Genomic DNA, 72089 nt, shown 5'->3' on the forward strand with positions numbered 1-72089 from the left:
GGATCACAGGTGTAGGTAAAGTTGGTAACGATTCGTCATTAATTATTGATCATGTTTTATTGGTTGAGGGTTTAAAGAACAACTTATTGAGTATAAGACAACTGTGTGATAAAGGTTTCATAGTGTCGTTTGAACATGACAAATTCATAGTAGAACACAAAACTGATAATAAGATATTATTCACTACTAAGCGTCATGAAAATGGTTATACCACCAGCTTTGATAACTTAACATCACAAAGTGTGACATGCTTCTCTGCTATAAATGAAATAAGTTGGACTTGGCATAGGAGACTAGGACACACAAACATGGACTTAATATCTAAACTAGTTAAGGGAGACTTAGTAAAAGGATTGCCTAAGACAAAATTCGTCAAAGATAAAATTTGTGAGGCTTGTCAACTAGGAAAATAAGCAAGAATAAGCTTTAAGAAGAAGAAAGAAATATTCACTACTAGGCCACTCCAAATGCTACACTTAGACTTATTCGTTCCAAACCCAATTCAGAGTTTAGGAGGAAAATCGTACGCATTCGTAATAGTTGATGATTATTCAAGATATACATGGGTATTATTCTTAGGACAATTCAAAGTTTAGGAGGAAAATCATACGCATTCATAATAGTTGATGATTATTCAAGATATACATGGGTATTATTCTTAGCTCACAAAGATGAGCATGTGAACAATTCATAAACTTGTGCAAGAAAATCCAAAATGAAAAGGGATATACTAGCACTAAAATTCGAAGTGATAGGGGTAAAGAATTTAAAAATCAAGGCATGGAAGAATACTGCAATTCAATAGGAATAGCCCATAACTTTTCAGCCCCTAGAACACCACAACAGAATGGTGTAGTTGAAAGGAAGACTAGGTCTATACAAGAAATGGCCAAAATTATGCTTAACAAACATAAATTACCTAAGTATTTCTGGGCTGAGGCTGTGAATACCGCCTTCTATGTGCTAAATAAAGTTTTGATTAGACCATCACTTAATAAGACTCCGCATGAACTATGGAATGGCCATAGACCAAACAAATCATATTTTCATGTCTTTGGCTCTAAATGTTTTGTGCTTAGAAACAACGAACATCTAGGTAAGTTTGATGTGAAATTTGATGAAGGTCTTTTCCTAGGGTATGCCTTAGATAGTAATGCCTATAGCGTATATAACAAACGAACATTGATGGTTATAGAATCTATTCATGTTGTGTTTGATGAGTCAAATCCCTTCTCCAAAAGAGCTGATGAAGATGAAGTTGAGATAAACAAGGAACTTGTGAAACTATCTATTGAAAATGATTTAGAAAAGAAAAATGAAATTAAAGAACCATCCACCAAAACTAATCAAAATGAAAATGAGGTTAATGAACCACCTAGAGAATGGAAGTACATTAAGAATCATCCCATTGATCAAATAATAGGTAAACCACTACGTGGAGTAGCCACTCGATCCTCTCTTAGGAATATGATTAATCATTTTGCATTTCTATCTCAAGAAGAACCTAAGAATGTGAGTGAAGCTATAGAGGATGAATCATGGGTGTTTTCCATGCATGAAGAGCTAAACCAGTTTAAGAGAAAAAAAGTATGGACATTAGTTCCTAGACTTGAGGATAAATCAATCATTGGAACAAAATGGATATATAAGAATAAGAAAGATGAACATGGGATAGTTTTTAGAAATTAGGCTAGACTAGTAGCTCAGGGATATAACCAAGAAGAAGGTATAGATTTTGAAGAAACTTTTTGCACCTGTAACTAGAATGGAAGTCATTAGAATGCTTTTAGCCTATGCAACATTTAAGGATTTCAAATTATATCAAATGGATGTCAAGAGCACATTTTTAAATGGCTACATAAGTGAAGAAGTGTATGTAGAACAAACCCCAAGTTTTGAAAACCATAAGAATCCAGATCACGTATATAGACTGACAAAAGCCCTGTATGATTTAAAGCAAGCTCCTAGAGCTTGGTATAAAAGGCTAAGCGGTTTTCTGCTAGAAAATGGATTTATAAGAGGAAAGACAAATACAACTTTGTTCATAAATTCTAAGAAAGATGACTTGCTCCAAGTGCAAGTATATGTAGATGACATCATATTTGGAGCTACGAATAAAGAATTAAGTAATGAATTTGCCATTACTATGCAAAATGAATTTGAGATAAGCATGATGGGTGAACTAAATTTCTTCCTAGGACTTCAGATCAAACAAGAAAAACATGGAATATTCATAAATCAATCGAAGTATATTATAGATCAACCCAAAAAGTTTAATATGGAAGATGGAAAAATACTAGGTACACCTATGAGCGCTTCATTGAAATTAGACAATGATGAACAATGTATACCAGTAGATGCCAAGCTTTATCGTGGAATGATAGGTAGCTTACTTTATCTGACTACCAGTAGACCTGATATAATGTTTAGTGTATATTTGTGCACAAGATTTCAGTCTGCACCAAAAGAGTCACATTTGCTAGCTGTTAAATGAATACTTAGATACCTAATAGGAACCGTGGAAATTAGATTATGGTATCCTAAGTACACATGTTTTGAGATTATCAGCTATTCATATGCTGAGTTTGCGGGTAGCAAAGTGGATAGGAAGAGCACAAGTGGTACGTGCCATTTCTTAGGACATTCATTAGTCTCTTGGTTTTCCAAGAAATAGAATTCAGTAGCTCTTTCCATGGCTGAGGCTGAATACATAGCAGCAGGCATTTGTTGTACTCAAACGCTATACATGAAGCAACAATTGAAGGATTTTGGATTAAACTATGAAACAATTATAAGATGCGATAATACGAGTGCAATAAACATCTCAAAGAATCTCATATTACATTCACGAACTAAGCATATAGAAATAAGACATCATTTTCTTCGTGATCATGTGCAAAAAAAGAGATGTGATACTTGAGTTTGCATGCACAGATGAACAATGGGCAGATATATTCACCAAACCACTTGCAGAGGATAGGTTTATCCAAATTAGGCGAGAATTAGGCTTGATGCATAGTCGAGAGGTTGCCTAAAATTATAGTAGATGACATAATTCAAGGGGAGCAATATCACTTAACATTCACAATTTGTTAAAAGTATCATGGTTAGCTAATTGATTCAACATTCGATATCGCATTTTAAAGATGTAAACAGTTGGTATCACATTAATCAACAGTTGGTATCATCACAACACCTTTCAAATTTGGCAAACTGTGTATATTCACAATGCAATTTACATTCCACAGCACAAACTTAGGCTTTAGCAAGGGGGATGGTTGATGTAAAAAGGGGAGAAATATTTTTCTTTTTTAGTCAAATCTGATAGTTGAACACGTTTAAAACTTTAAGATTTTAAATGGAAGAAGAACATAAGGTTATGTACACTCATGCACTATTTCTTATACACCTTTTTTAATGTCAAAAGGGGCTAAGGATGAGCAAAAATATTTATTGGTGTTATGCAAAAGGGGAGAAGATAAATATTGTTGAAAAATCAGGGCAAAACTAATTGTGTAAAGGGTCACGGTAAACTACTTGTGTATGAACATGAGCATATTTCATTTGGATTCAGGCTAAACAAGTTGTATATGAACATGAGCATATTTTCATTTATTGAATATTTGATGCATTATTTGAGGGGGAGCATATATTTTTGTTCGTGTATTTGTCATCATCAAAAAGGGGGAGATTGTTGACTCTATGAGTCCAATCCGATTTTGATAATGATAATTCACTTGGTATTTGATCTATCCATTAAGATTGTGAATAAGAACTATATTTAGCATGCACAAAAGGATAATAAGTCATGAAGGCCATAAAGAACAAAGCTTATATATTTTGGCAAGATCCATGGAACTCAAAGAGTACAAGAATGAACGTCATGGGCATGGGTACTTAGAATTCATGTATTTACATTTTCATATGATTTAATTTAAGGCTCAAATCGTATCTTAGAATGACTTTAGGACTCATGCATTTCATGAACAACATTAGGGGACATTCATGGGCTTAGAAATAATCTCAAAACCCCGGAAAATATTTTTATGAAAGAGTAAAGAAAGAGAGGAAATCAATTTTTCAAAGTATAAGAAAAAATTCAAGAAATAGGTACTTCAAAAGACCGAAGTTAACCTCAGTTGTCTGAAGAATTTCTTCAGAAGACCAAAGATTAAGTTCAGCCGTCTGAAGAATTTCTAATGAAACTCAAAACTTGACAGAAGCTCCTCAGAAGACTAAATTCACACTTCAGTCATCTGAACCCAATACTTTAGTCGTCTGAGCCCCAACCTCAGTCGTCTGACCCTATGTCTAGGTTATTTTTTTGAAGCTTAAAAAGAACTTCTGTCGTCTGGACCCTTGACCTTAGTCATCTGAACTTGCAGGAAAACTTAAAATTTTAATTTTTATTAAGAGAACTCACGAGATATTTTTTAATCCAATGGTCAAGATTGATTTTAAAGGTAAAGCACCTATATTTACATCATCTAAACCCTAGTGCAAAGAGAGAGATCAGCAAGAATACACAAGAACAAGCATTGGCATTTGCTTGAGGAGATTGCATGTTTAGCTCAATTGGAACATACTTCTGAAACTTTAGATTGGGATTTTAAAGTTCTTAGGTCGAATTTTAGCTGAGACTACCTTGATTTACAAAAGAAAATGTAGCGATCATTGTGCACTTTGTTTGGTATTGAGGTTTAGTAAATCAATCTGCACGTTAATATTTATTTCATAAGAGTTCTTTATCTATATTGATTTTCTGATTGATATATATTTTTTTCAAAGAGCTTTTCTTTGCAAAATTCATTTTTGAAAATGTGTTAAGAGGTTGATCTTGAATTTGCATATATTAGATCATTTTGATAAGATTATCACTTGAGAAACGATATTGTCATTGATTAAATATTCTTGAGTCAAGTGAGCTTTCATTCAAAGACTTGATAGTTTTAATATTATAAGAGTATTTGTTTGAATATCCATAGAGTTCATAACGATATATTATTGAAGGATATTTTACTAAAAGATATTACATTGGTGTTTGATCTTTGGAATATAAATCACATATATAAATGTATATATTGTTAGAATTGGTGTTTTCCCAAGATAGGGGGTGAATTGGAGTTTTAAAAATTTATCTTCTAGGTTAAATGAAATACCTGTATAATACAACCTAGGGTCTTTCTATGCAATTCCAATACGCCAATAAGGTAATGTGCAGAAATTTAAATTAAGCACATGATTCACACCATAACATACATGTGCAGTAAATATAAAGTGCAGAAATATAAACAAGACACACGATATGTTGTCGGGGTTCGGCCAATTGTGCCTATGTCCCCGCCTATAGCTCGCAAGCCAAAGGATTCCACTAAAGGCTCACTTAATGGGTGGAGGAGCACTGATTACAACCTGGTCAATTAGCATAGGGCTGACCTCAACATTTACAACCAGGTCAGTTAGCGGGGCTAACCTCAACCTACGCCTTAACAGAATAATGCTTCTAACTTTCCTAGTCGGGTCTAAGCCAATCTGAGACTATTTTAAAGGGCTAGTCTCCCTCTTTAGGCCCGTTCCTGGAAATACAACAGTATGTTCACAATCAATGAAATTGGTACAGTGATTATGCTTTCATGTAAAGCAGATATGTACCCAGTTACGTGCAATCACATACATCGCCAAATGATATAATGAAGTAAGCTCAATGTGGTTTAATATGTACTCTCAAATAAATATTTTTTATTGATGTAATCAGCACGTGAGAATCACTATAATCTTTGTATCACAAGATCTATTCAATCTAAGTACTCAAACAAAGATATTAGCCAATCCTTATATATATTTCAACTAGCAGATCGTCTCAATAGTAAAAAGCTTGAGCAACGTATAAATTGGGTTTGCAAAAAGAATTTGAATCTTCGTAATCAGCAAAAGATATAACTCGATGAATATTGCCACGAAGATTTTTAACTCATAAACAAATATCTCTTCAAATATTCTGTTAGAATTGGTGTATGGTAGGGGGGGTGAATTGGAATTTTAAAATTTATCACCTAGGTTGAACTGGATAAATAGCAGTTTATACACAACCTAGGGTATGCCTATTCAATTTCTAAATGCGTAGATAAGTATAATGTGAAATTTAAGTCATACGCATCATTCACCCATAACATACATGTGCGGTAAATATAAAGTGCGGAAATATAAATGAACACACGATATGTTATCGGGGTTCGGCCAACCGTGCCTACGTCCCCGCCTCAAGCTCGCAAGTTAGAGGATTCCACTAATAGCTCACTTAAGGGTGGAGCGGCACCGTTTACAACCAGGTCAAATTAACACAGGGCTGACCTCAACCTTAACCAGGTCAATTAGCGGGGCTGACCTCAACCTACACGCCTTAACAGGACGACGCACCTAGCTTTCCTAACCAGGTCTAAGCCAATCCGGGACTATTCCAGGGCTAGTCTCCCTCTTCAGGCCCGTGCCTGGAAATACAACCAAAGTGTATTACAATGAAATGGTACAGTGATTGTGCATTCAAGTAAAGCAGATATGTACCCAAATTCGCACAATAATATACTCCACAAATATGAAATAATTTGTAAACTCAGTGTGGTCTAAGATGTCAACTCTCAAATAGATTTACTATCATTGTAATGAGTGCGTGAGAGTGCAAACCTAAATGATCTTTGTATCACAGGATATTCAATCTAAGTGCTCAACCAAAGATATCATCCAGACTTCATATATTTCAATCAACAAGTTTTCTCAATACACATATGTATATGAAGCTCTAGCAACGTATAAGTTTGGTTTGCAAAAGGATATTCAATCTTTGTATTCAACAAGAGATATATGAGTTAACGAGTATTGCAACAAAGATTTATCACACTAGCAAATATCTCATCAAATATATTCAAGATTAATAACACAGTAGATATTTGAAAGTGTTTTGCAACCAAAATACGAATACAATCTTCTTAAGATGTTGCAATGGAGGTGCAAATCTTAGAAGATCTATCAAGGTCTTCTTAGGATAGACTTATTAATAAAGTCCCCTAAGAATACTCAAGGTTTAGCTCCCAAAGATAATACAACAATCAAATATGAATGGGAGAGCAAACCTTACTAAATAAACACACTCAATCGACTTACAGAGGGTTTGTGAGATCGAAGAAGGTAAGCATGAGTGAATAGGGCTTGAAAATGAGTATTATAGGGTTTTGGTTTTTCAAAGAATTTTCCCTCATCAAAGTGGCTAATCACCCTTAATCTTTGCAAATGAAGACATATATATAGGCAAGGGAGAAAATATGACCGTTGGGGACCTATAGGGTATTATTAGAAAAGTTTAATGGAGTTTAATGCATTTTAACCTTGTTTAGAAAAATATTAACCACGGTAAAAATGGAAACAACCCGAGAGGTCCGGTCGACCAAAAGTGGTTCGGTCGACCAGGACTCAAGTAGCTCGGTCGACCGGGAGCATTTTGAACTGAGTGGTCGGTCGACCGGAAAAGGGCGATTTTCAAAAATACCGCGGTTTGGTCGACCGAGGCCTTTTTGAACTACTCGGCTCGGTCGACCGGGTTGTTGGGAATTTTCCCAAGACCCTTCGGTCGACCAAGTCGTTGGAGTACAATTTTGGTCGGTCGACCGGGAGGTCAAAATGTTGACTCTCAGGGTGTTCGGTCGATTGAGGTCAAATGATCTATAAGGGGTCGGTTGACCAGGACCGGGTCAAATAGTTGACCCGAACCGATTTCGGTCGACCAGGCCAATTTGAACTGAGTTGGCCGGTCGACCGAAGGTGCACCAAGTGTGCATTTCGGTCCCTTCTTGCAACATAAAAACCTTATTCAAGTGCCTATTACATACAAGTGCAAAGGTGAGTGTCCTAAGGTCACTTGGGGTCCAATTTTGAAGACACCGAAAAAGTCCGGTGTCGGTCGACCGAAGGTCGACCGAAGGTACACCCTAAGGTCTTTCTATGGTTCGGTTTGAGCTTACAAAATAAATCATTCATGTGATGTGTGTGAGCTTATTACAAACCGAAAAACCCTAATTACTATTACAGACAATTTCACTGGAAAATATTATAATTAAAAGTTTATGAAATTGTCTTCAAGCCTTTCTTGCTTTGTGCACATCTTGATCTTATCATTCTTGATTCCTGCACAAAAACTCAACTACTCATTAGATACAATGAGTATTTGTCATAATCAAAACCGGGCGTGACCAATAAGGTCAACATATTCTTCAACATAAAACACAATAGATATTTGTAAACGATTTTGAAAAGATTTGCAACCAAGATAAAATACGAGCTTCTCAAGATGTTGCAATGAATATGCAATCTCAGAAGATCAAACGAGGTCTTCTTAGGAAAGACTTATTAATAAAGTCTCCTAAGAATACTCAAGGTTTTGCTCTCAAATAAAATCAAATCAATCAAGCATAGACCAAAGGAGAGCAATCCTTTATAACAAACAATCACTCAAAACAAACTTACTAAGGATTTTGGTAGTAGTAGAAGGTAAGTATAAGTGAATGGAGCTCAGAGATGTGTATTATGGATTTTGGGAATTTCAAAGAATTTCTCCTAATCAAGATTGCTAATCCCATGCTAATTATTCCAAATTAGGGGATATTTATAGACTTCCCCTAAATTATAAACATTAGGGACGTTGTTGGAATAATTAAAAAATATTTAATGATGTTTTAATTATTTGAACCCTATTTAACTGAGTTAACCGTGGTAAAAAATAGGTCCAACCCGAGAGCACCGGTCAACCAAGACAAGTTTGGTCAGCCAAAATTCTTGGGGTTCGATCGACCTAGCCAAAAATGAATTGCCCGTTTGGTCGACCAAACATGTATGTCTGAGGTGATTTTTCAATATTTCTGAGGTTGGGTCGACCAGGCTAATTTTGAACTAAGCCTATCGGTTGACCAGACTGTTGAGTTCCCACACGTAGGAACTCGGCCGACCAGGTTGGTGGTATACAATTTTCTCTCAGTCAACCAGGGAGTCAAAATGTTGACTTCAGGGAGGTTCGGACGACCAGGGCCATTTGAACTACAAGAGTTCGGTCGACCAGGATGTGGTCAACCCGTTGACCTGGACCAGGTTCAGTCGATCGGGGGCCAAATGAACATAAATGGTCGGTCGACCAAAGGTGCACATTTTGTGCGATTCGGTCCTGTTTCATGCAGAAAACACCCTATTCAAAAGTATGACACATACAAGTGAGTATGTGAGTGTCTTAGGGTCTTTTCTAAGTCTAGTTTTATTTAAGATTTAGTTTGAGCTTACCTATTAGACTATGCATGTAACGTGTGTGATTATTACAAGCAAAAAGTCCTAATTCCTATTACAAACCCTTTACATAAACAAAATTAATTACAACATAAGAAATTAGGTCTTCAATCTTCATTTTCTCTGTGTGCATCATGATCTGTCAATTTAAGTTCTTGCACATAATCTCAAACACCCATTAGATATAATGAGTATTTGTCATTATGAAAACCGGGCGTGACTTATAAGGTCAACATTCTCCCCCTTTTTGATGATGACAAATACAACACGCAAAAATATGGGTATAAGCCTAAGAAGGCTCCCCCTCTCAATACGCATTAAGGAAAATCAATTTTTAACCCCATTATTTTTGCCTCTCCATCTCCCCCTTTTGGCAACAGCAAAAAGGGCCATAAGAATTATGAACTTTAGGCAATGGGTAAATACCATATTTATACATTATAAGTTTTGGAAAGATTTTGAAAACTTTTGGCACAATGTCATTTGAAAATAGGACTTCCCAAAATAAATCCTGTATAAATAATGACCTGTTTGAGTTTATAAATCCTAATAATTTATCCACAGCTACTCAACTTAAGCAATCCAGTATTCTCAAAACATAAAGTAGAAGTATAAATTTCAGTCATTCAAGAAATATAATAGTCGTATAATGCAAAATGAATGACAAAGATAATTTCAGCAACTAAGCACACAAATAATAAAACTAGTCATTTAAATGATTTAAATGACATGAAAAAAAGGCCAGACCACAAATATACACAAACCATTATAATTGAAACATATCATAAGACCCATGGAAGATTTAAGTTAAAGGCACGTGACATATGATACCATAAAGAAGGTTTGAGCATAAACGTAGTCTAACTAGTTCGCATGCATTTTTATGTAAGGTCCATGAACCAGTTATGCAACATCCTTTGTAAATTTTTTGAAAAAACAAAACAAAAAAAAATAACTTCATGACTTAAAATTTTAAAGCATAGATAGCACAAGTCATGAAAGCCTTTAGCACACAAGCAAGAACTAAAACATGTTTAATTTTAAAAGCATTTCTTGCTATAATACAGCAAATATATATTATATATATATATATAAACAAGTACTAAAAGTGTATCCCCTTTGATATTCGCAAAAAGTGTTGGGAGTTGCTTGCTGGAAAAATAAGATTTTAATTTAAGTAAGCAAGTACAAGTTTTCTGGTTTGTCAATTAAGCACACAAACTGAGATATAACCAAAAAACCACAACCAAAATGATCCTAAAGATGTCAAACAATTTAAAGTTAGGATCACATGGCAAACATAAACAACATGTGGCAAATAAATACATACTAACTTAAGATTTTCACAAGGATCATTTCGGTTAAGCACATGCCACAGTGAGTTCACAATAGATTTAAGCTAAAAATATTTGTAAGCAAAACAAGAGGAATTTATGTCTAGATGCTCCCCCTTTCAATTTGAGTACATTCTTAGATTCTTTAACTACTTATACTAACCAAAAATTAATTTCATTATGCTTAGTAGTATAAGCCATCAATTCAAATATTTAAAATCAACTACACTGAGTATTTTTCAATTACATTTGTCACTTGATTAGTATAGTTGTCCCTATAGATCATAGATACATAAGAGAGTATATATGGAGGCATGCAATAATGTTCATGACCCAATAACATTCCATATCAAATCATAAGCCTTTAATCACTGGATATAATGTTTAGGGTATTTTCAAGAGCCTCGATATTTAGTAAACGAATGTGATGCATATGGATCATTTATACACTTTCTATACGGATGGACCTGAGCCTTTCTAAATGGTTGATGATTATGCTAGGATAAAGTTTAATTTGTTTAATTGATTTTCACTCATCCTTTCAAAAATGTATTGTTGGCCTTACAAGGCTTAAAATCTTGTTAACTTATTTTGATGCTAACAAACAAGTGAAATTTAATGTATTTGTGTGAGTAATGATATTTCAGGGTTCATATATGTGAAAGTAAGGTCAAAGTGCCCACAAGGATCAAATATGATGAAAGCAAGGTCAAAGTACTCACAAGGATCAAATGAAGCTTAAATGAGCCAAGACATGAATTACTTGTTGAAGAACATGAGGACATGAATAAGTTGTTGAAAGTCAAGGCATGTTAAAGTCAAAATATCCAAAGAAAGGCAAAGTAAGAAAGCTTAAAGAATATGGAAGCTTGAAGAAAAGATGGATTCAATCCAAGAACAAAGCATGAAGACTCAAGAACTTAGAATGTTAATATTTTAGAAGTCTCACGTAAGTGCTTTAATGTTTAAAATATCGTTTGAAATATTTTGAAGCTCTTAGGTTAACTTCTTAGACCTAGATACTTTTTAAAATACCTGAATAATATTTTTATAAGGTCAAAAATTATTTTAAAAATGTTAGAATCATTTTTGGAATAAAGAGCACCAAAAAGAGTTTTTTCCCAAATGTTGTCAGTTTTTACACATCCGCATTGAGGTGAATTTTTATCTATCAAACACTCATTATTTTAAAGAGTGGTAAACATGAAAGTTGTAGGATTTTCTCTTAGATTTCTTTTGACACCAATAAAACCTAATTTGAAGTTATACATAAAAATTTATAGCCAAAACACTGAAACGGGATCACTGCTGTCAGACATTTAAAACCTGTTCAACGGGCAAATTTTTAAAATTCTAATGTTTTAAATTATAGCCGTTTGAACCTTAAATATTCTAATAAATAGGGAAATTCTTTAAGGAAACTTTTGCAAGTTTGAAAGCCTATAAATACATGGTTTTACAAAACAAAAAAAAAAATGCTAAGAATTGAAAATTTTGTTTTGAGGAGCTGAAAGTACTCTTGTTCTTCCTAAGTTCTCTTGCTCACTCATTGAAAAATTCTTTTGTTGAGAATTCTGAAGTGCTGATCCTTCTTCCTTTGAATTCCTACTGCTAATCTTCTTCTAAGAAGGATATTGGTGAATTCTACACTTGAGCTTCATTCTATTTCCTATTGATATTTTACATTTAAGTATATAGTGCTGAAATTGTACTAACTTGCTCTTTGAGAGAGTATACTTGTACGTAGATTTTATCTTTTGTTTCTTGTAGTTCATTGACATTCCAAGGTGTTTGGATCATTGGCTAAGCAAGGGGATATTGCTTAGAGAGGCGGACTCTAGCCTATGTAAGGAGTGACCGAACGAGAGAATATCGTTTGGAGAAGGTAGGCTCTAGCCTTAACCAAGGAATGTTGCAATCGATTTTGTTCCACCCGTCAATGGAACAGGTTTAGTGAATCCTTTGGTGGTTTGCCAAAGGCGAGGACGTAGGCTGGGTATAAGCCGAACCTCATAAAAATCTCCGTCTCACTCTCTCTTTCCCTATTTTTATTTTCAGTACATATTTAAAATTGCGTGGATGATTTAAATTGAAAATCAAATATACCACGCATATTTGGAAATTAAGTAAACTTAAAAATTAATTTTGATTTGGGTTGCGGAAACCGAAAGGGAGTACGTTGGTGAAACCATATCTTGCGGAAACCATACGGGAGTACGTTTCTTGGTTAAACACTCAAAGATAAATTAACTGAAAGTTTATTTGAGTTTTGAATATTTGGAAAGAGTGATTGAATGTTGTATTGAACATCATATTAAGCAAATCCATATATACAGGGCTTGATTAAAATTTATATCTAGGGCTGACTACAAAAACTTTATTGTGTTTGTGAAAGGATTGTTGAATATTAAATTACATTCTTCACAAGGTTTTCAAATTCATAATCACGGGGCCTATATAAACAAACAAACAATCTCAAGATCTTATATTACCAAAGTGCTGAATACCTTATATCTTGGTTTGGTTGTTTGATGTTTAACTTGTACTTGGCAAATAAATTGATTGTTTGGTTTGAAGATTGTGTTTAATTGATTGGTTGTTTAATTGTGTTATTTATTGGATAAAAGAATTAAGTTCTTGTGTGATTGATGAAATTAAACAAACAAGTTAAAGAATTGGTTAAGTGTTTAAAGAAGTTAAGGATTCTTAAAAGAAGTCAAAAGAAATTTTTAAAAGCCAATTCACCCCCCCTCTTGGGAAGCTATTCCTAATTTCATGTTTTAACATTAATTTTATCATAATCATCTTTATCACATGGTTTTATATGGAAAAATCCTAACAAAATTTCGGCAGCATATCGTTTGTATATAGGACATTTACCAACAAAACCTGTACTTGAGAGTGGGTTGTTTTCAACAGATAAAACATATAAAGCAAGAAACAACCTAATATCCACAACTAGCAAGTAAATTATATCACTGCATCTGCCATGCATGAGGCTTTTAATACAAGCATGCAATCCAATAGTAATCAACAATTCATAAAATACAATCTATCCGTTAAAGAATATAGAGAGCAGAGGATAGATTTGAGTTCAGTACAGTGCAGTTATTCATTAAGTCATAAATACATAAATGTTATAAGAATATGAGAGCATTTTCATTTATGTAGATATGAAGAATAAACTCTCCCCCTGAGTTATGCATACAACCAAATCATGCATTTTCTATTTTTCAAATTCTTTAGCCAAGTGTTTTAAGATTTTCAGTTATTATATCTTGGCGGTGGATGCATAGGCTTTAAAGGACCAAAGAGTCACAATCAATATTTCTTCAATGAATAAAGCCTATGGCTACCTCTTTTCTTATGATCTTCAAAATGTGAGAGGCCCAAGTTCAAATGGCTTTCCATTTTTAAAGTTCGTGCATAGGTTTCTTAATCATTTGCATTTCCATGTGTGTTGAAACCTATAACAATTTTATTAGCCATTCAACTTCATTTCTAAGTACATAAAGCTCCAAAGGATATGACTTAATGATTTGAGAGCTTGTAAAGGGAAGATAAATAAATACTCTTTGAAAATTTAAATCACTAATGGGTACAGAAGAATATTTAGGATAGACAAGACATTTTTCAAAATATTTATGTGATGGTAATCATGTCCATGCTTGGGCAAAGAGCATATAAGATATGTGAATGTTGTGAACAATGCTCTTTGGTGATTGGAAAGTATCCTTTAGATATTATCACAATTTGGGACAAGGATACAAACCAAGGAAGGGATGAATCTATACCTAATATGATCATGGTTTGGTAAAGATTTCCTATGAAGGGATTAAACCAAAATTAAATGATTTTCAATTTAAACTCAAAGGGACCAATCCCCCAGTGGATGCCTCTAATTTGGTTATAACTATGAGAAACACTCAATAATATATTAGTCATTTATGATCAGCAGTACTTTAAGCCTAGAATGATGATTTGATTTTGATTTAGGCTTTTCATATGATATAAAATGGAACCCTAACACTCAATTTTGTGCAATGGACAACAGTGGCTTAACTTTAAGTATTGTATTTAAGCATGGGTTAAGTATTCGGAAATATTTACCTAACAAAGATACCTAGTCCATTTGGAAGTGGAATTTATCCAATTTTTGAAATAGCTTTCTAATCTTATGATTATTAGTATGGCAAAAGATACATATACTAAGAATTTTCATTTTAAGCACAAACCACTTCCTAAGCTTACAATGATCACAACCCCTAAACCTAGGAACTAAGGAAGCATTAAATAATTAAGTAGTACTAATTTAAGACCATTTTTCATTAGGTCCTACAGGGTTTGCTTTCATGATCACCCATATCATTTCTTTGCTTAAGCCTCTGACACTTCTAGATGGATAAGTGTATATGATGTGCCCTTTTCTTTCACTATATAAGCATACTTTATGTGCATGTGAAAAATTTTACTTATTTACACTAGATGAGGCATGCAGACAAATATGGGTTTCAAAAGATGAACCATTTTTGAAAGAAATAATTCTTTTTACTACAAAAGGTTTTGCATGATTATTCTTTTCATTTTTAACTTTGGGTGTATGTTTAGAATAATCATCTATGTCTTCTTCTAAGCAGATAATTTTCAATACTTAATATTTCTCTTTTCTAATGTGGCATGATAGTCTTTTAGATTTTCTAATTGTGCTACCAACTTTTTACTTTTGTTTTTTAGAAAGATTTTCTCATTAGACATCCTAAATGTAATCTTATGAGCATTAAGGATTTTCCTTTTCGGTTTCTCATAAGATGTCATGCTTCCAAAATTTGATGCACATGATTCAACTTAAGATTTAATACAATCATTTTCACATATATCATTGCATGCATCATCAACAGATTTATCACAAAATACCACAGATGATTCATTCCATAAACTATTGCAACATTCAATATAAAAATCATCACATGCATCATTAACAAAATTATTATGATATTCAACATATGATTCAGCATTTGACACATCACATTATTTTGCACAAGAATCATCACAATAAATATCACATGAATTAATACATGCATCATTGTCAAAGAAGTCATTAAAGGCAACTGATGGTTCAACAAATGATATATTAAAAGTTTCAGTATAAGAATCATCACATGCTTCAGTACATGAATTAGTAAATGAGGTAGGGTAAGGTTCATATACCTCATCATCTACTAATGTAACCTGCTTATGATTAGCTACTGTCTGATCAACGTTTGGAGTGGCAATTTCTTTTTCTTGGGTCTCTCCATATCTCTTTTCCAACTCAACCCAGATCTCCTTTGCATTTCTACATGCCATAAACTCATGAAAGATATGAGAGTCTAAAGCACGATATAATAAATTCATGGCATATGAATTTGCATGCATCAAATTAATATCATTTTCTATGGACACACAAATTCCATTTACAATCAATTATCAGGCCCTCTAGTTCATTGATTTTATAAAAACGCTCATTCTAATCTTCCACGTGGTGTAATTGACACCACAAAATATAGGAGGACTGAAAGGTGACTATCCCTCTTCGAATGGGGATACACCAAATTGAGCCATTGCGATCTTTTTGCAAAAACGTTTAACTCTAGTGCAACGAGGCTCTAATACCAATTGTTAGAATTGGTGTATTCCCAAGAGGTGGGTGAATTGGAGTTTTAAAAATTTATCTCGTAGGTTTAATGAACTACCCATGTAACACAACCTAGGGTCTTTCTATGCAATTCCAATGTGCTAATAATGTAATGTGCACAAATTTAAATCAAATGCATCATTCACACCATATCATACATGTGCGGTAAATATAAAGTGCAAAAATATAAACAAGGCACAGGATATGTTATCGGGGTTCGGCCAACTGTGCTTACGTCCTCGCCACTAGATCACAAGTCCAAAGATTCTACTAAAGGCTCTCTTAATGGGTGGAGCGGCACCGATTACAACCAGGTCAATTAGCATAGGGCTGATCTCAACCTTTATATTCAAGTCAATTAGCGAAGTTGACCTCAACCTACACCTTAACAGGATGGTGCACCTAACTTTCCTAACCAGGTCTAAGTTAATCTGGCACTATTTCAAAGGGCTAGTCTCCCTCTTCAGGCTTGTGCCAGGAAATACAATCAATGAAATTGGTACAGTGATTATGCTTTCATGTAAAGCAGATATGTACCCAGTTATGTGCAATCACATATACCACCAAATGATATAATGAAGTAAACTCAATGTGGTTTAATATGTACTCTCAAATAAATATTTGTTATCGATGTAATCAGCACGTGAGAATCACTATAATCTTTGTATCACAAGATCTATTCAATCTAAGTGCTCAAACAAAGATATTAGTTAATCCTTATATATATTTCAACTAGCAGATCTTCTCGATAATATAAAGCTTGAGCAACGTATAAATTGGGATTGCAAAACGAATTTGAATCTTTGTAATCAGAAAAAGATATAACTCAATGAATATTGTCACAAAGATTTTTAACTCATAAACAAATATCTCTTCAAGATAAAACACAATAGATATTTGTAAACGATTTTGAAAAGATTTTGCAACTAAGATAAAATACAAGCTTCTCAAGATGTTGCAATGAATAAGCAATCTCAGAAGATCAAACGAGGTCTTCTTAGGGAAGATTTATTAATAAAGTCTCCTAAGAATACTCAAAGTTTTGCTCTCAAATCAAATCAAATAAATCGAGCATAAACCAAAGGAAGGCAGTCCTCACTACAAAAAAAAAAAGATTATTAGTGACAGATTTAAACCATCACTAATACCCACAAAATCGTCACTAATAGTATTAGTGATGGTTTTATGATTATTAGTGACGAATTTATAGTAGTCGCTATACCAGCTGTTACTAATAATTATTAGTGACAAATATTTCAAACTGTCACTAATAGTAATGTATTAGTGACGGATTAAAACTGTCACTAATAGTTAAGTATTAGTGACGGACTAAAAATGTCACTAAAAACCTAAGCCCGTCACTATAGTTTCAACACCAGATCGACCAAGAATCGTCACTAAAGCCATAGTATTAGTGACGGTTTAAAAATCGTCACTATTGCTGCATTATTAGTGACGGTTATGAAACCATCACTATTATTGCATTATTAGTGACGGTCATGAAACCATCACTATTGCTGCATTATTAGTGACAGTTTTAGAACCGTCACTATTACTCTATCAGTAGTATTTGTGACGGTTTTAGAATCGTCAACTTGTAATTGTTTATTTTTTTTGTTCTTCTTATTATTGTTTGATTGCTTCTTGTGTATATTTCATTATTGAGTGCTTGCATTAGATTGTTGATTGATTCGTGTGTGATTGTGTGCTTCTGCTGTGTGTGTTCAACTTAAATGAACATCAACAAAAATGTTAAATAAACAATCATTAATATAAGATCCTCTAAAATTCAATTACTCCAACCCTCTTTCCCAACTAGAATTCACATTCCTTTTTCTTAACAAATATTTCACATGACCTTGCAATAAACTTGTAGCATTTATCATACTATGCACATAAAGTTTTCAGTCCCGAGGAGAATAAGGGAACATGCATTTATATACATAGTTCCTAAATAATCTATGCTGGTTGTTTATTCCATCCAAGTAGAGATAAGATATCATTCTTCTGAAATGATTTCCTATGTGCCGACGATCTGTGTCCAACCTTCTGAGCACTCTGTAACAAATAACACAATGGATTACTAGATGAGGGGGAGTTTTCTGCAAGCTACTACAAATTAAAAGTACAAGTTGTATATCAAATCAGAGAAATTTTTTTAGAAAAAAAATCACCTGGAACTAGAAAGTAGGGTGAAATTTTGCCGTTGGCAGGCTCCTAGGAACAGGCAACATTGCATATAAATGAAATCAAATATTAGTAGAGAAATTTCATTGAATACCCACAATGTTTCCTAATTTGAGCTATGGTATTTACTACTTAGCCAAAAACTATTAAGATAGATTAACCACAGAAACTGAGATTGATATTATATATGTACAAACCCTATTGCCATTGGCTACACTAAAATGAGTGGGAGGAAGGAACCAACAAGAAAAATGGGAAACAAATTTCTATGGACTTGCATGGGAAACAATGCCACTTCCTCTAGTGTTCCATCCATTCTGATGGACCCTACATTACTTTTAATCTCCTTTTTTGGCAAATAACAATTAATTTTTGGTTGTACATAAATTAAACTTAAACTTTGAAACATAAATAACAGACTCCAACCAAAATTGGCATAACCACCAAGCAAGCAAGAAATCAACGAAAAATTATATCATATAGTCCAAAATTAGTCTCATGAAATTTTCTTTCCTTTCCCTAAAATTTTCAACAAATTTTCGGCAGCATGCCGTCTATAAATAGAACATTTCCCAAACCTACAAGTCATAAAAACATGCAATTCACAATATTTTTGCATCATACAGATGTAATTTAGATTAAGACGTACATGCAACAACCTAAAAGTATCTACCAGCAGGTCATACACATCATTGCATCAGCCATGGTATGTGTGGTGTTCCAATCAAGCATGCAGTCCTAATGTCCACTACCAGCATGCAGTTCACAAGATATGCCAATCCAAGCATGCAGTCTAGAAGTTAAATCATGTATTAAACTGAAGTTAAATATATACCCATCTCTAGCTGCAATGAGGTTATGGATGATAGAGAACAACGAGGCCGTGGATGGTGGTGGTTGCATCAATGATTCTTTGTCTAGTTTACCCGGAGTTTCTTTCCACAATTGATTTGAAATGCAATAAGCCAGCCCATGTAGAAAAAATGAATTTTAGCCTTTCATCTCATAGGTTGTCACCTATAGTTAAGGTATGATTTAAATATTAATTTTATTTCTCTTGAATCTTGCCTTGTGGATGCAATGACTGCAAGAAAGGCATCAAGATTCAAGCGAAATAAAATTAATATTTAAATCATACCTTAACTATAAGTGACAACCTATCAGATGAAAGGCTAAAATTCATTTTGTCTACATGGGTAAGCTTATCGCATTTTAAATCAATTGTGAAAAGAAACTCTGGGTAAACTAGATAAAGCCCCTCCATTCATTGTATACACACTGAAAATGATATGGCCACTATCAAAAATAGAAATTATCAAAAGTAGACCTAAAAGTTAATTAACAAACACTTCTCAATGACGGCAAAATCTAAGGAAAAACCTACATAATTATAAATCCAATGTAAAAAATAAATATACTTTATAAAATTGCAAAGTTCATATTACTTTCAAGTTTTATGATACAACTCCCAATGATTCCTATATTGTTTCCAAATCTCATCCAAATCCCAATTATTCCTATATTGTTCATATTACCTTGAAGTTTGGAGTATTGGACTCTGAACGTGAAGTCTAACCTCCTCCTTAGTAATACTATTTCTTTTGCACAAAGTGTTTTTTGTGGGAGAGAGGCAGATTGTGTATGTTATTTTTAGTAGACATTTAAGTGGTAGGATGTTCGTTGTATAGAGAAAAAGGGCATTGTGTTCAAATTAGATTTTATGATTTTGAGAAGGCGTGTGATTGAGCTAGTTGTGAGTTCTTGGATAGAGTGCCTTTGAGGAAGGGGTCAAGTGTTACGTGGAGGAATTGGACAGGGGGCTGTGTATCTAATGCTTTTGTGAACCACCAATATGGATTGGAATCTCTAATGAATGTCCGTTCTAAATTAACTAAGTCTACATTGCCTTATTTATTATGATTCCTAAGATTCACTCATCCTTTCAAAAAGATTTTAACATTAAACAACTAAGCCTATCTTTTCTTTTTGTTTGGTCAAATTTTAACGCAATTTCAGCAACATGCCGTCTATAAATTGGACGTTTTACCATAACCTACACCTGATAGGTTCAAATAGAGCATTTATAACAAGTTAAAGGCACACGAGAACCTATATCCACTTCCAGCATGCAATACACATCAACTGCATCCGCCATACAAGATGCATTCTAGATTATCATGCAACCATGTAGCATATTCACGACAGTAATACATGCCAACCATATCTTAAATTCAGAATATAAATAGCAGAGAAAAGTGGAATAGTTTCCATTTGTTGGACGAGGAGAAGATAAGGTAGTGTAATCAATGGGGAAGAAGAGAATGAAGTGGAATTGGACTTGTGGGTTAATGGGTATTTCTGAAAATGTGACATGTTTGAACTCAACTTATGTAAAAACGTATTTTTTTGTCAACTCACGATATGCTACGGTCATTTGGCAGCCACTCAGGTGGGACAATTGATGAAGTTTGAAGAAGCATTCGAAACATCTTCTAGACATGGTGGGATGACAACTGCAGGGGCAGTTCCTGTCCCTCGGTTGCCAAAATTACAAGAAAATGTGTGCAACTTCATGCTCTTTTGTTCAATGGCTTGGACAAACTTCTTCTTTTTTCCAGGGGAGTGGTGGGGGGTTAAACTGTCTGAGCACAACCTGCATGGCTTCTGTATAGTTGCTGGATTTTGTTCCATGTGTTGGACAACTTGAATCTTTAGAAGTAATAGTCGAGGTAGTAGTGGTGATAAGCAGTAAAATCTTTGCATCAGTCAGTTGTTTTGGAAAAACTGAACATTATTAAGAATTTACTGCTTATCACCACTACTACCTCGACTATTATTTCTAAAGATTCAAGTTGTCCAACACACGGAACAAAATCCAGCAACTATACAGAAGCCATGCAGGCTGTGCTTAGACAGTTTAACCCCCTACCCCCCCCCCTCTGAAAGCCTAAAAAGAAGTATGTCCAAGCCATTGAACAGAAGAACATGAAGTTGCACACATTTTCTTGTAATTTTGGCAACCGAGGGACAGGAACTGCCTCTGCAGTTGTCATCCCACCATGTCTCGAAGAAAATTCAGATGCTTCTTCAAACTTCATGAATTGTCCCACCTGAGTGGCTGCCAAATGACCATAGCATATCGTGAGTTGACAAAAACAGACGTTTTTACATAAGCTGAGTTCAAACATGTCACAATTTTAGACATACCCATTAACCCACAAGTCCAATTCCACTTCATTCTCTCCTTCCCCATTGATTACACTGCCTTATCTTCTCCTTGTCCAACAAATTGAAACTTAAGCATCTTCCAACTTCATGAATTGTCCTAGCTGAGTGGCTGCCAAATGAGCATAGCATATAATGAGTTGATCAGTTCAAATAGAGCATTTATAAGAAATTGAAGGCAGATGAGAACCTATAGCAACTACCAACATGCAATACACATCAACTGCATCCGCCATGCAGGAGGCATTCTAGACTAGCATGATATAACTTGAAACTCAATTTGTGATCATAATACCTTATAATCAATCAGAGAAGCCACCCGCATCATCTTGTCCAGATCGGCGCATCCTTTCCTCTAACCACATAGTCCTATCCATCATGGCTTCCATCTGTGCTTGAACGGTGAAGATTTTTTATCTCAGTTCCACGTTCTCCATAGCGATCCTCTACATCTGTCGAGCCATCTCCTGCTTATCACACTCGGCCTCTCGACGTTGTCGTTCCATCTCTGCATGAGCCACCGCACCCATGGATAATGATGTTGTTAGGGCGATGTATCCACTTCCAAGACCTTTCACCCCCCCCCCCCCCCGTTGCCCAAGCACTTGGGAAGTGATCTCGAAATCTATCATGTGCTGACTCCCCTCTAAAACAGGTGCATCCCTCAGCTCGACCATCCGTGCCTAATTTCAATCATGAAAATGATAAAAAAGAATAAGTAAGAATACAACTTTGATGTTTTGAATAAAGTAATAAACTAAATCTTTTTCTTCACTTACATATCGATCCTACGCACCCTTGCACCACTCCCCCGATCGTCGTTGGTGTGTTCTCTGATATAGATCCGACAGTGGCTCCTCTGTGCCAGTCTCGGGTTCAGGCTACATTATCAAATAAGTCATCATTACTATTATGTCATGTAATGGTCAGATAATTTTATATATAGTAATTACCTGGCGATGATTTACAAATAGCCTCAATCCACTGCAATGCGTCGTAGGGAGTTTGCTACGGTTCGCAGCATTTGTTTCACATATGGCTTGCAAGGAAGATGTCATGCCAACATATTAGGGACATCATTCTAAAAAAATTAGTGATTAGAATACAAACACATCACCTGATAGCGCGGGTTGCGAAAATGGTGACAGACCATGTCCCAATCTTCTTGGGATATCTTATCGTATGGTCGCGCTTCTGCTTCATCTCCCATCGCTCGAAAATGGGAGCGCATCTTCGAGCGATAGCTCTTAAATTTATTACATAATTGGATGTCGACCGCCCTCCTCACATGGTCATCCTCAAGGATGTCCATATCAAACTCCTCTTGCATATATAGGTAATGCAATTATAATGTTAGATAGTTGTTAATTGGCTAGTATATTAAAAGTAAAAAAACATTGAAATTAAAAATAGCTATATAGGGTTAGGGAACTTACCAAAATGCGCATGTAAAGGACCATGCACTACTCCTGAGTCACCTAAGGCCAGCTGAATGCGGTGACTGGAGCATACGGTCGACATATAATGCCGAGCTCCCTTGTCCACGCGGTGCACCAATCATTTAGCGAGGCGGTGTATCCTGGAGGAATGTCGATCCGAATCCACTGTTTAGTCCTATCCAAGTGCTTCTTTAGCGACATGTTCTTTGCTGCACCATGGCCTAACCTGATCGTGGACGTAGATGCTGAAAGTAGAGTTAATTTAAAAACAACATTATAATCGTACACGTGAAGTACGAACATCAACAGTTGACATGTAAATAAATGAATCGTATTCATACGAACACTGCTCTTGACGGTCGGTAACTCACCCTGCGTGTCAGTCGCATAAGTGATATCCATGTCTAGCTGAGGTGCCGATGGCTCAAACAATGGTGCAGCAGTATCAATACCGACCGGCTTCGCCAGTCTCGAGGATATCGGATCATCCTTATGCGATGTAGTAGTGAGCCTGAAAGGAAGTCTCCAACGTCGACCTCCTGGTGCCATATCCGCAAATAATTATACAATTCAATATAAGAAAAATGAATTTTTAAGTTATTTACACATGTCAGATACATAATGACAAAAATAGACAACTACATATATGAAGTACGAATATTAGATGGGTGCAACAGACATGAATTTTTAAGTTATTTACACATGTCAGATACATAGTGACAAAAATAGACAAGTACATATATGAAGTACAAATATTAGATGGATGCAGCAGACATGAATTTTTAAGTTATTTACACATGTAAGATACATAGTGACAAAAATAACATGCCTTACCACCCCTATACATCCTCAATATCCGTATCATCCTCACTTTCTAAAGGGTCTTCCTCTTCACTATAGTAATCGATCCCTGTTTCATCTTCCCCATTAGTTTCCTCATCGTCGATGAAGTGAACGTCTACAAAAGGTTCAACTATAATGTCAGCAACTCCTACGTGTTCTGCCCTAGCACCATCCCTATGCAATGGTATAGGATCAGCGCCTTCTTCGACAACATCTATTTCAGATTGCGCTGCTGTGTGGACAGATGGCTTATCTTCTTAGAATGTAGCCTCACTGGCACTCAACTCACTATCTACCACTTCTGCAATTGCGTACAAACTTCGAGGAGGAATCCTTTGGGTCACATGCCATTCACACTTCAATTTGGTGTCCTTAAGGTAAAACACTTGTTCTACCTGCGTCGTAAGCACGAAAGGGTCATTTTGATACCAGGTCTTGCTAAAATTGACACTAGTGAAGTAGGCATCGGTGTTTATCTCAGTCTTTTTATTGTCGATGTCCCACCAGGTACACTTGAATGGGTGGACGACTCTGTTTGCTCCATAGCTAAGCTCTATAATGTCATCCAACACACCAAAGTAGTTAATATCTTCATCTCCTTCAGTTCCTAGCACTGCAACCCTAGAATTTTGGGTTCTTCTATGCAGTTTGAGGGACTTTGTATGAAATTGTAACCCGTTAACAATGCAACCATTGTAGCGGTTAACTCGTTGATCGGGGCCACATGCCAACTCGTACAAATCTTTACTTGCTGTTGGTTACTTATTGTAAAACATGACTTTCATCTATAAAATAAACAGGAGTTTAGAAGAATACCCTCAATAGTGAAACCATACATTGCTTCTAACTGAAGCAGTTTTTCTTACTTACACGACTCCCAAACCAATTAATGAACTCCTTCTTATGTCTTTCGTCAACATTCCGTTCATTTTGGGTTAGGAGTTCATCTTTATGTTCTCTATATGCAACAGTAGTACATGTTAATGTCAAGAAAGTATATAATTATGCATATGTAAATACAATGCAAAGTAAGGAGTTTGGAACAACGTACTCGATATATGGAACAGTTTCATCACAATTGTTAAGGATGTAAAAATGAGCCTTTTCTAGGTCGTCCATGTCAATGAAATCGTAAACTCTTGCACCGAGAGGGCGAACATTTTCTCGAAATATAGAGCTCCTGGGTTCTTCATCTTCGACATTAATAGCATGAATATTTGCATTTCGCTCATCACGAGTGAACATTGTGTCAATATCATGTAGATACATTGAGCAAAATGCAAGACATTCACTATCAATGTACGCCTTAATGATTGAACCTTCCAGTCGTGCCTTATTGCGCACGTACCCCTTCAAAGTTGACAAGAACCTGTGCATTTTATGTAGCATTATAGACTTGTAGACACAATGAAGAAAAGAAAATTTAAATAGGGAAATCACGTGACCATTATGCAAGGACTTTATCCTTTACTTCTCAATAGGATACATCCAACGATATTGAACCGGTCCTCCAATTATGGCCTCCCTAGGTAAATGGACAGCTGGGTGGACCATCACATCGAAGAATGCTGGCGGAAAAATTTTCTCTAGCTTGCATAGTATGATCACGATGTCAGCCTCTAACCGTTCAAGTATGTTTACGCTCAATTTTTTTTAGGATAACTACCGAAAAGGGATTCCTAGCTCAATCAGGACCGAGTGAACATCTTCAGTTAAGTGTCTACGAAGGAAAATGGGTAGAACCCATTGTAGAAGGACATGACAGTCATGCCTTTTCATTCCTAGCACCTTCCCTTCCTTCGTGTTTATGCATCGAGCTATGTTCGATGCATATCCATTGGGAAACTTCACTGATTTCAACCAGTCAAAGAATTTATTCTTCTCATCCTTCAAGAATGTGTAACAAGCTGATGGCATCAAAATTTTGTCCTCATCACGAAACAGGTGCAGCTCAGGTCGTCTTCCTATGTCTTCCATATCTCGGCGAGCATTTGCGGTGTCCTTTGTCTTCCCATTTATATCAAGCAATGTACCAATGACATTCTCACAAATGTTCTTTTCAATGTGCATGACATCCAAGTTGTGGCGTAGTAGAAGATCTTTCCAATATGGCAACTCGAAGAAGATGCTTCTCTTTGTCCAATTCAATTTCCACTCAGCACGTTTTCTTTTTCTACTAGTAGGTGGTTTCCCAAATTTCACATCTTTGATCAACCTTAGCTGGTTTAATATCTTTTCCCCACTTAGTCGCTTTGGCAGCGACCTTCGTTCAGGTTTTCCATTGAACCTTCTGATGCCATGAGTCCTCCAAGGATGTCCAATTCGTAAAAAACGGCGATGACACATAAAGCATAACTTGTGTCCATGCTTCAAGGATAAGGACCCAACATCCTTATTACATACTAGGTATGTTAAGTAACCTTTTTTGCTCCAACCTGACAGGTTGCCATATGCAGGGAAATCATTAATTGTCCACAAGACTGCAGCATGCATCCGAAATGTTGTCCTAGTTTGCACATCGAATGTCTCCACTCCTTTTTCTCATAATTCTTTCAACTCGTCAATTAACGGATGCAAGTAAACATCAATATCATTACCAGGTGCTCTCGGTCCGGGAATCAGCAGAGACATATAAATGAAAGGTTCTTTTATGCATCGCCATGGCGGCATATTGTATGGCATCATCATAACTAACCACATGCTATATGGGTTGGTCATATTACCGAAAGGATTGAACCCATCTGAAGCAAGGCCAAGTCTGATGTTACGAGGATCACTAGCAAACCACAGATGGATTTTATCAAATTCGACCCAAGCTTCGGAGTCCGCTGAATGGCTAAGGGTGTCTCCATCTTGAAGATGTTTCTCTTGATGCCATCTCATATCTGTAGCAGTCTTTTTGCACATATACAATCGTTGTAGCCTCGGGATTAATGGACAATATCACAAAACTTTTTTGAGAATCTTTTTACCCTTCTTCTGATTAGTTCTATACCTCGGTTCACCACATTTTGGGCACTCGTTCTCATTTTCATGTTCACCATAAAAGAGTGCACAATCATACCTACACGCATGTATTAGAGTGTAACCGAGACCCAATTCACGCAAGTATGTCTTCGCCTCATAAAAAGACTTGGGAAGTGTTTCACCCTCCGGCAGTGCTGCCTTAATGAGGCTTAAATGCATGTTGAATGCGCTCTAAGATAACCCATGCATTGTCCTTGCATCAAGCAACTTTATCAGAAACTCTAATTTTGAGAACTTTTTATAGTTTGGATATAGGGGCACCCTTGCATCCCTCATGAGATTAGCAAATGGTTTACCGAGTCGATTCATCGTACTAGGATCGCAAGGTAGGGTACCCGCTGAAGTAGTTTCATCACCAGTACGCGACACACTAACATCACTGGTGTCCACTGCAATCCCCCTTTGCAATTCGCCTAACATTTTGATTAACCCTTCAAAACGTGTATCACCACCTATTATATTTGCCCCCTCATCTTCAGCATCATTTAAATTATCGGTCTGAACTGCGTAATCTTCATCGTGGAATACCCATCTTGTATACCTTTTCTCCATCCCAAACTCTAACAAATGTGAATGAACCAGCTCAATGTGTTTGAATGTTATGTTTTGGCATTTCTTGCAGGGACACCTTATTCTACTCGCTCTATCTGCACGAGGACGCGTGAATTCTATAAAATCATGTACCCCTTTCATGTATTCTATAAAAACCTACCCCGAGCGTTCATCCAACTCTTATCCATGTTCGTTAATTACCCTATAATATGTTCAAGTAAATGGTGTTCATTATATTCTCATACTGTTTATCATGCATGCATCATGAATCCTATAATCAACCATCATACTCTAAAGGGTACGAATCCTATCCCATTCAGGAATGTTGCATTTACATTGCGATCAATCGCTTAAATTCCTTCGTCGTAGTCGTTATAAATTTCAGCAGCATCTCCCCATGGCTCTCCAAGTACACGATACGGGGAAGTGAAAATTTGGCTAGTCTTCCATCACTAACAAATTGTCACGACACCCCACTATGCACCCAGAGAACACAAGTAGAGACGCACTCGAAATATATAATGACAATTGACAAAGCGTGAATGATGACAACAATGTAAATTCAACTTCCTGAACTGTCCACATTGGACAATCCAAGAATGGTTGAAATACTCACATTACTAATCGTAAGTGAAACAAATAATTAACATGTTCAAGTGATTATTAGTCAACATAGTATGACTAATAATCAATTGAAATATAACAATTGATTTGTCTCACATGTATGATTAGGAATGAATGTATAGTAACCGTTCTTGGACGGGTCTAAGCTTCAATGAATACATGAAATGGTAGTAATTAATTTGGCATTTTACTTCATATGACATTTACTTCTTGATCTTTCACTGTACACTTCAACTTGAACCTCTTACCTTAATGTCTATGCATTTATGAAATTACAGAAAAGATAAATCAAGTCCTAACAACAGAAGTAATACAGTTCTAGTATCTCCCAAAAGACAGGCAGGAAAACAAAAGGTAGTAGTAGTAGTAGAAATAATAATAATAATAATAATAATAATAATAATAATAATAATAATAATAATAATAATAATAATAATAATAATAATTTTTTACATAGAGTACTCAATCAATGAAAACAATACCGCCAGGCGGGAAGCAAGGGAAGGGCATCCACCCTGTGGATTAGTCGGGCCCCAAAAAGGAACCAAATTCCATTGGGTAAAAAAAAAAAAAAGACACGTGGTAGTGGGGGAATTGGCTTAACCAAGCAAGTCAAATCACCAGAAACCAATACTTGTCTTACTTGAAACCGAACCTTGGTATAAATGAGCTTATTCCAATCAGAGAGAACACAAAGGGCCAAATTCAAAGACAACGAAGTTCAGGACCCCATTATCAAGAAGTTTGAAAGGAGAATGGTAGGAAGGAAAAGAAATTTCTTATCAAATGGAGGCAGACTTACCCTACCTGGAGCACTTTGACAAATCTTCTAATCAATTTCATGTCTCTCCTTCCCTTATTGGCTTCAGTTGCTAGGAGATTGGACGGAATACAGAAACAATTTCTTTGGGAAATCTTAGGGAAGGAGTTTAAATATCACCCTGTTAGATGGGGAGTGGTTAAAGAACCCAAATGTTCGAGAGGCTTGGGATTGAAATCCCTCCTCACTTTCAATAAAGCCCTCCTTAAGAAGTGGTTATGGAGGATCATGAATGAGAAAGATCACTTTTGGTGGGATATTATTGCGTCTAAATATGGACTCGAGCATATGGTTGGATAAAACACAATAGTAGGGCACCCTATGGCGGAGTCTGGGAATTCATCATTAAAGGATGGGATACTTTTTCCAATTTGTGAGATTTCAAGTGGGAAATGGGGCCAACATTTACCTCTAGCATGATGTGTGGCATGAAAACAGTAATCCTAGAGCTGCCTTTCCTTCCATCTACAGCTTGTCTTGTGACAAAAGAGCCCTTATCAACCATTATCTCCAAATCACTAATCCAGGAATTTTCTGGAATATTCCTTTTACTAGGAATGTAGTAAAATGGGAACTTCATGCACTCTTTTGACTTACAAAAATCTATATAATTTCCATCACCAAAACATCCCCAAAAGAATCAGAATGGGCTTTGGACAAAAATGGTATTTTCATCGTTAATCTTTCTACATGAAGTTGTCCTTGATGGGAACAAATTGCAACAATTCCCTTAGGATTCATATTTGGAGGACAACAGCACCTTCAAAGGTTGCCTTTTTTTTTTGGGAGTCCACACATGGGAATATTTTAACCCTTGACAATCTGTAGAAAAGGGGCTTACAGCTAGAAATAGATATTGTCTTCATATGGCTAATGCAGAATCAGTCAACCACATCCTTTTCCACTGTCCGTGGACAACTTGTGGAATATGGTTCTATCCTTCACTGGCTATCAATGGGTTACTGCAAATTTTTTTTTAGGGGAGACTTGGGCTTGGAAAGGCATAAGAGCCATCAAAGAGTAGTGAAAGGATTTGAATCTCATTGCACTCTCTTATCTTTTGGTGTGCTTGGGATAAGAGAGCCTTCAAAGATACAACTACTCCACTTCAGATTTGCAGAGAGCAGTGGACTGCTATTTTCTCCAGCTGGCTTAGTGGGCAAATTGTTAATGATCTTAGTGCAATCCTTGATGTATGTGACACTCTACAAAGTGGTTGATCTTTTGTATCCAGGGATGGCATCCCCTTGATGCACTGCTAATATAAATGAATCCAAGAACCACATGAGAGAGTTCCTCAAGCTCCCCATCATTAAGGTTAAAACAAAAAGTGAAAATCCCAAACAATGCTGCTAAACATACTAAAAAACTGATGAACATGGAAAGCAAAAAGTAGATTTCTAGAAGAAGAAGAAAAATACTTACAAATTCAAACTTCGACGCAAATGAACTCATGAACTCACAAACGCTGAAGACAAGCTTGCGAGGAGCTCCTTTTGGTTTGAAAATGTCCACGATGAACTCGCGAAGCTCCTGACGAAGTGACGAACTTGCGAAGGGCTCCTGTTGGTTCGCAGTGTGGAAGACCAACTCACAAAGGCTAAAGGACTTCGAAGGGTCGAAGAAGAAGGCCAGAATGAAGGGTCTCTCACTCAGTCACTCTCTCCTCTCATGTTGGCTCTTTGAGCAGAGACGTTCATCACGCTCAAATGAAGAATCGAATAGGGCAGCAGGCAGCTAGGGCTCCAATTGAATTGAGCTGCGGGCATTAGGTGATTAGGGATTTAGGGTTGGGCCGGTTGGCCTAGGATTGGAGTGGGAGGGGCCGAGTGGGGCGTGTGGGCCGTGCTGGCGTGGGCACTAATACCCTTATTAGTGACGGTTTCCCAATACCGTCACTAATACCCTTAAATATTTCTTTTTTATCATTTTTTAAATAGGAACACTAGTAGTGACGGTTTCAAAACCATCACTAATACCCGCTTATTAGTGACGGTACTCCCAAACCGTCACTAATACCCTTAACTATTTCTTTTCTATAATTTTTTAAATAAAAACACTATTAGTGACGGTTTCAAAACCATCACTAATACTCCTTATTAGTGACGGTTCCCCAAAACTGTCACTAATACTCCTTATTAGTGACGGTTCCCCAAAACCGTCACTAATACCCTTAACTATTTCTTTTTTATAATTTTTTAAATAAGAACACTAGTAGTGACGGTTCCAAAACCGTCACTAATACCCACTTATTAGTGACGGTACTCCCAAACCGTCACTAATACCCTTAACTATTTTTTTTATTTATAATTTTTTAACTAAAAACACTAGTAGTGACGGTTTTATAACCGTCACTAATACCCTAGAATCGTCACTAATATTTTCCCAGTAAAATTTTCTTGCTAAAATTGTTTACCGCGCTATTTTTAGTAATGAAAGTATTAGTGATGGTTTAAAACCATCACTAATAGTGTTGTATTCATGACGGCTGCTTAAACCGTCACTAATGCTCTATTATTTGTGACGAAATTGAATTCGTCACTAATATTTTCATTACTAAAAACCAATTTTTTTGTAGTGCCTTTAGAACAAACATTCACTCAAAACAAACTTACTAAGGATTTTGGCGGTAGTAGAAGGTAAGTATGAGTGAATGGAGCTCAGAGATGTGTATTATGGATTATGGGAATTTCAAAGAATTTATCCTAATCAAGATTGCTAATCCCATGCTAATTATTCCAAATGAGGGAGTATTTATAGACTTCCCCTGAATTATAACTGTTAGCGACATGGTTGGACTAATTAGAAAAGATGTAATGATATTTTAATTATTTTAACCTTGCTTAACCGAGTTAACCACAGTAAAAAATAGGTTCAACCCAAGACCACTGGTTGATGAGGACAAGTTTGGTGGACCAAAGTTCTTGGGGTTCGGTCGACATGGCCAAAAATGAATTGCCTGTTTGGTTGACCGAACATGTATGTCCGAGGCAATTTTTCAATATTTCCGAGGTTCGATCGACCAAGCTGATTTTGAACTAAGCATGTCGGTTGACCAGACTATTGAGTCCCCACATGTGGGAACTCGGTCGACCAGGTTGGTGGTATACAATTTTCTCTCGGTTGACCGAGAAGTCAAAATGTTGACTTCAGGGTGGTTCGGTTGACCGCCATTTAAACTACAAGAGTTTGGTTTACTGGGATGTGGTCAACCCGTTGACCTAGATCAGGTTCGATCGATCGGAGGCCAAATGAACATAAATGTTCGGTCGACCGAAGGTGCACATTTTGTGCAATTCGGTCCTCTTTCATGTAGCAAACACCCTATTCAAAAGTATGACACATAAAAGTGAGTGTGTGAGTGTCCTAGGGTCTTTTCTAAGTCCAATTTTATTTATGATTCAGTTTAAGCTTACCTATTAGACCATGCATGTGATGTGTGTGATTATTACAAACAAAATGTCTTAATTACTATTACAGACCCTTTAAATAAATGAAATTAATTACAACATAAGAAATTAGGTCTTCAGTCTTCACTTTCTCTATGTGCATCATGATCTGTCAATTTAAGTTCCTACATATAATCTCAAATATCCATTAGATATAATGAGTATTTGTCATTATCAAAATCAAGCGTGACCTATAAGGTCAACGTATATAGGTTTGCATATTACAAAGATCATTGTGTTATTGAACATTTCAAAGAAAGTTGTTGATTTTGATTGATCTAATAATCAAGACAAAGTTTTTGAAGAAGTTCACATAAGATATATTTGTGCACTTTTGCATAGTGAACTAGAACCCAAATATTCTCCAAAGCATTTAATTATATCATCACTTGGGAGTTTTGGTAAAAATAGAAGTTGCATATTGAAGCATATTCATTCAAAAACGATTGTATCGTTTCATACATTCAGAACTTCAAGTTTCATCATATGTTAATGTATTAGGAATTTTAATTGTACTCACTAGCTTTGTTAGAAGAAACTTCAAGTGTTTTATAGATTTCATTATATTCATGGTTCGGGTTGTGAACCGGGTTTAAGGAGAGAGTTGTATCTCTTGTAAGCAGCAGAATAGGAGGAAGTCATACCTCTTGTAAGCAGCGGATTGTAAGGAAAGCTCCATCCCAATTTAAGGAGTAGGGATTATAGTAGAATCCTTGAATGGGTTGCTCAAGGCGAGGACGTAGGTCGAGTTGGCTGAACCTCGTAAAAATTGTGTTTGCATTCTCTCTTCCCTTATCTCTTTACTTTCCGCACTACATTTCATTACTTACATTGCATGTATGTTTGTTGAATAATCTCACATGAACTTGATAAGTGTTAGCTTTACCGTGATCCCAAGTGTGGGGGTGAATTGGTATTTTTTAAAATTTAATCCCTAGGTATTCCTTCTAATAGCAGTATGTTCACAACCTTATGGTCAATCTAGTGCGAGTAATATAAATATATCAGAAATTAAATGAAGCAATTTAATTAACAACACATGCACCAGAAGAACAATAAAGTAATAGTGATACAGAAATATGTTATCAAGGTTCAGCCAATTGCCTACGTCCCCGCCTTGGCTAACAAACACAAGGATAACTACTATCACTTGCTCACTTAACCGGGTGGAGCGGCACCTATACAAACCAAGCCAATTAGAATAGGGCTAACCTTAACCTTTACAACAATCCTTACCAGGCTGGATTACTGCCCCCTCAGGCCATGCCTGGAAACACTCAGATAGTACAAGAAAATGGTACAATGAAATAGTGCTTTCATGTAAAGCAAATTTGTACCCAAGTAGTGCGCTCAATCACAAACACATCAATGGTGTGAATATAGTATAAGCTCAGTGATGTATGTTTTGCTCAATCAATGCTCAACACAAAATAATTAGTATGATACTCAAGAGTATTTCAACACAAGCAACAACTTGGAATTCTAAATAGGATATCTCAATAGCACATCAATATTCCAAGTACACTAAGCAGATAATCAAACTAGCTTCAAATAGATTTTCCTCAATGAAAGATGCACAATACTAGTTTGAAGAAATACTCGTTAGTTTAAAAAATATTTGCACACTTGCAATGAAATGCAAATATCTTAAGCTTCCTTGGTTTAATCCCATGCTAGATTTATAATGAAGAAATCCGTGGGTTAAACCTAAGCTAAAATTCCCCGAGAGAAATATATAAAACAACCATACACATGGGAGGTTTTAGCACAGTATAGCAATCACAATAACACACGAAGGACTCTCACAATCTCAGATCTTATCAAAGGAGGCAAGTTTGAGAGTATTTGGGCAAAGAGAGGATTTTCAAGATAGATAGAATTTCTTTGCTAATTACTTTTCTAATCCTTGGCTAATTTTACAAATGAAGGTATATTTATAGCTAGGTGAAAAATTATAACCGCTCGGGATATGATGGGTATTATTAAGAAAGTCCAAAACAATTAAAACCCAAATAGCCCATCTTAACCCTATTTTACCGCGGTTAATTTAATTTTAACTTATGGAGTTCGGGTGGCTGAACCAAGGTTCGGTCACCCGAGAAGACACAGCAATAAAAGGTCTTCTACATGATTCGGTCACCCTGTCTTAGTTCGACAGCCCAAATCAAAGTCAGTAGCGAAGCTACGTGACTTCAGATGCCTGGTACATGGTTCCGATGCCCGAACTCTTGTGTTCAGTCACCCGGGTCTATTTTTGAACTGAAATGCTCGGTCACTCAAGTTGGTAAGTTGTCCCTTTCGAGGCGTTCAGGCGGCTGAAGAATATGTGCACACTTTCAATTCGGTCGCCCGAATAAAGGTCAACATGTTGACCTCCAAGGTTCGGTCGCCCGACCCCTTCTTAGTTTGCTTAGATATATTCAATTTAAACACAATTAGTTCACTCATATTTTATGCAATGTGTGTGTGTGTGTGTGAGCCTAGGGTCTTACTATGGTCAAGTTGAGCTCACACTATATCTTGTGTGCATGATGTGTAGGTGATAAGCATACAAACCATATCCTAGATTACTATTACAGAACTTATTACATAAATGACTAATATATTACAATGTAAATTACAAAGCTTCATGGTCTTCTTGTTTCTTCAAGTGCTATCAAGGAAGTTTGATTTGAACCTGCACAAACACTTGACGAACATCAAATATCAATATTTGTCATTATCAAAACCGGGTGCGACCTATAAGGTCAACATTCTCCCCCTTTTTGATGATGACAAATACAACTAACAAAAATATGGGTTAAGCCTAAGAAGGCTCCCCCTTTCAATATGCATCCTAACCAAATTATTTTACCCATTATTTTTTCCCCCCTTTTTCATCTCCCCCTTTTGGCAACAGTAAAAAGGGCCAATTAAAGTGAACCAAGCAATGGGTAAATTTTACGAATATATAAGAAAAGTTGGAAAGATTTATAAAAATTTCAACAGAGTGTCGTTTGTAAATCGGACTTTCCAGAATAAAACCTGTATAAACAGTAACTTGTTTGAGGTTATATATCCTAACAGTTTATCCACAACTACTCAAACAGTTCAGTATAATCCAACCATTCAAGGTGAAATTTAATTTCATTAGGAAATGGACAAAGGAGATGGCCATTACAAGTTATAATCAATATCCATGACATCCAATATGCTCAGTCTATGCATATATATATATATATATATATATATATATATATATATATATATATATATATATATATATATGACATGTGCACACAAGCTATAATCAACATCCATAAATTCTAAAGCAAGAAGGCAAGTCAATAATAATATTAGTTGCTAAGACTTATAATTTCCATATGATAGCTCCCCCTAAATTTGTGCAAGACACGAAACATCTAAGAAGCCTCTCTACTATGCATTAGACCTAACTCACGTCTAATTTGTATGAACCTATCCTCAGGAAGTGGTTTAGTCAATATATCTGCCCATTGTTCATTAGTGCATACAAACTCAAGAGTCACATCTCCTTTTTGCACATGATCACGAAGAAAGTGGTGTCTAATTACAATGTGCTTAGTTCGTGAATGTGAGATAGGATTTTTAGAGATGTTAATTGCACTAGTATTATCACATTTAATCGGTATGGTTTCATAGTGCAATCCAAAGTCCACAAGTTGTTGTTTCATATAAAGAGTTTGGGCACAACAACTTCCAGCCGCAATATATTCAGCTTCGGCTGTGGATAAGGCAACTGAGTTTTGTTTCTTGGATAAGAAACAAGAGATTGTCTAAAGTAATGACAATTGCTGCTAGTGCTTTTTCTATCAACCTTACTACCGGCAAAGTCAGCATCAGTATAACTAACAATCTCAAAGGTAGTATGCTTAGGGTACCACAAGCCTAATTCTATAGTCCCAACTAGATACCTAATGATTCGTTTGACAGCTTTTAAGTGACATTCCTTAGGAGCAGCCTGAAACCTAGCACACATACATACACTAAACATAATATCGGGCCTATTAGCAGTGAGATATAGGAGACTACCAATCATGCCATGATACAATTTTATGTCAACTGGGATTCCTTGCTCATCTTTATCAAGCTTAATGGAAGGGTTCATAGGTGTACGAAGAATTTTGCAATCTTTCATATTAAATTTCTTTAGCAAATCCCTGATATATTTAGATTGGCATATGAAAGTTCCATAATTGGCTTGCTTAATTTGTAGCCCTAAGAAGAAACTAAGTTCACCCATCATGCTTATTTCAAATTCACTTTGCATGCATTTGGCAAACTCATTACACAACTCATCATTAGTTGCTCCAAAAATGATATCGTCCACATAAATTTGAACAATGAGCATATCATCATTCTTGGATTTGATAAAGAGTGTAGTGTCAATCTTGCCACGGGTAAACCCATTTTCTAGTAGAAAACCACTAATCCTTTCATACCAAGCTCTAGGAGCTTGATTCAATCCATACAAGGCTTTAGATAACCGGTAAACATGATCAAGATATTTATGATTTTCAAAATCGGGTGGTTGTTCTATGTATACCTCTTCATTAATGTAGCCATTTAGAAAAGTGTTTTTAACATCCATTTGAAACAATTTAAAATTTTTAAAAGCAGCAAAGGCAAGTAGCATACGAATGACTTCTAACCTAGCAACAAGAGCATATGTTTCATCAAAGTCAATCCATTCCTGTCGGTTATACCCTTGGGAAACTAGTCTAGTTTTATTCCTAGTTACTACCCCATTCTCATCTTTCTTATTTCTGTATACCCATTTAGTTCCAATGATGGTGTACTCATTAGGCCTAGGAACTAAATTCCACACTTTACTTCTTTCAAATTGGTTAAGTTATTCTTGCATGGACATTACCCAAGACTCATCTTCTATTACTTCTTTAATATTTTTAGGTTCTTCTTGGGATAAGAAGGTGGAATGATTCACTATATTTCTCAAGGAGGATCTTGTGGCTACTCCAAGGGATGGTTCGCCTATGATTTGATCTATAGGATGACTTCTAATGAATTTCTAATCTCCAGGCACCTTTTGATTTCCATTTTTATTATCTTCAGGTGATTTTTCATTTTCTTCTTGATTCTCACTTGCATTGTTTTCAATAGACATTATCTTTAAGCATTTTCTAATATCAATATCATTTTCATCATCTTTATTAGAAAATGGATTAGACTCATCAAACACAACATGAATAGATTCAATGACAGTTAAAGTTCTTTTATTGAAAACCCTATATGCTTTGCTATTTAATGCATATCCTAGGAAAATACCTTCATCGGATTTTGAGTCAAACTTTCCTAGATGTTCATTATCTTTAAGCATAAAGCATTTACAACCAAACACATGAAAATAGGAAATATTAGGCTTATGGTTGTTCCACAATTCATAAGGGGTTTTATTAATTGATGGTCTAATTAATACTCTATTCATAACATAGCATGCAGTATTAATGGCTTCGGCCCAAAAGTATTTAGGTAAGTTATGCTCATTCAACATGGTTCTACCCATTTCTTGTAGTGACCTATTCTTTCTTTCTACTACACCATTTTGTTGAGGTGTCCTAGGTGTAGAGAAGTTATGTGATATGCCCTCTAAGTCACAATATTTTTCTATGCTTTCATTTTTGAATTTCATGCCTTTATCACTTCTTCTGTGAGTGATTTTATATCCTTTTTCATTTTGAATTCTCCTACAAAGTTTGGTGAATTGTTCACATGATTCATTTTTATATGCAAGAAACAACACCTATGTGAATCTAGAAAAGTCATCCATAATTACAAAAGCATAAGATTTACCACCAAGATTTTGCACAGAATTAGGTCCAAATAGATCTAGGTGAAGCATCTCCAAAGGTCTAGGAGTAGATACGAATTTTTTTTTCTTAAAACTAGATTTTGTTTGTGTACCCATTTGACATGCATCACATATTTTATCCTTTACAAAAGACATCTTAGCCAATCCTTTAACTAATTCTTTTCTAACAAGTTTAGACAGTAAATCCATGCTCGCATGTCCTAAAAGCCTATGCCATAACCAACTAGCTTCATTTATAGCAGAAAAACATGTTACTTGTTTTGAAGTTAGATTATCAAGAGAGGTAGTATAAACATTTTCATGTCTATCAGCACTAAAAAACACTTTGTGATCTGTTTTATTTTCTACTATGCATTTGTTATTTTAAAAAGATAATTTATATCCTATGTCACACAACTGACTTATGCTAAGTAGATTATGTTTTAGTCCATCAACCAACAAAACATTATCAATAGTAAAGAGATGAATTCTTACAAATGTTACCTACCCCGGTGATACGTCCTTTGGCATTGTCCCCAAATGTTACATAGCCTCCATCCTTGGGAGCAATTGATGTGAATTTTCTCTTGTCGCCAGTCATGTGCCATGAGCACCCACTATCCAAATACCATCTATCCTTGGAGCATGACGATCTTAGGCATACTTGAAAAATAAGCTAAGTGATTGATGTTGGTCCCCAAATTTTGTTGGGTCCATGGGGGTTAGTAGCAGGATCTCCCTTGACTACCCATACCTTCCTAATTTTAGCATGCTTATTCCTAAGTGGACAATCAAATTGAATGTGACCAATCTGTTATCTTAATCTACACTTAGATTATGTTGGCCTTACAAGGATTAATATCCTATTTTGATGCTAAAAAATAAGTGGATCTTAACATACTATGTTAAGTGATGTATTTTCAGGACTAAATGAAGAATGCAAGGTTAAAGAGTTCATGAGAGCTTGTACCTCAGATAAGGATGATTATATCAAGCTTGAAGCATGGATTTAAAGATTAAAAATTGAAGATCATGAGAGCATTGATATTAAATAAAAAGTTTCAATAATGAAAGCCAAAGTGATCAACATGGAAAGCTCAAATAAAGATGAAACAAGTATAAAGGCCACAAGGAATTCAAGAATTGAAAGAGTCTAGGAAATTTCATGTAAGTACTTCAAAGAATTTCAATATGGATGCATGAAACTCTTAGGTAAATTTATTGGACCTAGATACCTTTGAACACACTTGAAAAATATTTTTATAAGGTCAAAAATTGTTTCAAAAAGGATAGAATCAGTTTTGGAATGAAAAGCACCAAAAAGAGGATTTCTCAAATTTTGTCAATTTTTCTACAGCTTCATTGATGCACATTTTTCTCCATCAAAATATCTTTATTTTAAAATGTGTTCAAAATGAAAGTTTTAGGATTTTCTCTTAGTTTTCATTTGATACCAATATCATCAAATTTGGAGTTATACACCAAAAGTTATAACCAAAATACTGAAGAGTGCTCGAAGCTGATAGCATGACAGACGACTGTCAGAGCAAAATGAGATGTCTGTGCGTGTTTGAACAGACGATTGACACCCTACTGCTCCTTTGTTTTAACTGGACAGACGACTGCCCAAAATGGACAGTCATTTGCCACGCAGCTATTATGAATTTTCTCATAACGGTCAAATTTTTAAATGGGGTTGTTTGTGGCTCAAAAATTATGGAAACTTGGGGAATATTTCAAGCCACTTGGGGACCAAGTTACATACCTTTTAAAGTCTATAAATAAGCCTCAAAGATCATTGAATCATCAAAACAAAGAATTCAAATTTTGAAAAAATTCAAAGTCTCTCAAATTACTCTCAATTTTTCAAGGCTCTCTCTTGCTCTCAAACTCACATATTGTGCACGAATTCAACTGAGATTTTGTTGATCTTCTTCCACCGGAATTGTGTTACAAATTCTAAATCTTTCAATCATTGAAAGAATTAATCGGTGATATACTTCATTGAGCTTTAGGTTAATTTCCATATTGAGATTTACTTTAAAGTATATTAGTTGTGCTGTAATTGCTGTACTAATTAATTCTTTGAGGAGCAAGTTCTTTGTACACATTTATTTGATTTGCATCTTGTAGATTGATGATTCTAAGGGTTGTTTGGATCGTTGGCTAAGCAAGGGGATATTGCTTAGAGAGTCGGGCTCTAGCCTACTTAAGGAGTGACCGGACGAGGGGATATCGTTTAGAGAAGGCGGGCTCTAGCCTTACCCAAGGAGTGTTGTAAAGGTTTGTTCCGCCTATTAAAGGAACAAGTGTAGTAATCCTTTGGTGGTGCCAAAGGCGAGGATGTAGGCTAGGTATAAGCCGAACCTCGTAAAAATCTCTGTCTCACTCTTTCTTTTTCTACTTTTTATTTTCAGTACATATTTAAATTGCGTGGATGGTTTAAATTGGAAATCATATATACTACATATATTTGGGAATTAAGTAAACTTAAAGTTTTATTTTGATTTGGGTTGTGGAAACTGAAAGGGAGTACGTTGGTTAAACCATATCTTGCGGAAACCATACGAGAGTACGTTACTTGGTTAAACATCCCAAATAGAAATAAACTAAGAGTTTATCTGAATTCTAAATATTTAAAAAGCGTGATTGGATTTTATATTGCGCATCATATTGAAGAAGCAAATTTATTTATACAAGGCTTGGTTCAAATTTGGCTAATATAAACAAACAACCATCTTGAGTTTTTATATTACATAAGTGTTGTGTATTGGCTTGATTGTTTGCTTTCTAATTATAGTTGATTGGTTTTGTTGAATGATTGGATGTTTGTATGGTTAAGGATTAAATAAAGAAACTAAGTTCTTGAGTGCTTAACAAATTAAACAAACAAGTCACAATTTGGTTAAAAGAAATAAAATAAGTTTAAGATCTCTAAAAAGGAATTAAAAGAAATTTTTTTAAAAAGTCCAATTCACCCCCCACCTCTCTTGGGAAGTTATTCCTAATTTCAGGTTCTTTAGTAGGAATATGAGATTTTGACTCACGTGTAAAGTGTCCTAAGTAAATATTAGGTCGTCTAACATTTTTAATATCATTAAAACCAAGACCCTCTTTACTTAAGGAGTTTCTTTGGGCACCAAGTAATTTTTCAAAATTTTCTTTGCCCTTAGTGAATTTAAAAATGATTTTGGAGCTATCCTCCAATTTCCTCTCAAGTTCAACAATAATAGCATCTTTTTTCTTTTAAAATAGAGGCATGAGAGGTTTTTACCATATTAAATAGTTTTGACCAATTTTCACACTTCTTTTTCAAATTATTATTCTCTTTGGTCATTTTGCCTAACAATTTTGAAACATGAATATATATAAATTGGAGTTCTCTAAATGTATGCATGCTATCAGAATCACAATCATAAGATGAATAATAAGAAGATGATGAACTAGAAAACAATACCTCATCCTCGTGTGTCATCAAGCACAGATTAGCGACCTCCGTGTCATTATGATCTGAATCCAAGTCACTGCTACTGTATTGGTCCCATGAAGTCCCAGCCTTCATGGCATTCTTCTTTTTCTTAGCCTCCTTTTTTAGTAGTGGGCATTCGGGTTTGATGTGCCCTACCTTGTTGCAATTATAGCACGTAGGGGCATTTTATTTTTCTTTTCTTTTACTGGACTCTGCCTTCTCATTAGTAGAGTCTCTATATTTTTTAAATGGCTTCTTATTCTTCCTAAAAAATCTGCTAAACTTTCTAGTTAGCATGGCCATTTCATCATTAGTGTCAAACTCACTGCACTCATTACATGTGTTATTAGATGCTTTTAGTGCAGTCACTTTCTTAGCCCAATTATACTCATTAAGTCTTTCATTTATGGATAATTCATAAGTAATCAAGGAACCTATCAATTCATCTAAGGTCATGGGCTTAAGGTCTCTACCCTCAGCAATGGCCATAGCCTAGGCCCCAAACAGGAGATAAACCTCTAAGGATTTTCCTGATCATCTCATATGTGGGATAGGCCTTTCCTAATGCATGCAGTGAGTTTATGATGTGGGTGAATATAGTGTACATGCTCTAAATGGACTCACCTACATTCATTCTAAAGGCCTCATACTCACTGGTCAACATATCTATCTTACTATCTATCACATCTCTAGTACCTTCATATGTGACCTCTAACTTATCCCATATTTCTTTTGCAGTAGAACATGCCACAATCCTATTAAATTAATTTACATCAAGACTGCAATATAAAATATTCATGACTGTGACATTAAGACTAACAGCTTTCATATCATCATCATCATATTCATCCTCAGTCTTAGGAACCCTAGTTGCACCCTCAGTTTTCATAGGGACATAGTTTCCCTTAGAGACAATCCTCCACACCTTCCAATCAGTATTCTAAAGGTGGATGCGCATCCTCTGTTTCCAAAAGGTGTAATTAACACCACCGAAAATAGGAGGTCGTGTGAAAGATGGTCCCTCAGGGAAAAGGGTCGCGGAGCTGTGAGCCATATGTGATCTTTTTGCAAAATAACAACTAGTCTATGCTACGTGACTCTGATATCAATTGTTAGCTTTACAATGATCCTAAGATAGGGGGTGAATTCATATTTTTAAAATTTAACCCCTAGGTATTCCTCCTAATAGCAGTATGTTCACAACCTTATGGTCAATCTAGTGCGAGTAATATATATATATATATATATATATATATATATCAAAAATTAAATGAAGCAATTAAATTAACAGCACATGCACCAGAGAACAATAAAGTAAGAGTGACACATAGAAATGTTATCAAGGTTCAGCCAATTGCCTACGTCCCCGCCTTGGCTAACAAGCACAAGGATTACCACTATCACTTGCTCACTTAACCGGGTGGAGCGACACCTATACAAACCAGGCCAATTAGCATAGGACTGACCTCAACCTTTACAACAATTCTTACCAGGCTAGATTTCCACCCCCTCATGTCATGCCTGGAAACACTCAGATATTACAAGCAAATGGTACAATGAAATATTACTTTCACGTAAAGCAAATTTGTACCCAAGTAGTGCACTCAATCACAAACACATCAATGGTGTGAATATAGTGTAAGCTCAGTGATGTATGTTTTGCTCAATCAATGCTCAACACAAAATAATCAGTATGATACTCAAGAGTATTTCAACACAAGCAACAACTTGGAATTCTAAATAGAATATCTCAATAGCACATCAATATTCCAAGTAAACTAAGCAGATAATCAAACTAGCTTCAAATAGATTTTCCTAAATGAAAGATGCACAATACTAGTTTGAAGAAATACTTGTTAGTTTAAAAAATCTTTGCACACCGAAAACCAAGCTATCAGACACTTGCAATGAAATGCAAATATCCTTCCTTGGTTTAATCCCACGCTAGGTTTATAATGAAGAAATCTGTGGGTTAAACCAAAGCTAAAATTCCCCGAGAGAAATATATAAAACAACCATACACATGGGAGATTTTAGCACAGTATAGTAATCATAATAACACACGAAGGACTCTCATAATCTCAGATCTTATCAAAGGAGGCAAGTTTGAGAGTATTTGGGAAAAAAGAGGATTTTCAAGATAAAGAGAATTTCTTTGCTAATCACTTTTCTAATCGTTGGCTAATTTTACAAATGAATGTATATGTATATCCAGGTGAAAAATTATAACCGTTCGGGATATGATGGGTATTATTAAGAAAGTCCCAAACAATTAAAACCCATATAGCCCGTCTTAACCCTGTTTTACCGCGGTTAATTTAATTTTAACCGGCTGGAGTTCGGGTAGCTGAACCGAGGTTCGGTCACCCTAGAAGACACAACAATAAAAGGTCTTCTACATGATTCGATAGCTCGTGTCTTAGTTCGGTAGCCCGAATCAAAGTCTGTAGTAGAGCTACGTGACTTCGGGTGCCCGGTACATGGTTTGGGTGCCCGAACTCTTGTGTTCGGTCGCTCGGGTCTGTTTTTGAACTGAAATGCTCGGTCACCCGAGTTGGTAAGTTGTCCCTTTCGAGGCGTTTGGGGGCTGAAGAATACATGCACACTTTTAGTTCGGTCACCCGAATATAGGTCAATGTGTTGACCTCCAAGGTTCGGTCGCCCGAGGCAGTTTGAACTGCCAGGATTTGGTCGCCCGACCCCTTCTTAGTTTGCTTAGATATATTCAATTCAAGCACAATTATTTCACACTCATATTTTATGCAATGTGTGTGTGTGTGTGTGTGTGAGCTTAGGGTCTTACTATGGTCAAGTTGAGCTCACACTATATCTTTTGTGCATGATGTGCAGGTGATAAGCATACAAACCATATCCTAGATTACTATTACAGACCTTATTACATATATGACTAATATATTACAATGTAAATTATAAAGCTTCATGGTCTTCTTGTTTCTTCAAGTGCCATCAAGAAAGTTTGATTTGAACCTAACCAAATACTTGACAAACATCAAATATTAATATTTGTCATTATCAAAACCAGGTGCGACCTATAAGGTCAATAATAAGTAATTGGTTAAATTTAGACATAGAGACTGAATTGTGAATAAGTTTCAAAGAATTTTTAAAATACCCAATTCACCCCCCTCTTGAGATTACACCTAAATCAACATCTTTTATTTTCGCTAGTGCTTGATTATATTTATTTCATTCTTGCTTATTGTGAATGCCTTAAAAATTTCTTGAACTTGAGATTGATTGGGTAATACTGATTGTTTCGGATATCTATAGCTTGAATTTTTTAGGTTGTGTAATACTGAAATCTATATAACTCTTAGCTTGTGTTTGTGTGGTTGTGGTTTTCAAAATTAGGGATTAAGAGACCTAAATATTTTTAAAATACCAAATTCACCCCCTCTTGGGATTATACCTAAAATCACAATATTAATTAAATTAAGTATTAATTAGATTATGTTTGCATTCTTGTGGGATGTCCATATTAGTAGTGTGTGTAGGGATTGGCCATAGAGGCACATGGCCATGGTATCTACCAATCTTGAGTTTGAGATACTGTAAAGATTTTTTGTTTTATTGGCTTGAGTCAAGATTTACCAAGGGAGTTTCAACCCCTAAGTCTTTTCTTAAATTGCTTAAGCATCTCATGCATTGGGATACATGTTCCATTTTATACTCTCACATCTTAATCATGTGTCATTTTTCGATTTGTTCAAAAAATTCACATTCTTCATTAATTGAGACATGACATGTCAATCTACCAAAAGATGAAACCTTGTAACATTTTGCCTTTCCTTTATAATACCCCCTAATAATTCTTCAAGGGGATCTTTTTGACTCTCTCTCTCTCTCTCTTTGGATAAACGCTAGTTAAGGGAATCCTTTCGACCATCAAAATACCTTCACGTGTCATAATCCATGCTTGAACTTCTTAATAATTGTCTGGCTCTACTCTCTAGGCTCTCTCCAAATATTCATTACATGTGTATAACAAAACTCACATCCCTTCTCAAGAGCACCCTCCACAAACTCAAGCAAGCAACCCAACACAGAAATAGTAATACAAATTAACAAAACTGTTAGCATGTAAATTGAAACTTGTTTTTTTTTTTTTTTCAAAAGTGAGCTACTTTGGAGCAAGTAGATCTCGTTATGTTTTTAGGAAGTGGATCACTTAATATATTTCCACCGGTTGTGCCAAATTTCTAAAGCGAAAATTGGCCTAGGCAAGAGTTCATCCTTGAATTAACAATGGATTGGCAACTACTAGCCACCCTTATAACCACATAAGAAAAAAATAAAAAATGCTTGCAAGGCTATCACTTTTGGAATTCAATATCGCAGCCTCTAACTAGTCGGTTGATTATAAACTATAATCCAATCCATATATTACTCATGGCTCTTTTTGGGTACTTATGACCCCCTCCCTCTCCGGCTCCTAAAGAAACCCCACAAATTCCCTTAGGAATCAAACCTTACCTCTAGCCACATGGGACATGGTGCCACCCAATGGAGAAAGTTTTTAGTGTGTTGGTATATCATTACCATTAAATTAACAGGTTAAGCATAAGTATATATACATTACTTTAAATTATCAAGATTTAAGTCTTAGGGAATATGGCTTTTCATTTGAGATAATGTCTTAATATTTAAGTAGAAAAAGATAGAGAGATAATCCATTATCTTAGTGATTTAGTGGAGTGTCTAAAATATCTGGGACATCATGTTTCCAATTATATATATAGTAATTTACTCGACACAATACAGCAGCGTCATTGAGCCATCTGCACCAATGGAAAGTTAGAACTATTGGATCCGTTCAAAAAAGCAGCTCATTGTGAAACCACTTCTTGGAAAAATGAAGGAATAAAGCATATCCTTCATCTCCTCTCCTCTGTGTGTGCGTCTTCTTTGTGAAGGCCTACCCATTAAAATACCTCCATTCAATCACACTCACAGGGTCCTTTCTCTCAGCAGTAATCCTAACCAAAAAGCCTGTCTCAGCAGAAACAACCCAAAACCTTTCAAACCCCAACAGTTCGAAAAGGTCTCCTTTTTTCAAACCCTCCAACTAACCCAAAGAAAATTGGATACTTCGTCTCTCTGTTTTTTTTTTTATCTTTGTTTTTTTTGGCCTGAAAGATCAAAACATATCTTAGATTTTATTTCAGCATCACATGCAACGTTAAAATCCCTCGTCCTTTTTCCTAATAGGCCCAATTAAAGAATTCTTCCAAATCATGTATTTTTTCAATGGAATACCTTTCTTCCCCGGGCTAAGAAGTCCTTGAAATATTACACTAACCCATCCAGCATTTGAAACACGGATTTAGAACATTAAATCTAAAATTATGTAGATTTGTTTGAAAATCATTACAATTTTATGCTGCATTGTATACAAATAAACACAAACTCATTCAAATTTGAAGTTTCTAAACGAAGCGATCAATTTGGGTGACATACTAACAAAGAGCAGAGGAGGGGTAGCTTGTCTAGTGCTGCACAAAGCTCTCCTTAGGAGTAGATAAACAAAAAGAAACTGTTCAAGACTGTCAATGACCGATGCCCAATTTCCACATACTGTTCTTATTCCTAGCAGGTAGTGCGGGTTGCAGGAGTGCCTTTCACGAGGTCAGGTGTTTAATCCATCCTGGACTCGTTTCCGCCTCTGGACTCCTGAATGTACCCTCTCTTTGGAGTTGTGAGGTCAACTTCAAGGGGCGCAGGATTAGTCACATGGACCGTAAAAACGGACGCGTGGATACCCGGTGCGTATTCCAAAAAAAAAAAGAATGTAGGGATGGCTAAGATGAATTCAAGTACTACTAACCATTACAGCCCTCAAACTCAAACGAAGAGAAACAAAAGGGAAAGAAAAAGGAGGAAAAGTGGCCTGTCCTGTCAGTCAATTCCTTTAACAATGTTTCCTAGATGAGTAATTTTGCTTGTTTACCCCAATCAGATCATTCTTTTGTAAAAAAAAAATTCTTTCGATAATGTTCATACCAAATGTGGTGAGTTTTTGCTGTGATTGTTCCCACACAAAGCAACCATTCATCTCAATTACACAATTAGAGGGAAACATGCAGGAATATTTGTGGTGATTCTGATGCAAGAAAAAAAAAATGATATAATTCTTCTGCATCCATTTCTCATGACAAAATCACAGCAAATTTTTCATTGATTTCTCATGTTCCATTGCTCTTGATGTTGTACTCAATTGAAGGTATGCCCGAAAATTACAGCATATTCGTAGCCTTAAAAAAATCGAGACTCGAGAGTTCAAGACTACTGATTTTTTCTGCAGTTGTTGCTCAGCCACTTAAGTACTCGCGTTTTCATTGTTGTACTTTTTGAAGTAAACCATGGCATTTAACTTGGGGAAGACTAAGCGGCCCTGTTGCAGCAAGCCCAATCATGAGGATGAAAGTCGGAAACTCTTCCATACCTTCCACTCTAATTACATTCAAGAATAAGACAGAGACCATATAGAATATGATAAGACCATATATTATAGCATAGGGTACTGTACATATAGCATCATCAAATGGGTCACTTTCAGATGACAAATATGGTGACTGGAAGGGAACTAATTCACTTGAAGAGGCTCTGAAGTGGTTCAGAAAAATGGGTTAAATTAGCAAATTGATTGGCATTAGCAGAGGATTAATAGTAGAGAGAGAGAGAGAGAGAGAGAGAGAGAGAGAGAGAGAGAGAGATGCTGAGGCAGAGAGGCAGAGGAAGATAAAAGAGGAAGAAGGAAGAGGAAGAGTGGTGTTTTGAGGAGAGGAATTTTAGACTACTGCATTACATTAGACTGCGGTTGTCCAACAGAGCAGAGCTCAATGGAGCCATAATGAAGCAGCTCCTCAATCATTTGCTCAATGTGATCATCCTCCAGAGGCTTGAATTGCTGTGCGTTCATGCTCTCCACTTTCACTACCCAATTAGCCTCCGGCTGCAATTGCGCCGGCGCCGGCGCCTGCGGTTTCGTCTCCGGCAACCACGGACAAGCTTCGTCGGATCTCGCGCCAATGCCAGGGGGGGCAACCACCCGCGGCGGCGGAACCTTCTGGGGCTGCTGCTCTAGCGACGGCTTGCTCATTTGGAGGGAAGCCATATAGCACCTGTGCAGCTTGGCGGTGAGCGTAGCCGAGAGCAGCTTGGAGGACGACGTCTGAGGCGCATTGGGGTTGTAAGGGAAGTTGGTACGGGCCCTCGGACCGCACATCAGCCTTGCCGCCTCGTCGTAGGCCCGCGCTGCGTCCTCCGCCGTCTCGAAAGTCCCCAGCCAAATTCTGGTCTTGCTGTAACAGAGCGAAACGTTTCTATCAGGACTTGCAAACCCTACAAACGTATACGGTACTCGAAAGAAAAATAAAAAATAAAAAAAGACGTAGGTGCCACGGACAGCGAACTTACAGTAAGGGGTGGCGGATTTCGGAGACCCAGGAGCCCCAATGCCTTTGGCGGACACCCCGGTATCGCTGCTGGGGTCTGGCCATTGTTAGCACGAGAAATGGAGAAGGGTGAGCAACGTTTCGTAACAAGGTGTTTGTGAAAATGACTGAAGGAGAAAATGAAGAGGGAGGAGGGAAGGAGTGATGCCAGGCGATGGAGGTGGGGAAGGAGGGGTTTATGTAGTTGGGATTGTTGACGGACAAAGGGGGGGATGCTGCCATCTTTTTCTATGGCTTTCTGGCATCCAATTTAAGAGAAGATTGGGACCCACAGATGAGGGGGGGTGTTTTGGGGTCTTCCTAACATTTATTAGTATAATTATTATTACTATAAAAAATTTGTAATTTTGGTGAAGATGGTTTGGGGTTTGTCGATTAGTTAGAACCAGTTGGGTTGCTTTGCTGCAACTGATGATTGTGGAATAAAGAAGTGAAATGGGAATTCAAACTGACCAAATTCAATTGATAGGAGTATAATAATGATACATAGCTTTTGTTGCACAAAAATCCTCCATCTTTTAACTGTTATTTTAGTACCTTACTTTTGCTGAAGAAGATCCAGGGTCGTAGTCTCATAGATTCTTCATGTGAGCGCGGTCTTTGTGTGGATCATGACTCAATCAAACCTTCATTTAAAAAAAAAAAAAAAACTCATTTCATGTTCTATTATTTTACATATAGAAATAAATAAAAACCCCATATATTATATTACAAATTTTGAATTTTCACAAAGAAAGCACATACTTGAAATTGTATACTTTAAAAAAAAAAAAAAAAAAAACAATCAAGTGAATTATTAAATATTTTTTACTTAGAAAGTCTTTAATTTTTAGTTTCAAATAACTACAAGACCCTCATATTATTTTTCAAGTTCCTAACTTTTATGTATCCAAATTATAAAATAATAAAAATACTTTTTCATATTCTTAAGACAAATATTGTGTAATTGAAAAAATAAAAGAGGATTTTCAATAATTTATTTTATTAAACAATAAAATTCAAACCATAATCATGGGAACCAACGATCCCCCAATCACATACTTCCACATATGGCTAATAAGGATTGTTCGATGCGTTTGGGAATGATGAACAAAGCTCCTCTTGATTAGAGCATATATTGCAAGATGCTCCACACACACAGAGACAACCAAAAAAAGAAAGAAAGAAAAAAAAAAAAAAAAGTTTCATATATAATGTATAACATATATAAGGGTCACAGATATGATTGGGTCAATCCTGATCAGGGACACATGAAATAAAGATTCCCGGACCATGATAATTACCATGACCCCTGCATATGATAATTACCATGACCCCTGCCTACCAATCCAAATCCCTCACCCTCTTAATTTTAATTAATCAAATCCACATCACTGTTTCCCATATCAATCTGCAGCAATTAACATTTGATGCTTCAAATTAAGGGCTTAATCCGACGGCTATCGTTCCTCCGACCCAAATCATTAACCATTAAATTAAGGTACAAGTGATGATGGCATAGGGCATGCAGAGAATGGACCTTTCTGCAAATTTTAAAAATGAAAAGGAATTGTGGGCTAGCTACTTAGCTAGCTGCCTGCTTACCAAGCGGGTATTGCAATTTGCAAATGCCTTTCGCCCTTTTCCATTTTTGTCATGTACTTTTTTGTGTGCAAATTGGCTCATGGGAACAGGAAAAGACCAAAATTAGGGTTCATATTTAGGAACCCAAATAGGCCATGCTCCTAACTCCGACCTTACTGTGGGTTTTGCAATTAGAATCACCGCTGTTTTAGAAGTCAGTGTAGACTGTTGAATCAATACTCCTCCCTAATTCATAAACTTAATAACGACTTTTCATAGACTCCTAACTTACCAATAGGCTTAGATACTTTAGAAATAAAAGCTTTGTAGGTTCGTTTGTTTTTGTCGCTATTTTCACCAAAAAATAGTAAGTTGATAAAATTTCTAACCTGTTTAAAGGAGAAATTTAAGGAATGTTTATGAGATTTAATTATTATGTCTGTGTGGTTTAATATTTTGACAATTTACTTGGACAAAGTGTGAAACTAATTTCAATCACGTATATTTATAATTTTTATATAGTTTATGGTTCGATACTCTCACCATTGAAAATAATTATAAATCCCTCAAGTAAATTTTCATGTTACTTGTTTTCTATTTAACGGCTTTCACTTTACAAATAAAAAATATAGACAAATCTTCTTTTTTGTTTTTGTGATCTTCATATTTGACATTGCATATATGAAATAAAAAATAAGATAAAGATAAAAATTAACAAGAGATTGTCAAAATGTTGACCTTAAAAAAATATTAAATAATAAAAATAATAATAAAAATAAAAATAATAATAATAAAATGTAGGTTAAAAATAAAAGTTATTAACAAAATGTGAAACTCATGTCATAACTCATTAAAAACAAGTTTAGAATGTTTTAAACACATCATAAGCAAATAAAATGTTGTCCCAATTATATGTATTTTAGATAGGGGTTGCAAAATGGGTCGAAACCCGACAAGTGATCCGTGACCCGCTCATTTAAACCGGGTTTGGGTTTAATATAAGTTGACATGTTTATAAATTGGTCAACCCGAACCTTACCCATTTACAAATGGGTCAACTTGGACCTGACCCATTTATTAAATAGGTAAGGCAAGTTCAGAATGGGTCACCTGCTGGGTGACCCATTTAAAAATAAAATGGAGTAACTACCATTATATATTTTAAACATTTTATATGAAATGTTTAAAATTTTTTAAAATATATAAATTATATATTTTAAACAAGTGACCTATTTATGACCCATTTATTAAACCGGTAGATTTGGGTTTACATAGTAACTACCATTTCATAAATAAGTCAATCCAAAACCTAGCCCGTTTATGATCCATCTGAACCCAGCCCGTTGACCCGTTTTTCCACCCCTTATTCTAGACTCGAGCAATCATGTGGCACATGTGAGAGACTATAGAATTGTTCATGTTATGGCAATTATCAATTAATCTCAAAATTATGTTAGGGTTAATTCCTATGATGATGATAATCATGATGATCCTTGCTCATCGAGTGCGGCATAACATGCCACGTGTAGAGTTTAATCTACAATGCTGGTGTTGTCCCCATTGAATCATTCCCTTTATGATGAATGGATCCTTGCCTTTGACTGAAGCTAGAGCTGCTCAAACAGAATTTATTAATAATAATAATGGTTTAATTAATTTCAACATACCCAAATGGTAAGCATGGAGTGTGTCTAGAAGGTTATACAATTTGCAAACTCTTTATTTTTGGGTTTTAATTATATATATATATATATATATATATATATATATATATATGTGGCAGTATAAAAGTTATGAACGTTGAAAGAATTAGATTGGAATTAAAAAATAAAATGAAAGCAGAATTGATAATTAAATTATCGAAATTAATGTGTTTGACCTTTGATATGGAGAGAGATGCAATCAGATTTTATTGGTGTAATAAAGAGGAGCCAAACCCTTGACCTAAGGCCCTACATGTCTATTTTTATGGCATGGCTCTAGGGCAGGAGGTCCTGAAACCATTGAACGTAGGTTACCTCAGCCCTTATTTCTTTTTTCACAGTGCCCATTTTTCTTCTGCCAATTTATTATTTAATTAAAATAATTATAAATTTTTATTTATTTATTGTAGCACGACAAGAACTACTTTAAATTCTTTATTTTCAATAATGTGGGGTTGACAATCAAAATTGTCTCTGCCCTTTATTTGATTTAGGATAATTAACGTTTTTCGTAAATTAGAGATGAAGTCGTAAAGATTGGGCTCAACTAGATTCAAAGATGTAAAGTCTAGAATTTGAGTTTGAAATTAATACAACTTTATTTTATATTAGTGTTGTCGGGTTTTATTCGAACTAAAGAAGCTCAAGCTCAGTCCAAAATTAACTCATTTAGAGTTGAGCTTTCGTATTCAAGCTTGCTTTTTCATAATTATATCATCTATATTTAAATATAAAATTATTTATAAAATATATAATATTATATTATTAATGTACAATCTTACAAATTTAATTTGTTCAATAGCTAGAGCTTTTTTTATTGAATCTAAAGTCGAGTTGGAGTTTATTTCATGCTCTTAATTATTTGAGTTTCGACAAAATAAATTGAACTTTTCACGACTTTAATTAGAAGAGATTCAAATTTAATATTTTAAAAATAAGCTCACCCCATATTTATTTTCAAACCTAAAACTTTTATTTGCGCGTAATGGAATTGATTACATAAAACGACTTATTTATGTTGGTCCATGAATTAATTATCTGATTTTTCAAATAAAAAAACGTAAAAAAATTTAAAAAATAAAAAGTTTTAACTTCCACCGCCAGTGCTATTCAATTTTTCAAGATTGTATCTGTGCCTCATTGACCTACTAGTCTAGAGTTCGAATTTTGGGTTTCTTCATTCATATATAATTAGATTTTGGTACAAGGTAAATAGTAGACCTACACTTAATCAGTATTTTTAAGTTCAACAAACTTTAAAAAGTGTATTAAGTAATAAAACTATCTTGTACCCTCAATTAACGGCTTAAACTTTTAAGTTGATTTATCTTTTCAATGCTCGAGTCTACTATACAATTCTTTCTTTCATAATTTATATAAATGAAATAGTAGCTACCATGTCTAATTTTTTATTTTTATTTTATTTTTATTTTATTTTTATTTTTTTTCCCATAATCTCCATTCAAAAGTAGATATTCATTATTCAATCCACTAGAAGAAATTTAAATTCCTTTTTCTAAAATAATAATAAAAAAAAAATTCTTTCTTTTTGACCGTACGATTCCATGGGGGATGGCCGGTGGGTCCCTCAGCTCAAAACCATTGGCCCATTTTTATTTTTATTTTTTTGCCATATTCAATGAGTCCGGTTTTCCCCATGGAGGGAAGGGCCCAAACGCGACCTCGAATATTTGTTTAATTAATTAATTAATCGTTCGGTAAAAGGAGATTTTTAAACTCTCAAAAAGGGAAACCTTTTCTCAGTTCTCTCCAGCAGTTTTGGTGGTAAAAAAGGAAATTAACCTTTTGGGCAATAAAGCGATCATTCCAATTGTATTATCTCATGCAAAAATCTTACTCAAAAATTAGATATGTGCATATGGAAAATGATTGCAATTATATATACTAACACTAATTGGGCTAGTTGGAGTAGGTGTATGTTACAAGTAAAATCCTAAATTTAAAGAAATGATGAGAAAATTGTGCAAGTAATAACAAAGTTATTGCTTGGTAAATAACTCTTTTTAAGGATTTTTTTATTGAAAGTATTTCACGTTTTTTGAGTATTTAAATATTCTACTAGAATAATGGGTCTGTCCCTCTACGATTGTCCACTTAAATATTAAATTTTTTTTATTTGATAAGTTGTTACTCTCAGTGTTCAAATTTTAATGTGTAACTAAAAAGTTTTAGTCGAGAAATATTGCTTAGAATAAATTTTTTTAAGAATGAAATTTTAAGAATAATGAAAAAATTGAAAGTTGAAAACTATCTCCTTTTTTGTTAATGGTAGAGACCGATAAAGATAAGTTTAGAATAATAGGATGTGCATATATATTAAATTTTAAATTGAAAATCTTAAACCCTAACAAATGTGTCATGCATACACAGACACGCACAATTAATTAAAGGTACATGTGTTGCAATATTTTTATTTTTATTTTCTTTTTTTCCATTATTTTCCAAACATAGTACAGACTATTGAGAGTGGAATATTTTTTTAATGGGGAAATTAGCAAATATTATTCGTGTCTTGTGAGGTAGTAGTTTAAAAGTCTTTCTTTTATTGTCCTACATTTGTTGTTTAGGAATGAACTCTTTTTATGTGAGACTTGTGAACAAGTGAGCACCCAAATTCCCTTAGTACACATATGAGACTAGATGTCATGAGCCAAACTTGTTCAAGGTATTATGTTTGCTTGTGACTGCTCGCCTTATATGCATAGATGATTTGTCAACATGTAAATATTAGCTAGTATGGATTTTATGTTTTGAGTGTGTTTATGTTTAGTGAAGAGTGAGAGTTAAAAGAGTTAAAATAACATATAAAGCATTTTAGGAGAAGGTGAGTGTTCACAATCGATCTTATAAACTCACTAGCATTTGTTTATTTTCCTCCCTAAACATGCGTTATTTACGGATGGAGAAATTGTTAATAAATTATGTTGTTTTAATATTTACTCCTACTTGTAATTTGTTTTCATGAATTATTTACCACCTTCGCTCAGTTTATATTCAATTGTCGTGGATGTAGTTTTGTGATAAAATCCCGACAATAGTTAAGTAAGAGTGCGTGTTTCTGTGCATAGGCATTCTGCCGTTGTAGGATTGAAAAGATAAAGACGAAAGAGAAAGGGGAAGAAAAGAATAGAAAGTGGGTGGATGGAGGAGAGAGAAGAAGACAAGAGAAGGGAAGAGCAAAGGGCATGCATAAATGTAGGTAATATTAATAATGTATGGGGAGATGGGGCGATGGGATTCACAGACTTTTGTCTGGAACTTGGCTTACAGCTAACACTAACAACGCACTTCAAATCCAATCCCCCCTCTCAACCCCACACACACGCAGAGTGGACATCGACAAAAGAGTCAAAAATTAAAACCAAAAAAAATAAAATGAACTAATTAAAACGGGAGAGAGAATAGGATATACGCGTGATGCGGGTCCCATGACATCTAACGTAAATATTTGGACTGGCCATACGTAGTCGCCATGAATGGAGCTCGCCCAAACGCCCTTCTCCTACTAGCTTGTGGCTACCCACCCACCTCGCGCCATCACGCGGTTTTACTTCCCCTACTCCCTCACTTTTGTCACGGCGCTTCTCCCGCTCTCTCTCCCCCCCTCTCTGTCATAGGAGTATCTGATAGATATGTTCATAGATAAGTAAAGGAAATGATTTGATTGTTTTGGTTTTTTTAAAGCGTGGGGAGCGCTCACGAGCGTCCAGTCCATTGAACGAGCAACAAAGTTTCAAAAATACGTACATGCACGAAAATGAATGTTGTTGTTGTTTTCGGGATAAGATTGAGAACAGAGGGAGGTAACATGGGGAGGGCATCTCTCTCTCTATATATAATATATTTATATATCACAATCGCCATCTCCCTTCCAATATTGTACGTATGTGTTTGCCTCTCCATCCCTCTACATCAACACATGCAGCTGCATGGTTTCACGTTTGAACAAATTAATATGGGGATCGGTTTTCTTCTTCTTCTTCTTCTTCTTTTTTTAAAAATAATTGCTGGGTTCAAAATAGCAAGTGTACGTGCTTATCAGGAATTGCCCATCCCTGCATCATGCTCTCTTGCTCTCTTTCTTTTTTCTTTTCTTTTTAATTTTTAAGCAATAGAGAGAACTTCATTGCTAAGGCCTATTTCATATTGCGGCTGCATTTGGCAGTCACTGTTATATATAGTTCATAGACATTCAGGATATTGTTGTTTGAGCTCATATTTAAGCTGCATTTTGGAATATGGATTTTGATCCTTAAAATTAGATTTGGGTAAATTTGAACAAATTTGAATATAATTTTATATCGTAATTTTTATCTAAGTTTAATACGAGTCCAAGTTTAAGACCTCTCCAAACACAGGGTTAAAAAAATTTACAATTTTCAGAGATGTTGAGTTGCAAGTCATATTTAGAAGCATTGAGAAATTTTGCATTAAGAGGAGTATGATATTTTAAAATAAGGCATCATATTTTGGAGTTTTAACATGGGTTCGACTCTATGTGTTATATAATCAAGAGTACTTGAAACCTTAACTTAGTTTCTTGAAAATAATATAATTCATATTTTTGTAAGGATCTCGTGCATGAATGTAGCCGTAATATTGTTGTTGACCTAATAGGTCACACCCAGTTTTGATCATGACAAATACTCTTGATTCCAATGGTTATACTAAGGCTTGTATGCAAGTTCACTGTGCACGCGTATTCAGGCGACCGAACCGAAGCCATGTAAAACAGCTCGGGCGACTGAACAAGTCAATATGTTGACTTGGTGTTTGGGCACCCGAACCACTTTTGAGCGTATCTCCCTAGGACACCCGAACCTGTGTCTGGTTCCTTTTTCAACTACTCAGGCGCCTGAACAATCACGTTCAAAATGGCCTCAGGCGACTGAATTGTTTGGTTCGGTTAACCGAACTTGGAACCGGGCACCCAAATTTTCGAACAAAATGCTACTGACTTTTTTTCAGCCGCCTGACTGTTTCTTCGGGCACTCGAACCATTTAAAATTGGATTTTTGACTAAGTCTCTTTGGGCACCCAAACCTTAGTCTGAGCACCCGAACCTCGCGGGATAAAATATTTTTTATCGATTTTTTAATGGGGTAAACTGGGTTAATTTTCTTCGTGGCTTTTAAAACAAATTTAATTATTCCCATTGAGTCCCCAACAGTCAAAAAATCCTCCTTGCCTATAAATACCTATTCATTTGTCATAATTAGTAAGGATTAGCAATTTGATTAAGGTCAAAATTCTCTCAATTTCAAAAATATCTTTTTAGCCTATACTACTCCCAAACACTCATACACTCCATTTTTTTTTATCTTTTAAGTGTTGTGAGCATTTCTAAAGTTATTATGCTTAATCTTCCTAGGTAGTACTCTCATTTGGTATATTGTTTGATTGATTTTATTTGAGAGTATAATTTTAAGTTCTTCCACTGATTTTACTTGATAAATCTTGTGTGGGAAGACTTTGAAGGTTGTGGTTCTTGTATTGTTATTGCAAGACACCTAAACCTATATTTCTGTGTGCAAAATCCTTTTCAAAAGCTAGTTTTTCAAACACTCCATTGTGTTTTGTATATTTAAATATCTTATTGAGAATTTTTGAATCAACTTACTTAGCATATTTGAAACCCTGATCTGATTTATTCACGTGTTGTATTTCAAATCTTACTTTGATATACACTCTAGATCTTGATTGATTATCATACTTGATTGAGTATTTAGCACGCATTAGAGCACTGAGCATATTTACATATCATATGTGCTTGCAATATTGCTTGAGCTATACTGGTGTAAATAACTGCTTGTGAAGAAGCGTATTTCCATGTACAAAAATTTAAAATCATTTGTTGTATTCCAGGTGCGGGCCTGAAGAAGGAGACTAGCATTATTGAATAATCCCGGACTGGCTTAGACCCAGTTAGGAAAGTTAGGTGCGCCATCTTAGTAAGGCGTGTTGGTTGAGGTCAGGCCCTTGAATTGACCTGGTTGTAACCAGTGCCGCTCCACCCGTTAAGTGAGATTTAGTGGAATCCTTGTGCTAGTGTGGCCAAGGTGAGGACGTAGGCAATTTGGTTAAACCTCGATAACATATTGCGTGTATTGTTTGCTTTTCGCACTTTACTTTTACGACACATGTATGTTTATTTGTTGATTGTGCAGACTAACCCTAGGCACTACATTGTTGATAAAACCAGTAAACCTAGGCAACAAATTTTAAATACCCAATTCACCCCCCTCTTGGGGTTGCACCAAAACTAACAATCATACTCTGTAATTTGTTGTGCTCTTCTCATTATTCTACTATTTTCTTATTTATTCTAGAGAGTATTAATAATAGTAATTTTTACCAATAGTTGACTTTTGAAATTTTATTAGTCTTTGACAAGTGCAAACTATGAAAGTTACACCATAAACACTTAAAATTACAATTCAGTGTTTCCTAATCATTAACGATTACCCAATACTTAATCTACTGAAATACTAGCTTAATCACTGCTGAGAAGCCAATGTGACTTTTTTATTAATATTTTCAGTAAATATTTTTCAATTTTCATTGTGGATAGCTTGGAATTGATTTTGAGTTTAGTTAATAAGAAAGACTTATAAAAAATGCTTCCCGCGATTTGGAACCTATCAATTACAAGATTTACATTAATATGTAGTGGTTATCAGTGATGGATGCATTTTCTCTCTAATAATGTATTGGATAAGATTGCGGACACCATTCAATGCCTTCTAGACATTCCACTAATCAACTGGTACAATGGGGCCACCTATATACCTTTTTTCCCTTAAACCAAGGTTTGACCTCAATTAAAAACTCATAACTCTTAAGACTTTAAACCTTTATCCCCATCCTCCTGCCCTCCCCCCAAAGTTTGGTTTGCTAAATCAAGCTAGGAATAGAATCAAACTTCAAGAACGGAATTAAATTTCTACGTTTGGTTTACAGAATGAAGGTCAAACTACAATTCCACTCAAAATGGTGATTCCTTCATTTGAGGGAACAGTGATTCATGCCCAAATGGATTGGAATCATTTCTCATTCCATGGAGTCAAAGACATTTCCATAATACCACCAATCTCAGTTCTTCTTCAATCTCCCTCTCCTTATCCGCTCCAGTGACTTCTGCTCTGCCATTTTTGATGCTACCACCACCATCCACGACCTCATCATCCTTCATGATCGTCCGTAGCCTCGTTGTCCTTCACCGTTGTCCATGGCTTCATTATCTGCTCCATCACAATCAAGGTTGATCAGGATATTGAAGTCATGCCCCAAATTGTAGATTGAGCCTAATTGTTTTAAAACTTGGCCCTCGACATCGAGCCATTGCCACCCTCACTACCATGGTCCCTTGCTACTGAAGCTTGCATCATGTTCGTGGTTGATCCATCCTCAAGCTAAAGTTCCATCATCTTCTTCAATGAAAGAATATTTTTTTTGTTTAAAATAGATTTTAAAATAAAATATGTTTCATTTATTTTATTTAAAAAATGTTGATGTGAATGCACAGCGGAAACCACATAATTGAATCCAAAACAAGTAATATACGCACTCAATGATGAATATATGGAAACAAGCAATCAATCAAAGAGAGAATAAACGAAAAATAATAATCAAAGACACAAGATTTACATGGTTCGGTAATGTGCCTACGTCCACGGGAGCAGCAACTGAATTTTCATTATCACCAATGTCATGCTTACATTTTAGGGTTACAAATATTGATTAAATACAAACCCTAAGTGTATAGGAACCTTAGAACCTATCTAAATCATCCCTGTAGCAATCCCTAGAGGAAAATCCTCCAATTTTCCCAACCTAGTGATCACCAAATTAAAAAACCATAACATGTGCCGAACAAAATCGACAAAACTTTCAGCCAAATCATTGACTAAACTGAAACCGTCGAAAGTTATAGGAAAACCGTCAACGGTTACTGTAGTCAAGATCCTTGTTCTTCGCTTCACGATACTTTCCCGGTGCATGCGTTCTACTCAATATGAGCCACATCCCCAACAATCACCACCTTGGCGAATATTCACGACTTAGGAGAAATCTGAAAGCATAACCTGTTGCTCCACCTAGGACAGTAGATTGGGACCGTCTCCCATCTAGCACATAGAGACATTGATCAAGTTCAAACAATGCTTGAACTTGTTCGTTGTAACATGCTCTGTCAACATATTAGTTGCATTGTCAGATGTACGAACCTTCTCAAGTAGAAGTTCACCTCAAGCAATCAATTCCCTAATCTTGTGAAATCACAAATCAATATCACTACAAAAAACAAGGTTATTAATTAATAATACAAAACCGTCACTAATAAGTATTAGTGACGGTTTGAAATTAGTTTCTAGATTCGTGATTACAAATACTTATTAGTAGCGAATCCATAAACCATCACTAATATTGCATTTTTAGTGACGGTTTTATGCTATCACTAAAAGCCTAAGACTGTAACTATAAAATCTACATGTTCTCTGCTCAATATTGTCACTAAAGCTCAAGTATTAGTCACTAATATAACGCTATTAGTGACGGTCAATAAGCCATCACTAATGTTACCCTTTTAGTGACGGTTATTAAAACCTTCACTAATAATATACTATTAGTAACGGTTATAAAACCATTACTAATATTTGGGCTTTAGTGACGAATTTAAGTCAAGAAAATGTCGATTTTATAGTGACGGTCTTAGTCTTTTAGTGACAGTTTAAAAACCATCACTAATACTTCAGCTTACTATTATTAGTAATGGTTTTTCAAACCGTCACTAATACTCTGAAATAGTTATTTGTTTTTTGAAAATTCTTGTAAAAACCTATAAGTACATTTTAGCATGCATAAAATTACTCCAGAATTACTGAAACATTCATAAATTATTCAAAATTAAAATACAAATTATTCAAAATTCAAATACATACAAATACAAATTCAAATTAAAAATAAAAAATAATTGTATTCAGATAACAAAGAATACAGGAAAAGTCAAAAGTTGCACGCATCTGACTTGACTGTAGTGTCTGGCATCGTCGTAGTGTTGTGACAACCACAAACCCTCCAAATAATAATTATACAAGAAATTAGTATACAATGTTTGAACATATATGTATATACTATAATTAACAAATGATTTGATAGCAAAATGATCGAACATTTGGACATAGTGTAAAAAAATGATACAATTGTAAAAACTAAGTTTGATTAGTCGAAATTCACCCCACTCAGTTCGGACCTCGTATGCCCGAATTGTAAGCTAAGTGCTTATAATGAACTAAGTTTACTAAATTTGTTTGTATTTTAACTTTACTTCTAGGTGGGGAAAAAGCTCTCGGAGAGGAGTTTTAGGGCACCGTGAACTCTAGCATGTCCAGGACAATGTGACAAACATATCGGAGTTGACCGCATTTAGTTTGAACCTTGTATACTTGAATTGGACACTTGGGTGCTTAAAATGAATTATGTTTACTATGTTTTGTATTCTAACTTTGCTTCTAAATGACGAAAAAGCTCACAGGGAAGAGGTTTTAGGCACCATCAAATTCGGCACATCCAGTTTGATGTGATGGATGTGTCAGGAGTGACTCAATTCAGTTTGGAACTTGTATGCCCGAATTGGATACCTAGGTGCTTAAAATGGACAAAGTTAATTACTATATATGTTTTTATTCTAAGTTTACTTCTAAGTGGGAAAAAAGCTCTCCAGGAGGAGTTTTTGGGCACCGATAGCTCTGACATGTCCAAGTCAATGTGATTGATGTGTAAGGATTGACAACACTCAGTTTGCACCTCGTATACTTGACTTGGACACCTAAGTGTTTAAAATGAACTAAGTTTACTAAGTTTGTTTGTATTTTAATTTTTCTTCTAAGTGAGGAAAAAGCTCCTGGGGAAGAGTTTGTGGGCACCGACAGATCCGGCAAGTCCAGTTTAATGTGACGGACGTGTCCGGACTGACCGAACTCATTTTGGACCTCGCATACCTGAAATGGACACTTACGTGGTTAAATTCAACTAAGTTTAAAAAATTTGTCTCTAAGCGCATAATTTTCAATTGGTATGGAATTTTTAGGCACGATCCACTTCAACACGTCGAGCTCAATATCACAGAGGTGTCAAGACTGACCACACTCGGTTTGGACCTTGTATATCCGACATGGACACCTGAGTGCTTAAAATGAACTAAGTTTACTAAGTTTGTTTGTATTCTAACTTTACTTCTAAGTGAAGAAAAAGCTCATGGGGAGGAGTTCTTGGGCACCGTCAACTTCGACACGTCTAGGTAAATGTGACGGACGTGTTAGAGTTGACACAATTAGTTTGGACCTCGTATACCCAAATTAGACACCTAAGTGCTTAAAATGAACTAAGTTTAAGTATTATGTTTGTATTCTAACTTTGATTCTAAGTGGAAAAAAATATCCTAGGGAGAAATTTTTAGGCACCATTAGCTCTGGCACATCCAGGTCAATGTGACGGACGTGTCAAGACAAACCATACTCTGTTTGGACCTCGTATGCCCGACTTGGACACCTGAGTGCTAAAAAAGAACTAAGTTTACTAAGTTTGTTTGTATTCTAACTTTACTTCTAAGAGGGGAAAAAGCTCTTGAGGAGATTTTTTGGGCATCGTCAGATTCAATATCTCCAGTTTGATGTGACGGATGTGTTAAGACTGACTCAACTCAGTTTGGACCTCGTATACCCGAATTCGACACTTGGGTGGTTAAATTCAACTAAGTTTATTAAGTTTACCTCTAAGCACATAATTTTCAATTGGCATGGAATTTTTAGGTACCGTTAGCATTGGCACGTCGAACTCAATGTCATGGAGGTGTCGGGAATAACCACTCTTGGTTTGGACCTTGTATGCCCGACTTGGATACCAGAGTGCTTAAAATGAACTAAGTTTGCTAAGTTTATTTGTATTCTAACTTTGCTTCTAAGTGGAGAAAAAGCTAACGGGGAGGAGTTTTTGGGTACTATCAGCTCTGACACGTCTAGATAAATGTAATAGACGTGTCGAGACTGATGCAATTCAGTTTAGATCTCGTATGGCCAAATTGGACACCTGAGTGCTTAAAATGAACTAAGTTTAAGTACTATGTATGTTTGTATTCTAACTTTACTTCTAAGTGGAGAAAAGGTTCCCAAGGAGGAAGTTTTGGGCATGGTTTGCTTTGCATGTCTAGGGTAATGTGACGGACTTGTTGGGACTGACCACACTCGGTTTGAACCTTGTATGCCCGATTTGGACACCTGAAAGCTTAAAATGAACTAATTTTATTAAGTTCTTTTGTATTCTAACTTTACTTCTAAGTGGGGAAAAAGCTCCTGAGGAGGAGTTTTTGGGCACTGTCAAATCCGGTACATCTAGTTCAATGTAACGGACATGTTGGGAATAACCCAACTCAGTTTGGACCTTATATGCCAGAATTGGACACTTGAGTGGTTAAATTCAACTAATTTTACTAAGTTTACCTCTAAACTCATAATTTTCAATTAGCATGGAATTTTTTGGCACTGTTAGCTCTGGCACGTCGACCTCAATATCACAGACATGTCGGAACTGACCACACTCAGTTTGGACCTCGTATGCCCAACTTGGACACCTAAGTACTTAAAATGAACTAAGTTTACTAAGTTTTTTTTTTTTTTTTCTTGTATTCTAATTTTACTTATAAGTGGGGAAAAAGCTCCTAGGGAGGATGTTTTAGGGGGGAGGATGTTTTAGGCACCATCAGCTCTGATACATCCAGGTCAATGTGACGGATGTGTCAGGTTTGACCCCACCTAGTTTGGACTCCCACCTCCTCTCCCTCCTATCCTCCTCCCTCCTTTCTTTTCATGTGTGCATGGGTGGATTGCTTGTGAAGATGATTACATTTCAGTAGGGTCAATAGGAGACTATCTTCATAGTAGTGGATAGATAAAAACAAGTGTTGATATTATCCAAGAAGCAAAACTAGATATATATCAAGTGATGTTGTGGCTGACCACGCCAGTGTGCTTGACACCACAAATGAGAATCTAGATAAGTTGAAGATAAAATACAAGGAGTAACCCATGTCTTTTTAAGTAGAATGCTTGAATAGAAAGACCGTCACTAGTATCCTTTTATTAGTGACGGTTTTTACCACCATCACTAATAATGCATTTGTTGACTGAGGAGAAAAGTTCAATAGGTTATCAAGTAAAGAGGACTCGTCTTTGTGCAGTCTCTCTGGGAAGAAGTTATCCTCTAACTTGACCTTTATAAGTCGACTTGGGATCCCCCCTAAGGGGTGCATTATTAGTGATGGTTTTAAAAACCATCACTAATATAGTGGATTATTAGTGATGGTTTACAAAACTGTCACTAATAGTGTAAGTATTAGTGGTGATTTTTAAAACTATCACTCGTTAATGAAAGAGCAATTTATGTTTGATTGGTTGAGTTTAGGCGATGAGATACGGTCTTTCGTTAGGTTCTTGTGTGCTTGTGAGCTAGTTGAAATAGGTTGTGTAGTGAAGTATCTGCCACATTAGGTGGCTATGTAACTCAAAATGGATCAATAACTTCCGAGCAAGGTTGATTCTAGCCTATCCGGCCAAGATCATTCCAAGCAAGGGTTTCCTTTAGGTACTATTACTAGTGGAAGAGTCATATGTTGACTAGAGCAAATGTAATGAAGTATGTGTTTATGAAGATAAGTAATCCTAAGATTTCACCATCTGATCAAGCAAGAATACACAGGGAAGGTTGTGATTCCTCTGCATCGAGGAATCCTAGCAATTCTAGTGAAGGACATTCCAAGATCAAGGTAGAGACGGTAAGTGAATGAAGCAATGAGGAGGAAGATTTCCCTCCGGATATGGAGATTCAACCCATTGATATAAGTGAAACTAATTTGAAATAAAAAGTGGCCCAATGGTTCCACCCGAAAAGGGTGAAAGTAGTTGTCAAGACCCAATCGCATCAAGGAGTACTCTAAAACCGTCACTAATATGAGACTACTAGTAACGGTCTTTCTCTTCAAGCATTCTACTTAAGGACATGCTTCTTTTTCGAACCTATTTTGAATTCTTCACTATACAATTCTTATTATTATTCGAGTCTTCTTGAACTCTTCTACTGTTGCTTCTGCCATCTGAAGCACCTTTCCTTTAACCTTTCTGCTTCTCTCCTTTGAACCTCAAGCTCTCCAGCTATTCTTTTATATCATTATAATTCCTTCTCAAAATTCTTAAAAAAAAAATTATTTACCTTTCCTGAATCTCAGTTTCTGATCCTGTGCATTTGTGTCCTTCTACCTTTCTGAAATCCTCTATTTATAAGTCTATTTCTGAGTCTTGACTTAAATTTGATTAACTAATCAAATTTAAATCAATCAATCAATCAAATTTAAAACTAATTTGTTAATTAAGTTAATTAATCAATTTAATTTCAAGAAGGTCTCCTTAAATAGAATGCCTGGAGATAAAGACTGTCACTAGAAGTCTTATATTAGTGATGGTTTTAGAGTATTCCTTCATATGACTGGGTCATGACAACTACTTTCACCCTTTTCGGGTGGAACCATTAGTACCACTTTTGATTTCACATTAGTTTCACTTGCATCACTATGTTGAACCTCCGTATCTGGAAGGAAATCCTCCTCCTTAGTACCCCATTCACTTACCATCTCTACCTTGATCTTGGAAGGTCTTTCACTAGGATTGCTAGGATTTCTCGATGCAGAGAAAAAAAAAATATGCATCAAGCATGCAGATGCTCATTTATATATTCAGCAATTAAAGGCAAGCACAACATTTTTTGCATCAAGCACATAGATGCTCATTTATATGTTACAGTTAATCAACATTTACATCATTCAAATTAGTATGTCCAAAGAATAGTTAATGCCATAATCATTAAGTAAATTAACCATCCATCAGGGTGGTTAGATTTGGCGTATTCCCAAGAGTGGGGGTGAGTTGGGTATTTAAAAAATTATCGCCTAGGTTAAACCAGATCAACAGTGTCACTCAACCTAGGGTCTGTTTATACAAAAATAAACCCAATCATTCATAATAAAATATATATGTGTAGAAAATAAATTGTGAAAATGTAAAGAATACGCACGATATGTTATCGGGGTTCAGCCCACTGTGCCTACGTCCCCACCTTTAGCTCGCAAGCCCGAGAATTCTACTAATGCTCACTTAACGGTTAGAGCGGCACCTAATACAACCGGGTCAATTAGAATAGGGCTGACCTTAACATTTACAAATTCTCCTTGCGGCGCAGAGAAGGCCCAAGGTCAACCCTGTATGATATAGGAAATGTAAGCTCAGTCATGTGATTTTGTGCAAGCAACACTTAACAAGGTATTATCACTAATATGCTCAAGAGTGTTCAAAACAAGCTAAATCTTTGAAACACGTTAATATCAAACCTTAATGTTCAATCAGAGTTGCAAAGATGCTTAATCAAATATTCAAACTAACTCAGAAGATTTTCTTCAATGAAATAAGCACACGAGTAGTTTGAAAAATATTTTAGCTTGTAGAAAATATTTTGCATAACAAAATCAAAACTATGGGACACTTGCAATAACAATGCAAATATCCTAAACTTGCTAGTTTATCCAAATACAAGATTTATTATATTCAAATATGTGAGAACTCTTTGCTGATTCCCCAAAACTAAATCAATCAATCAAACAAGAACAAGGGGACTATTAGCAACCTCTACTAACTAATAACCCAAGCAAGAACTCTCACAAAGCTAAAAATAAATGGAATGAAGGTATGAGAGTGTTTGGAAGTATTATAGGAAAAATGGGATTTTGAGTTTGAGAGAATTTTAGCTAATGATTTTTCTTAATCTCTACTTAATTCACACAAATGAACTCATATTTATAGACCAAGGTGAAATTATAGTCGTTTAGGACCCATAGGGAATTCTTAGAAAATTTCCAAAGTATTTAGGAAGTATTAACCCGTATTTACCTTGGTTAAAATAATTTTAACCTGACAAGGTTTGGGTGGCCGAACCGAGGTTTGATCGCCCGAACAGACACATTCATAAAAGGTCTTTCAATAGGTTCGGCAGCCCAAGTTCCAATTCGGTGGCTCGAATTAAAGTCAGAAGCATTTCTTCGTAATTTCGGTTGCCCAGTTATAGGTTTAGTAGCCTGAACTAAGATATTCGATCAGTCGGGCTTAATTTAAACTCAATCTCTCGGCAGCCCGAGTTGGTGAGGGGTCCCTTTCAAAGGGTTTGGGAACCTGTGGACGGTATGTACAAAATTGTTCGGTCACCTGAGAGCCTAAGTCAACTATTGACTTCTCAATAGTTCGGGCGTCAGAGAAGTTTTGAACTCCCGGGGTTCAGTCGCCCAAGCTCTCTGAAACTTCCCTATGATATTCAATTTTAATTCATTTTTAACACTCCTAAATTTTGTATGATATATGTGCGTGAGTGTTGGGACCTAAAGTCATACTATGGTCTTACTGAGGCCGTTTTGAGATGGTCCCAAAAATTTGGCGTCGGTTGACCAAAGGGTGCCCTAAGGTCATTCGGTCCCTATGGTCAGTCTATGACATTTCTGAGCTTACAAACCTACATGCATGACATGCAAATATTATTATAGACCAATATAAATTATTGCAAACCCAAATATAAAATAAAATATAAAGATACAACTAGAAATAGACATCGGTCTTTATGCGTTGCTCCTTTGCAAGTCCATGGAATATGCTGAAAAAATGTGTGCGTTAAGTGCATCTCAGCTTCCATCTCTGATATGTCATGTGTGATTGGACAAGTAATCCTGTTCATACACTCAAAGCACACAAATGAGATACTGTGATTTGCTATAATCAAAACAAGGAGTTGACCAAAAAGTCAACATTCTCCCCTTTTTTGATGATGACAAACACAGGAGCAAAATGTGGGTTTGCCCAACAAGGCTCCCCCTAACAATATGCACAACTAGAAAATGATATTCAATAAAGTTCACATACTGGCATGAAGACATCAGAATATTCCAAGTTATGCATTAAAGTTTAGTCGTATCATTTTCAAATTGAATAACAAAAGTTCGAGGAGAAAAGATTAATTTTGCTCTTATAACCCATCTCCCCCTTTTGTCATCAACAAAAGGAAAAAAAAATATGGAAATTAAGCAAAAAAAAAGTATAATTGTTCATTTAAGTTTAATATGTCATAACCAACCAGGTCAAACTAGAAATATTCACAAATCATTGGAGTTTAAACAATAGATAAGACCCACAAATAGAATGGAGTTTAGAACATACAACATATGATACCAAAGAGTGGATTTGCAAATAAATTTAGTCTAACAGGTTTGTATACATTTTCATGTGAAACCACCAAACCAATTATGTAGTTAAAAAACATATATATATATATATATATATATGGATATAATAATAGGGCAAGATATAAAGAGTTTTAGTTTTGAAATTAGATCTTGCCATAAATAAAAATTTATGTAAGTAAATATATATATCCCCCTTATGATGTTTGCAAAAAGGTACTGAGGGTGTGCTTGCTAAAAAGGAAACTTTAAAGACAATGCAAGCACTATTCTTCTAGTATTTCATTTAGGTATAACATTAAGAATGACCAGAAAAACACAACCATAACAATCCTAAAGATATCAATGGATTTAAAACAAGGATCACATGGTGAACACAAACAACACGTGGCAAAGAAATATATATCAACTTAAGATTTTCACAAAGATCATTTCGGTTAAGCACATGCCACAATGAGTTCACAATAGATCTAAGCTAAAAATATTTGTGAGCAAAACAAGATAGGAATTTATGCTTAGATGCTCCCCCTTTCAATTTGAATTATAGCTTGGATGAAATAAGATACTTATACTCACCAAGATTGATTTCAGTATGTCAAGAGTATAAGCCATTATTAATCAACTATATTTATCCTTGTCAGTATAGTTGCCCCTATAAACCATAGATGCATCAGAAGATATATATTAAGGCATGTAATAATGTTCATGACCTAAGAACATTCCATATCAAATCATAAGCCTTTAAGCACTGGATATAATGTTCAGGGATTTTTAGAAGAGCCTTAATATTTCAAAAAGTGAAGTGATGCATAGAAGTCATTTATGCGCTTTCTATAAGGATGGAGCTATGCTCCTTAAATACCTGATGATTATGTGAGGATGAAATTTAATTTTTATTGAGTTTTCACCCATCTTTTCAAAAATATTTTAACATTTATTGTATCATAATCATCTTTAGACAAGGTTTTACTTAGGAAAATTCTAACAAAAATTCAGCAGCATGTCGTATGTAAATTGGACGTTTTCCCATAAAACCTATACCTAATAGATTCAAGCAAGTAATATATAGTTCAATTTGAGCATGCAAGAACCTATAATCCACTACCAACATACAATTCACATCAACTGCATCCGCCATGCAAGAGGCATTCAACACAAACATGCAATCCAGTAGTATGATCAACTCAAGATATTCATTATAGCTCAACAGTAGTTTGTGGTAGAAAAATACATAAACTATCCATCAAAGAAATTTTAACCATTTATTGAATCATGGATAGTGCTGCAATGCTATATACATATAGGCATAAAGGCATAAACAATATAAGGATATGAGAGCATTTTAATATATATAACCATGAAGAATAAAAGCTCCCCCTCAATTATATACTCTACGTATTTTATGCCATCATATGCTTTAAGTTTCTTGGCCAAGTGAATTAAGGGTATTCAATGATATAAACTCGACATTTTGATTATAGGCTTAATGGACTAAAAAGTCACAATGAATAACATTTTGATTATAGGCTCAATGGACCAAAAAGTCACAATGAATATCTTTTCTGTAAGCTAAGCCAATCTTGCCTCTTTTCTTATGAATCTCAATATGTGCGAGAGGCATGAGTTCAAATGGCATTAAACTTTAAGAATCGTGCATAGGTTTCTTGAAACTTTGCATTTTCATATATGTTGAAACCTAAACCAATCATGTTGGTCATTTAACTTAATTCATAAAGATGAAGCTCTAAAGGTTTTGACTTAAATTTTGAGAGCTTGTGATGATGATTTAAATACTCTTAGTAGTTAAATTTCTATTAAGTTTAGAAGAGTATTTAGAAGAAGTAGGACATTATTAAAATAGTTTTATGATAGCGAATATGTCCAAACCATTTAGACAAAGAGCAACTAGAAGTATATGAATTTTTGAACACTGCTCTTTGGTGATTGGAAAGTATCCTTCAGATATGATGACATAAAGGAGCAAGGATACAAACCAAGGAATGGGTGAAACCTTACCGAATATGATCATGGTTTGGTAAGGATTTCCTATGGATGAGATAAATCAAAATTAGAGGATTTTTATATTTTTTGGTTCAAAGGGAATATTTTGATTTAATCAATAAAATTTGAATTCCTTAGTGGTTGTCTCTAATCTTAACTATAGCTAGATGTCTTATGAAGAGCACATTTAATATATATTAATCATTTATAATCAATTGTGCTTTAAGCCTAAAGGGATGACTAAATTTTGAACTAGGCTTTGACTAATGAGATTAGGGTTAAAAATATATAGAACAGGATGGATCCCTAAGACTCATTTCTGTGCAATGGACAATAGTTGCTTAACTTTGTGATTTTCATGTTAGCATAGGTTAAGCATTTAGAATTAAGTACTAGGCATAGATGCCATGTCCATTTGGAAGTGGATAAAGTGTCTTAGTATAACAAGATAGTTTAGTGAGTGTGTATACTAAGAATTTCATTTTAAGCAACAATCATTTCCCAAACCTACAATCATCATAACCTCCTAAACCTAGAAATTAAGGAAATATTAACTAGAAGATGATTTCGATTTGAATCCATTTTTTCTTAAGTCCTGCGAGGTTTGCCTTCATAATCACCCAAATCATTTTCTTATCTAAGCCTTTTCCATTTTTACCTAACGTGGCATGATTATGGGTATGACGAAATAACCATGAACCCTTTTTGAAAAATTTATTGCTTTTAATTCTTAAGGGTTCATTATGATTATTCTTTTTCATTTTTAATTTCAAATGTTTAGCTAGAATAATCATCCATTACTTCTTCTAAGTACATAATTTTTAATATCTTCTTAAATTTTCTTGTTTCTAAGGTGGTATGATAATCTTTTAGATTTTATAATTGTGCTGCCAACTTTTTACTTTTGTTTTTCAGAAAGATTTTCTGCTTAGACATCCTAACTGTAATCTTATGAGCATTAAGGATTTTCTTTTTCAGATTCTCATAAGATGTCATGCTTTCAAAATTTGATGCACATGATTCAACATAAGATTTAATACAATCATTTTCACATAAATCATTGCATGCATTATCAATAGATTTATCACAAAATACAACAGATGATTCATTCCATAATATATTGCAACATTCAGTATAAGAATCATCACATACATCATTAATAGATTTATCACAAAACTGAGTAGATGATTCAGTATGTGATATAATACAATATT

At 35.4% G+C, this 72089-nt stretch overlaps 1 protein-coding gene across 1 annotated transcript; it reads right to left on the reverse strand.

Annotated features, from left to right (window-relative positions):
• Window positions 1-48293: 48293 nt before the first annotated feature.
• Window positions 48294-49483, reverse strand: LOC131151078 (ethylene-responsive transcription factor ERF003-like). The gene is made up of 2 exons (XM_058102260.1): window positions 49229-49483; window positions 48294-49113 (listed from the first exon to the last, which is right to left on the reverse strand). Exons 1-2 carry the CDS (start codon window positions 49309-49311, stop codon window positions 48606-48608), a joined length of 591 nt encoding a protein of 196 aa, XP_057958243.1. The 5' UTR covers window positions 49312-49483; the 3' UTR covers window positions 48294-48605.
• Between the last annotated feature and the right edge of the window lie 22606 nt (window positions 49484-72089).

This window comes from Malania oleifera, chromosome 3, assembly GCF_029873635.1.
Source record: "Malania oleifera isolate guangnan ecotype guangnan chromosome 3, ASM2987363v1, whole genome shotgun sequence".
In the NCBI taxonomy this organism is placed as follows: domain Eukaryota; kingdom Viridiplantae; phylum Streptophyta; class Magnoliopsida; order Santalales; family Ximeniaceae; genus Malania; species Malania oleifera.

Coding starts and splice junctions, on each gene's coding strand:
- LOC131151078 (XM_058102260.1), bottom strand. CDS start 49,311: ATGGCCAGACCCCAGCAGCGATACCGGGGTGTCCGCCAAAGGCATTGG. Junction 49,114..49,228: donor GAAATCCGCCACCCCTTACT/GTAAGTTCGCTG, acceptor GCTCTGTTACAG/CAAGACCAGAATTTGGCTGG.